The sequence below is a fragment of the Camellia sinensis genome, unplaced genomic scaffold (assembly GCF_055761805.1).
Source record: "Camellia sinensis isolate YWXY unplaced genomic scaffold, ASM5576180v1 Unanchor47, whole genome shotgun sequence".
NCBI classification, from domain to species: domain Eukaryota; kingdom Viridiplantae; phylum Streptophyta; class Magnoliopsida; order Ericales; family Theaceae; genus Camellia; species Camellia sinensis.
The window spans coordinates 54948-127036 of record NW_028129345.1 but is presented as its reverse complement, the minus strand read 5'-3'; the positions used below and the strand labels follow the sequence as shown (position 1 = coordinate 127036).

Here is a 72089-nt window from a genome sequence, read left to right as displayed (position 1 = left end):
CACCTTCGTGCACCAGTGGTTCACGCTCCACTCTAATGGTTCGCCTCATCTTCTATTTTTCTCCGGGGACCAATGTCGTAGATGACATCGTCGGCTCCACTCCGCTCATCGTTGATCTTAGATCTGTGAAGCCCACGATCTCAGGTCCTCGCCATCGTCGAAGTCTTCATCGCCTCCTAGAAAACGGATCAACAACCAACACACCTCTCTACTCCTCCACCATCGCCTGACGCCGTCTTCCGCTTCGTCGCCGTCACTTAGGTCGTCTTCTCAAATTCTGCCAGGAAATCATCACTGATCTCGGATCATCGTCGTTTCTTCATCGACGTCACTATCATCCTTCAATCGCCGTGACTACAGCCGTAGGAAACAGAGATCAAATCGACGGTGAGCTTCGCCTTCTTCAGCAACAACAACGGCGTCATAGAGCTCCAGAACACTGTTAATGACGTCCTTCAATTTACACATACATATAGATTTTCTATTCTCTCTCTTGAGTGTTTGGGCGATTCTTCGTCAGTCATGGAGCTCCATAACACTGTCAAAGAAGCCTCCGACCAACAACAACAACAGCGTCGATGTGATGTCGTTTCTTGTGAACCAGGTCTTATAGACCAGATCTTCCATGATTGGGGCATATTTGCGACCGCTCGTGATTATCGATCTCATATCGAACCTAGTTAGCGGTGCCTAAATGTAGACATTTAGGTGCGTTTGGTTTGTGTCTATAGAGTAATTTTTTAGATAAAAATGGTATAAAAATTTATTTAATTTGTCTTTTTTTTAAATATTCTCTCTAAAATAACTTTGATTTTTTTTGTAGAGTAAGCTTTGAGATAAAAAAATATAAAAATTTGTTTTATTTGTCTTTTTTCAAATATTCTTTCTAAAATAACTTTGATTTTTATTTTTGTAGAGTAGTTTTTGAATTAAAAAATACAAAAACTTGTTTGGTTTGCCTTTTTGTAGTATAGTTTTTGAGATAAAAGTATAAAAACTTGTTTGTTTTACTTTTTTTGCAAACATGTTTCAAAAGTAATCATGAAAATTGGATAACCAAACATATTTCTGAGATTTTTTTGAAAAAAATTGTTTAGTTTAATTACTCTTAAAAAAATGTTTAGAGTATATTTCCAAAAAATTTCTCCCAAAATCAAATCAAACAATGCTTTAATTTATTAATTTATAATTTTGGGTAATTTTTGGGTGTTTATACATATAAATAATATTTTATATATTATATTATATATATTATAAAATAAATCTATATAATAAAGAAACTCAGATTTTTGAATCTGGATGGGACTTTTGTCCCTTTGTCCAAATTTTGGCCATTAGATTGATTTGATCTAAGGGCTAAAAACATCTCACTCTCATCTCTTTCAACACACACTCACTCAACACACACCCTCTCTCTCTCTCACATACTTCTCTCCTCTGTTTTGTTTTCAAATTTTGAACACACTCTCTCTCTCTCTCTCTCCCTCCATTGGAGCCCATTCCCGTGCTTCCCTGTCTTCATCTTCTCTCTTCCTCCCTCCCTCTCTGCCGTCAACAAGGTAGTCGTCACTGCCGAAACCGGACCGAAGTCTGTCCTCGGCCAAGCCAATATGTATGTATTTGTGTGTATATTTTGGATGTGTATATATGTATATGTGTATATAGAAATCAAATCCAAAATGTTTGATGTATATGTGTATATGTGTATATAGAAATCAAATACAAAATCAAACCCATTTCAAACCCATCTGTATGTATATATATGTATATGTGTAATGGGTTTGAAATGTTTGATATGGTTAATTTGAAATGTTTGATGTTGAACATAGTTTTGATTTATGAAATGGGTTTGATTATTTTATGGGTTTGATTTATGAAATGGGTTTGATGATTTTGTATTTGATTTATGTTTGAAATGGGTTTGATTTTGTAGGAATGAGACACGTACTGAACATGGGTTTGAAATGGGTTTGATTTTGTATTTGAAAAATGTGATGCACGTACTGAACAGATGGGTTTGAAATGGGTTTGATTTTGTATTTGATTTTGTAGAAATGGGTTTGAAAAACATGATGCAGATTTTGAAAAACATGGGTTTGAAAAGGATTAGATTTTGTTTGTTTACTGCTCTGCAGATTTTGGCAGAAACCCTGTAATTGAGGGATGGGTTTTAGGGTAGGAATGAGACACTGTTTAGCTCACTGATTGAGCGTTTTATTTATTTTGTAATAGTGATTTTGTTTTTTATTGTTTACGGTTATGCAGATTATGTTTTTTATTTGTGATAGTATGTTAATAGTGATTTTGTTTTTTATTTTGTAATAGCCATTATATTTGTTTTTTATTATGTATTCAACTCTCTTCAGGGAAGTTGAATTAAGGAAATAACACATGGTACTTTGCAAAGGGCGAGGAGTCTGACTCCCATAAATACTAATATAATAACTAACAACTAACTTTTGTCGATAAAAAAAATAATTTAATTATTGGATATAATTTAATTATTGAGAAGCCATGCTTAAGAAAGCCAAATCTTACAAAACCTGTGCCAATTAATTAACAAACTGAAGTGGGTTTCTACTTTCTAGGCAACCAAACAAAGGGCTTTTTTTTTTTTAATAAAAAAAATGGAAAATTGGAAGAAGAAAATAAACATACCTTCCTCTGCCTCTTAGGGCATGTTTTTTGTGTTGAATGGGTTTATTTTTTGTATTAATTTTTTACTTTTTTTCTAAGTTTTTTTTTTTCTTTTCTCCTTGAATGACACTTAGGACATGTTTGATTAGCAGTATTAGTGGGCATGTTTTATTAACATGTTAATCAAATAAGGCCTTAGTTTGAGTTTTATTTATTGCATAAAACACCTGTTTATTAGTTTGTATAGCATTTTGATAACATTCGAATTTTTCAGTTTGTATAGCATTTTGATAACATTCGAATTTTTCAATTTGTATAGCATTTTGATAACATTTGAATTTTATTAGTTTGTAAAATTAATCTATTAGGAGTTAAATTAATCTATTATTAGTTTGAATTTTATTAATTTTATTAGGAGTTAAATTAAATATTTTTTTTTCCTTTTCTCCTTCAAGGACACTTAGGGCATGTTTGATTAATAGTATTGGCTTTTTGAAATTATTTTTAATCAAAATGGTACTATTTTTATGAAATTATTTGTTGGCTTTTTGACTCTATGAAACAAAATTTGCTGTCTAAATATGGAGGATCAATAGATGTATTTCATTCCATTGCATTATTTTCTGTGAGTTGGAGAGGCATTTGAGGGCGACAAGATGAAAAGTTGGAGAGGCATGTGATAGTGCTATTCTTATATACAAGATATATGACCTTTCTTGGTAAAAAGTGTCATTGTCCACATGAAATCACTCTAATATTTTGGACACCAAAAAATGCCATCACACACGAGAAATGTGTTTGGGGCTTCAAGAATATATTTTTTGCATTTGTGTGTAAGTGGCTTCTTATTTTGTCATGGTGGCTGACCACAATCACTCTTCAAAATAGGCAATGGCTTTTTTAATTTTTATTAAACTAATTTGAAATTGATTATTTTATTGTGTACATTTTTGTTTATGCAATCGATATTTGATGGGACTTAAGGCATGGTTTGGTTTACTCATCTAAATTTGTTTATTTCATCTGAGATGGTCCTAGAACAATTTGTGATCAATGTAACTTTTGATATAGTAGTATATATACTATTCAGGGCTATATTTGTTTGGGTATGCTACATAATACATAATTTCTCTTAAAAGTTTTACGAAAAATCATCTAGCCTTTGTTGGTTGATTGATTGATCCTAAACATTTTTGGTTGTGTGATCACAACTTTGAGACACTTTTCATAAAACATTTTTATGGTCGTTAACATTTTTGCAACACATAGATTGTAATATAAGAATTTTATTAGATAGTGCATTCAGGCACGGGCACAAAACACCTATTTATTAGTTTGTATAGCATTTTGATAACATTCGAATTTATTATTTTTTATAGCATTTTGATAACATTTGAATTTGATTTACAAATAATGGGAAAAATGGAAAATTGAGTTTTGATTTTTCTTTGATATTTATATTTCTATCTTTGATACAAGTCTATAATTGCGTTTTATGTATGTATGTATGTATGTATGTATGTGATACAAGTCTATAATTTAATTTTGTTTTTTGTGGCTTTTTAAATAGAGAGAATGAGTTGATTTTATGTGTTAGTTTTTGGCTTTTTAGCTAATTTTCCTATTCGCAAACAAATTTAACCAAAATAGATAGGAGTTAAATTAATCTTTTTTTTTTTTCTTTTCTCCTTGAATGACACTTAGGGCATGTTTGATTAGTAGTAATAGTGGTACTATTTTATTAATCAAAGGTACTACCCGTTTATTAGTTTGTATAGCATTTTGATAACATTCAAATTTAATTTACAAATAACCTCTACGATTTATTAAATGCCATTCATACACAACCAACCAAGCATTAATTAGTAGCTAACAATTGGCCAAATGGAAATTTGAACTTTGATTTTTATATTTCTATCTTTGGATATCTTTTGTTTTAATAATCTTTCAAAATATTAATGAATTGGATATCTTTAATAATCTTCAATAATCTTTTGTTTCAATAATATTGACAACAGGTTTGAAGCATTGAGTCTGAAGCATTGTGGACTTCCTTAAGACCTTTCATATCCAAACAAGGTAAATTAATCTTTTATTTTTATTTTTATATATGATTATGGATGTATGTATATCTATTATTTTTATTTTTATGTATGTATATATGATTCCAAACCCCAAACCCCCTCTTTATGTATGATTCCAGTATGTATATATATATTGAGAAGCCATGTCTAAGGAAGCCATGTCTAACAAAACCTCTGCCAATTACTACTTAACAAATTGAAGTGGGTTTCTGCTTTCTAGAAAACCAAACAGAGGGCGTTTTTTGTTTTTTTTAATAAACAAAATGAAAAATTGGAAGAAGAAAATAAACGTACCTTCCTTTGCCTCTTAGGGCATGTTTTTTTGTGTTGAATGGGTTTATTTTTTGTATTAATTTTTGACTTTTTATCTAATGTTTCAAATTTAACCAATATAGATAGGAGTTAAATTAATCTTTGTTTTTTGTTTTCTTTTTGTTTTCTTTTCTTCTTGAATGACACTTAGGGCATGTTTGATTGGTAGTATTAGTGGTAATATTTTATTAACCTGTTAATCAAACAAGGCCTTAGTTTGAGTTTTATTTATTGCATAAAACACATGTTTATTAGTTTGTATAGAATTTTGATAACATTCGAATTTATTAGTTTGTAACATTCGATAACATTTGAATTTTATTAGTTTGTAAAATTAATCTATTTGGACTTAAATTAATCTATTATTAGTTTGAATTTTATTAATTTTATTAGGAGTTAAATTAATTTTACAGATGTGGTAAGTATGGAAATCTAAACCACATTTCGTAGAGTACAATTTCAACGAAAAGGCCCTTATAGAATTCATGAGTTAATTTTTTAAATTCATACTGTGGTATCGTATTGTTTGATTTCATAAATTCATACTTTGGTTCGAATTTGTGGTATTATATACTGTTCAAGCTTTATTAGTATCCGAAATTTTTGTGTCAAACATTTTTTGGGGATTAATCAATAAATTGGATAGTTTTTGGCCAATAAAGGGTTGTTTTTAGCCAATAATGGCCTCCATATGTGTTTGTGTTTCTAAGGATTTGGAAAATATTCTATCCTATTTGGTAATAAACCTAGGAAATCTTTTATTTTATTTTATTTATCAGCTCAGTAAATCGTACAGTATCACTACATTTTTATTTTTTATTTTTAAAACAGTTTGGTTTGTATACACTGTATTGGTTTCATGTCTTAGATGTGTTCCAGTTCGTACCTTTTCTATAAGATGTGTTCCAGATCTTAGATAGCATCAGTTGGATCTCAAGTCCTAAAATTAATTTGCTTCGTTATAGGAATTCACCCAATTTTGATTTGAGTCTGATTGTGTTTGGAAGTGCCATTAAGACTTATGGTAAATATAACATATCTTTTGGGATTGGCTTTATTTATTGTTTGGGGATTTATAGGGTTTCAATGCCTAAAGCAGTGTATCATAACTTTTCTTAAATTGAGGAAGCACAAAATAAATTAAGGTTATGGAAGAAAAAAAAAATTAAGTAAACCAATTTATTTTTTATCTTTTCCGCTTCTTTTTTGTATTTTCTCACAAAAATGAAACAATCTTGGAAAGTCAATTCTTATATCTTTTAAGATTATTTTCTTATGTACATTGAAATATTTCTTTATTATATCTATCTTTTGTGAAAAAAAAAGTTAGCTTAGATATATCTTGGAGACATTTTAGTGGTTGACCACCTGGTGGATGAATTATTTTTTATGAAATTATTTATTGGCTTTTTGACTTTAGCGGTTCACTTTGTCCACTTTAGGTGCAAAAGTATATATTTTCACCCTTTGCTAATACATATATGTCTACTCATTTGCACTCTTTGCTAAGAAAAATGGTAACATTCATTAATATTTTCTTTTGCTGTTGTTTGGAGTCAAATTGTGTTTCCAACAGACTGATTTATTTTTTATTTATTTAATGTTTAGAGTGAAATTATTATTTTAAAACTATGTAGATGTGCAAAGCTTTTGTTATTTGTTAATTTTAATAAATAGATTCTTGGAAGCAAAGTACTAAGTGATTGATGCGTTTTATTAATAGTTTCCGTTGGAAACACAACTCATTTTGATAAATTGTTTAATTTTAGTAAAATTTGGTGGCAGAAAATGATTGGTAGGTTATTAGTTTCTATGTGATTTTTGATAAATTTTTATCTACGTGATTTTTTATTAATTTCTTGAATGAGCTCAATACAATTCAGTAGAGCTTAAGTCATCGATATGTTCGATTCCTAACAATAATGTAGGAGCCATTGATATGTTAAGTATCTATTGATTGCTTCATTCGGTTTGACTTGGTGAATTAAAATGTGCTATGTATTTAATATTTATTTAGTTAAGTTCACTTTTGTATTACAGGTTTTGACAATACTAAGCTGCATCAACCTCTAAAATTTCCAGCCATTTCTTATATTTATATAGATTTACGGTCTAAATGTGTTGAGATATAGTGGGATTTAATTTTATGATAATGTGTTTCAAATATAATGTGTTCAATATGTTCCGAATAATGGGTCTCAAATATATAATGATAAAGTGTTTCAAATATAATTTTAAGTTCCGAGTTATCCTCTACTGTCTATAACTTGCTGTTGAGTTGATGGAGCTCTCAACTTTGCTAAATAAACTTTCAATAGGCTTTGATAGTCAAATATGCCGATTTTTGACTTTTTTGGGTCCTTTGTTGGTTTTTGAATTTTCTGGGTGTTTTGATTATTGAAAGAAATAGAGGATAATTTCATGGCTTCTGAAATTGTGAGATTGGGGTGGTTGAGTTTGACTTTATTAAATTATAGAGGATAATTTCATAGCTTCTGAAATTGTGAGATTGAGTTTGTCCACTTCAGGTGCAACAATATATATTTGTTGACTTTACTACTACACATGTTTCTACTCATTTGCACCCTTTGCCAAGTTGGGATGATGTGGCATCTTGGACAATTTTAATATTTATTAATTTGTAAGAAAAATAGTAAAATTCATTACTACTTTCTTTTGATGTTGTTTGGATTCAGATTGTGTTACCAATACCTGAAAATATTTGGAGTTCAATTATTATTTTCAAACTGTGGATTTATTGCAAATCTTTTGTTATTTGTTTAATTTCAATAAATACATTCTTGGAAACACAACTCCTTTTGGTGGCGGAAAATGATTGTTGGGTTATTAATTCCTTGAATGAGATATTTTATCATATGAATTAACTGTGGATTTCAAAATGATTGATGATTTTTTATTAGTTTGTCATATAAATTAACTTTATAAATTTTGCAGTTCCATTTTAAATCTCTTTTTGTTCAATTAAATTCAACAAAGCTTAAGTCATCGATAGGTTTGATTCCATTTAAGTATCTATTGATTGCTTCATTTGGTTTCACTTGGTGAATTAAAATAACTTTTGTATTTACATAAGTTATGTATTCCAAAACCTTTACTGGATTAATATGTATTTACTGAAGTCAACTTTTGTATTACAGGTTTTGGCAATATTAAGCTAGAACGACCTCTAACATTATGGATAATGTAAGTTGTCTTTTTTAAAAAAACTGGTACATAGATTTTAAAAAAACTTTTGTATTATAGGTTCTGATTATAAAAAAAAAAAATTCTCATTTTTACAGCTAGATGGAGACTTACAACGAACTGTAATATTCGTTCCCTTTACTCATCGTCTTATAAAATTTCATTTTGTGTACATATCAGCTACTTATTTGTTTTTGTATGTATAGGTTCAGTTTCTTCAACAAAGAAATGTCGGTGTAGTGATTCGTGATGAGCATGATTTCAATGTTGTTCGTATTTCTAATGTCAGCCCAAAAATCACTTTCGTATCATTTTTTTTTTATTTCTTATGTATTGAGAATTTCTTAGACTTTGGTTATTTTTTAAAGGCAATGGAAAAGGAAAATGCAAAGACAGTGTCGAAAGGAAAAGAAAAGGTGTCTTATGCTTCCAAGGGCAAGGGAAAGGAAAATGCATGTCCAGCGGTATAGTTCTTAATGGTTTTTGTAAAGTGTTTTTTTTTTTTTTTTTAAGTTGTTAGTTTTCGTATGTTTGTATTTTAAGCCATAATTGTAGAGTGTTTTTGAAAATGCATGTCCAATTATGTATTTTAAACCATAATTGTATTTTTATCTTTTAAACAGTGCACTTTTTTAAGTGTCTCCTGTATATATGTGTAAATCTACACCACTTTTCAATGTAAGTGGGCGAAAATTTTGAGATAAGAGATAAAGAGAGGAGAGAGAAAATGGGCAAATTTTTTTATTTTTTTTTCCAACTATTTGAATGGGAATACTTTATGAAGTTCGTAAGTTCGCCGAACATTTGTTTGTTTGTATAACAAAACCATACAATTTATTATATAGATTATAAATGACAATTTTGAGTTATGTCATTTTTTTTTTAGTTATGACCAATTTTCTTCTTTAGTAATGACCTTATTTTAGTTATGCCTCGCATGTTGTTTGATTTTGATTTTTTTTATTTTTATATATAGTTACAACTCAAAAAGTATGAAATTATGTTATTTTTTCTTTAGTTATAATGCGCATACGACACACACCATTTATAGTGCTTCCCTTGTGAGAGGTATCATTTTGACAACTTATTTACATCTATAAATATAGAGAAGTGCTAATCAAATTTTTAAAAAATAATAATAATAAATTTATTGGGTAAATTATGCAAATGGTCCCTATACTTTACACGATGTGTCAATTTATTTGTTTTAATTTGCTCGATTTTGCCCCTTAATTTAACAGATTGTGTCATTTTAGTCCAATAAATAACGGTTGTCAAGTTTGGTGGACGGAAAGTCTACACAATATGTCAATTTGGTCCCTGTAGTTTACACAATGTGTCAATTTAGTCCCTGCTATTTTAATTTGCTCAGTTTTGATAGGAACTAAATTAGCACATTGTGTAAACTACAGGAACTAAATTGACACATAGTTTGACTTTTTGTCCACTAAACTTAACAACCATTATGTATTGGACTAAAATGACACAATCTGTTAAATTTAGGGCCACTGATTGCAAGGGCAAGCGAAAGGAAAATGCATGTTTAGCGGTATGGTTGTTATTGATTTTGTAGAGTTTTTTTAGTTTTTATTTTTATATCTTCATATATTGTATTTTATTTAGCCATAATTGTATTTTATTTTTGAAACTATGCACATTTTTTGGTGTCTCCTGTATATTCTAGGAAGAAAGAAATATATAGGGGATACTTTATGAAGGAATATATAGTGAGAAAGGAATATATAGTGTCTCCTGTAAGTGCATGGGCCCTACAAGAAAATGGGGATACTTTATGAAGCTCATCTGCTGATCGAACATTTGTTCATTACTGTTACAAAACCACACAATTTGCTGGTCGAATGTTTATTATTCTCATAAGTTGGTCGAATATTTGTTTATTAGTGTAACAAAACCACAAAATTTATTATTATTATTATTATTATTATTATTATTATTATTATTATTATTAATACTATGGGTAGTCATGGGCAAGAGTATAATACATTTTCTCTAAATTCTTGGTATTTTCTTTAAACAATGGAAAATGGTACTTGATAATATTTGCATTTTAAGCATTCAATGATTTAATATTCATATTTTAGGGACCCAATGGTTATGTTATATCAAGAGCTGTATTAGCTCAACGTGCACGACGAGAACGTGAAAGAAATGAAAATGCATGCTCTGCATATCAATTGAGACACCGCTTGCGACAAGAACGAGAGAGATTAGGAGCATATGTTAATGACTTTCCTTCATTAACACCTAGTCGTCGCAGTCATGCTTGCCTAGAATAGGGTACAAAGACACTTGCGGATACTTCGTTGGCACAAAAACGAACAATGGTTACACATGCATCCACATGTTCGTTCTCTATGGAAAGTACATCTTTAGCTCGGAATTGGTAAAACATGTTTAATTCTTTAAATAATACTCTTACTTTTACATGTGTATAAATTTTAATTTATGCACAACAAATATTTGTAGGCCTAATTCTACAATCACATTTCTTCAAGAGGATCTATGTACAAATGATGAATTAGAAGATATGACTATAAGTACTGCGATTAATACTCAATCGCACATGAATTCATGTTGTCATTCTCTCGGCAAGATGGATGTGTTATGTCCTTACTGTTCAGCCTTACATTGGATGGACGAAAAATTAGCACAATCATCTCGAAAGCGTCCCCTATTTGGAACTTGCTGTTCAAAAGAAAAGACTAGGCTACCTTTGCTTATGACACCCCCTCCACCGCTTCAAGCATTATATCATGGGAATGATGATCAAGCAAGATCGTTTCGACATTATACTCGAGTATACAATGCAGCCAATGCTTTTACAAGTCTTGGTGCTACATTGGATCCAAGAGTACTAAGGGGAAGCGGCCCTAAACCATTTATTATCCATGGGGAATTGCGACATCGAACAGGATCACTTCTACCACAGCCAGGTCAGGATGCAACTTATGCTCAGTTGTATATTTATGATCCTGATTCAGCTTTAGAAGTTCGAAATCGTAGAAATCCTCACTTACAAAGGGATGTTCTCAAAACTATTCAAGATAGTTTGTTGCAAGTTAATGCATTTGTAGACAAATTTCGCCAAGCTCATGCAATTTTGAATCAATTAGCCTTCACTGGACAGAATCTACTTGCTCATCTTCACTACAGTTCAGCAACAGACCGACGACGGTATAACCTACCAACTGCTGATGAGATTGCAATTGTAATACCAGGTGATGGAACCGAGGTTACTGGAATGAGAGATGTTGTTTTACATCTACAGGGAAATAATGAACTGATGCAAATTAATGAATGTCACCCAGCGTATTTGCCATTGCATTATGTTTTATTATTCCCGTATGGTGAGCTCGGATGGGAACCTGAGTTGAAATTGTGGGACGTTAAATATGATCGGCCTTCAACTGATCGACTTACTCAAATGGATTTTTATAGTTATCGTTTGTTTGAGCGACCTACAGAGTATTCAACAATTTTGAGAGGTGGAAAACTATTCCAAGAGTTTTTGGTAGATGCTTGGGCTGCAACTGAGCAAAATCGGTTGACGTACTACAAGCTTAATCAAAAAAAAATTCGGGGTGAACTTTACCAAGATTTAAGCGATATTGATCCAGATGACTTGCGACCTAATCAAATTGGTCAAAGGTTTATTTTGCCATCTTCATTTACTGGTAGTCTTAGACATATGTTTGAAATCTTTCAAGATTCAATGGCTATCACGCAATACAACCAGCACCCAGATATTTTTCTCACCATGATTGCAAATCCCAATTGGCCAGAAATTACTTCAGCATTATTACCACACCAAAAAGCTATTGATCGTCCGGATTTGATTGCCCGTGTTTTTGAGCTAAAAAGAAAGTGTTTGATGAAGGAGATAGAGACAAACAAAGTGTTCGGTAATAAAGTTGCACATGTTTTTACAATTGAATTCCAAAAACGAGGCCTACTACATATGCATGCGCTTCTCTTTCTTAAAGGTCCAGACAAAATTCGAACATGTGCTCAAGTAGACAAATTAGTTTGTGCAGAATTTCTAGATCCAAAAGATGATCCTACACTTTTTGAATTTGTCAAGTGTTGCATGGTACATGGACCATGTGGTGCTCGAAATCCCCAAGCACCATGTATGGAAAATGGTAGATGTACTAAGAAATACCCTCGAGCCTTTGCAGAATCAACAACTATGGACCAAGACGGATATCCAATCTATCGTCGTCATAATAGTGGTCAAGTATACACTGTGAGAGGACAGGAAGTTGATAACAGGGATGTGGTACCATACAATGCATATCTTTTTAAACGGTTTAACTGTTATATAAATGTAGAAGTTTGTGCTGGAGTGAGATGTGTTAAGTATATACATAAGTATATTTACATGGGTTATGATCGCATAACAATGGTTTTGGGATTGATTAATGAGATCCAACAATATCTTGATGCGAGGTATATTGGACCACCAGAAGCTGCTTGGCGAATATTCGGTCATCATTTGCATGTAGAGATGCCAACAGTTGTTCGATAGGCACTTCATCTACCTGGAATGCATCGTGTTCTTTTCAATCCTAATGACTCATTGGAAATGATTCTTTCTAGAGCTGCGCAACAAAAATCGACTCTTACTGGTTTTTTTGATTATTGTGCTTCCAATGAAAATGAATGCCAATTCACTTAGCAAGAATTTCCGCAACATTTTGTTTGGCTCAAGTCAGAACATAGATGGAAACCAAGAGAACATGGATATGCAATTGGTATAATGTACTTTGCTAGCCCTAACTGTGGTGAAAAATTTTATCTGCGTTTGTTGTTAACTGTTGTCAAAGGGCCAAGATCGTTTCAATGTTTACGTACAGTTAACAATGTTTTGCATGAGACATTTAAATCAGCATGTGTTGCCAAAGGACTCTTAGAAGATGATGAAGAATGGATACAGTGCCTGAAAGAGGCTGCAGTTATGAAAACCGGATATCAATTGAGGAGATTGTTTTGTATTATTCTGACCCAATGTTTTCCACTACAACCACATGCGTTATGGAATCAATTTTCAATGCATATCTGTGATGATCTTGCACATAAGCTTCGTACATTGTTTGCCATTTCTAACCCAACTGAGGCTCAAATTGAAGATTATGGTTTGTATCTTTTGAATCAAATGCTTCAAGAATCAGGAAAGAGTTTAATTGACTTCCCGCCTATGCCACAACCTACAGCAAATTGGAGCGCAATAGTTGGTAACCGATTGATATTCGAACATCAACAACTACATAATGAGGCACAACAGACAAATGTGCAAATTACTATTGATCGCCTCAATAATGGACAATGAACTGCTTATAACGCAATCATTTCTTCAGTCTTTGAAAGTAAAGGGACTATTTTCTTTTTGAATGATGGTGCTGGAACGGGGAAAACATTTTTGTACAATACGATTGCATTAAAATGTCGCAGCCTTGGCCATATTGTTGTTGCCGTGGCTTCATCTGGAATTGCATCATTGCTATTAGTAGGAGGTCGCACTGCACATTCAACATTTTCCATTCCATTGGATGTCTTGAAAAATTCAATTTGTGGGTTTAGCAAGCAATCATTACAGGCTGAATTGTTTAGAGAAACAAAACTCATAATTTAGGATGAAGTTCCTATGCAACACAGACATTGTGTTGAGGCGGTTGATCGCATACTTCGAGATATTTGTGATTGTGAAAAGCCATTTGGAGGTATCACTGTTGTTCTTGGTGGAGACTTTCGACAAATCTTACAAGTTATAACCAAAGGAGTTCGTGAGCAAATTGTGAATGCATCATTGAGACACTCAATTTTGTGAAAGGATCTACATGTTTTATCTTTAGATTTAACTATGCGCTTGAATCATGCAAACCTTGGAAATGCTATTTTTGCAAAATTCTTGACGGAGGTAATACTCATTCAAACTTTGATTATACCATTTGATGATACTTTGATTACACCATTTTTTTAAATTTATTTTATTTTATTTATTAGGTTGGAACCAATCCGCAAGAAATCATTAAAATTCCATCAACAATACACAAATGCCAGGATCTAAAGGAATTACTCTCAGCAGTTTATCCACAATTGGATGTGGCAGATACATCAACCCCATCATTCTTAACAGAACGTACAATTCTTTCTGCACGAAATGATGATGTCAGTGCTATCAATATTGCTGCGTTGAATATTTTTCCAGGGAATACATATACGTATCTTGCTGCAGAAAAGATGGCTGAAGATGATGAAATTGATCCTTCCATTACAAACAGATATCCTAATGAGTTTTTAAATTCATTGGATCCTCCTGGGCTACCAGCTTTTAAGGTAGAGTTGAAAGTAGGTTGTCCTATAATGTTATTAAGAAACATTGCACCGAAAGATGGACTATGTAATGGCACAAGATTGATGGTATCAAGGTGCGACACTCGCATAATTGAAGCTCGAATCTTAACTGGAGAGAAGTTTGGCAATTTGGCATTTATACCATGGATATCATTGACTCCGTCTTCTGCAGAAATGCCTTTCCGAATGACAAGACGTCAATTTCCAGTTCGATTGGCATACGCTTTGACCATTAACAAATCTCAAGGACAATCTGTGAAATTTGTTGGGGTTGATTTGCGTACACCTGTTTTTAGTCATGGGCAACTATACGTGGCATTATCCAGATGCACATCTTTCGATCGTATAAGTATCCTCCTCCCTAATGATGAGCCAGATTCCACTACAAATATTGTTTACCCTGAAGTTTTGTTATGAAGACCTTTCAAAAATTGATGAGACGTTCGTAAGAATTGTTGGAAAGAACAAATTTGAAGACATTATCAAACACATATTTTTGTAAAGTATATACATTTTGTAAAGCAGACGATAGCTATGACCCACTTTTTGTAAAGCTTTCCACCGATGCGGACTTTGTTGCATTTCAAATATTTTTGTGAAGCCTTTTATTCCCCTATATTTTTGCATTTCCAGTATAGCTGAGTTTGATTTAAGAGTGCTAACTTGATCTTTTACAATTGAGTTATTACTTTGGACATGTAAGTTGATTTATTACTTTGGACATGTAAGTTGTCACTACTTTGGACATGTCAGTTGTCACTACTTTGTATATACTTTTTTTTCCCCCTTTTTGTATAAAATTATGTTATCTTTTATTTTCATAGGATGATAGAGATTTGCACCAAACTGTTATATGGGCTCTCTTTACTCATCTTCTTTTTTCATTGAGAAAATTACAAATCAATGAGTTTTTAAATATTTTGTGAAGTTATCACCTATTTATAATTTTTCTTATTTAATTTACTCTTCTTACTATACATTTTCTTACTAGCAATACTTGATGGCTATTAGATGACTTTAAAATCTTTTTAATTTGACTATTTTGTAAAGCAACAATTTGTATTCTATAGTTGATGTAATTGATGATTTTCACATTAATTTGACAAACTAGATGAGTTGCAGGAATTATTTTTTTTACCATTTATTGTTGGAATGCTATGGCATAGAGTTGATTTCTTCTTCATGATATGATGCATTTAGTTTTTCAATGCTTTCCCTATCTTGATTGGAAAATTATTTCAAAATATTTGATTTCCGTATCTTAATTTGTAAACAATTTCTAAAGACTACTATTTGCGAGGTTATGGTATTTATGTTCTGTGTATTATATTATTTCAATTAGATATTTGTGGTTCGGGGTACTATGACACTCACCAATGTATTAGGTGTTAGCCACAAACTAATGATAGGAGTGCTGACTTGAACTTTTATCAGGTGCTACAGACTCTACAAATTTTAATATGTAGAGTACAAATTACAACTGCATTTTAATCTCAATATTATTTACACCGTACCTTTAAGCACGGGCATACACTAGTAAATAAATAAGAAGAAGAGAGAGTATGCCTCCCACGCCCATATATAATAAAATATTATATTATTATATGTATTATATTATTTATAATTTAAATAAAAAAATTAAAAAAATGTATCTAGTGTTAACAGCCATAGGCTGGCCGATACCCTCCATTGCTATATATATATATATATATATATTATTAGAATATTATATTATTTATATTATTATGTTTTTGATTTTTTTGTAGGTGAGACCATCTCCAACCATTCATCAAATTCATCATCAAATTTAAATTTGGTGAAAAAGATATGCTTTTTGTGCTCTAACGGTTACACTAAAACGGTATCAAATTGAGAAAATATCAAATGTTTCACTAAACTCAGAATGGCTGGCCCCTTTCAGCAATTTACTATGTATAGACGTTGAGTTCAACCTATCGGACAACCAACTGGATGTCCCCCTGAATGACCGCTTTAAGGCAAAAATTTGTGAAAATTTACATTAATAAGCCGACCACCTCAATATTTTTTTCACTCTATTTCTATTTTCCCTGAATCCATTTCCATTTTGTTCTCTTTCTCAATTCTCATCTCTGATCCACTCTATACCTCAAAGTCTAATTCCATAAGGCCTGGTTTGGCATATTGCAAATAATTTAAAAAGTCAAAAAATTACTAAAAAAGTTACCACTATTCACTAAAAAAAAATAATAATAATTTTATACAAAAATTATTGCAACACATTTTGCCGCCCATAGACTTTTGAAATGAACTTCATGGAAAAATTGCACAGGATTGGTTCACAAAAAAACAAGGTCCTGTTCGGCTCGTGAGGGCCCATCGTGGGTTCCGTTTTGATAATCTGAATCGTTTAATGTGTAGAACTCGTCGAGTATTATATGTCTATAAAAAATCACATTGATCGGATATCGCTAACTACATGATCAAATCAGTTTTGTATAAAAAAATAGATGGTGTTATAGTTAACGGTTGAAAAAAAAACTAATCCGATCAGATAGCTATCGATATCCGATCAACGTGATTTTTTATAGGCATATAGTACTCGACGAATTCTATACATTGAACGATTTAGATTATCAAAACGGGACCCATGATGGCCACCACGGGGCAAACAGCACCGTCCAATACAATGCCCAAAAAGTAGGCAACTATTTCTTATGTCAATCTTCTCTGCCAGACAGGTCGGTCGTACTGCTACTTTCCCAAACTTCTCCTACACACTTTCTTATACAATTTTTAATACATATTTTTTCGTAAAAAGTCAAAAAGTTAACCCAAACATCCATTTTTTCCTCAAATTTTTAGTCCAAAAAAACAAAAAATGCACCTATTCAGGACATCCCAAACAACCCCTAAGTATACGTTGAGCACCCAAGAGCTCAGTCTCAAATAGAAAATGAAGTCCATATTTTCATCTATGCATTTTTATGTTCTTCTTGTTGTTTTCAGTTCTGACTGGAATTAGTTTGATGGTGATATGTTGATTTGGAATTTAACAACAATCTTTATACATCCCACATTTTACAAATCTCTCTCTAACTACCAAACCACTCAATCTTTTTCAATTGCTCAGTCTTTCAATTTCATGTTCTTGTTAACTGCAAATGTATATATACGTATTCTTAACTAATAGTTGTTCAATCTTTTTCAATTCCTCAATCTTCCAATCTTCTTGGCTAACAATTAAATTATGTAAAGATATATAATTTGTATATATATGTATTCTGGAGAATTCTCACTGTCGATATTCTGAAGAATTCTTGTTTGAATTGAGGAAACATAAATGAAGGCAAAAAAAAAAAAAACAAAAAAAAAATAATAATAATTTTGCTCTTGTCGGTCGACCCTCAGGACATCCTGTGGTTTGATGACAGTTTCGTTGGAGTATTTGATATCAAATAGAGGAATTGATCATATTTTTGCTCAGATTTGATGAAATGTTTGGTGAACCGTTGGAGATACTCTGATCGCGTGGAATTTTCTTATAAAAGGCATTTAAAAAGAATGAAGAAAAAATTGGTAGGGGGAGCTGAGGCGAGAGCAGAGGGCTTCGGCCCAAGGAATGAAAAGAAAAAGAGAGTAAAATAAAAAGAAATGGAAAGTGTGAGTGTTTAGTTTGTAAATATTAGTGTGTGAAACTATTTTTCTGTCTTAAGATAGAGATGAAACACTGACCAAATAATTGGTGTAAATTGTATTTAGTATTTTTAGTTTTAATTTGATTTTGATACAGTTGTATAACTTTTAGATATTTTTGTGCAATAAAGGGGTTATTCAAATCATGTTATAGAATGGTTTTCACTTCTGTATATTAAAATTGCTAGATAAGTCATACCTAGTAAGACGGTCTGTGCATCAACTATAGTTTAGTTTTTGTTTAGTGGTGACGGTCTATTCTACATAAAGTTATTTCGTGATCTTCTGATTTTGATATACAAATCCTCTTGACGATGTATTTTTAATCAACTTACATCACAATATCCAAATCATTGATTTTCCAAGGACTGAATACAATTACTCCTAATTATGAGGTTGGTGGTGGATTCGAAATCCTAAGATATTTATTTCGTTTTGTTTAATTAATTAGTTTAATTTTCACTCTAAACAAATCTAAATTTCTAAATTAAATTATTCATCATTAGTCCTTGTAGATCGACGCCTAATTTTAACGGCTATTCTATGGAGTAGTTGTTTTTACTTGATTTTAAATTAAATATTTTGATGTGCAAATGACCATATCACCTGGTATTTGTGGCCACAATATGCATAAAATTTACAGATCTTCAAGCCATTATTTCTCAATATGCAATAAAAAGGTTAAATAATTAGGCATTTTTGTAACGCTTTATATTGAAATATGTATTACATATCAAAATGCATATATTGAATAATGTGGCTACATTAAAATTTATAATTTTAAAATAATTATTCTTTTTTTGTTGTTGATGATAAATGTTGGTGTTGATAATGAAACAATAATAGCGTCAAGTTTACAGATATGTAATCTCTTTATCTCTTTCTCTTTCTTTCTAGCTATCTATTTGTGTACGAAAACTTGAATAGATAAAGATAAAAAATTGAACAGATAAGTTTAAAAAATTTGTATTGAATTTGCTCAATTTTGAACAGATAAATTTCAACAGATAGGGAACATTAAGACAAGTTTTAAACAAATAGAGAGAGAAATTCACAGATTTTAAACAAATAGATAAAGAAGCCTACAAATTTTGAACAAATAGAGAAAAAAATTGAACAGATAGGTAAAAAAATTGAACAGATATGGAAAAAATGTGAACAAATAGGAAAAAATTTTAAACAGATAAGAGAAAAATTGAACAGATAGTCAGTGAAAGTCAACAGATAAATTAAAGGATAAAATTGGAAACAAAATATCATTCAAAACAAATAAAAATACACCAAACTATTTTCAAAAAGAGTGGATTTGTTACTAACAAAAAAATATCCACTAAACATAATATGTTATACTTTCCTTAATTTGGACTTTTGAACAATTTTCTCTAAGAAATATTTTTTATTTTGTGACCTGGCCTCGCGCTAAGTGACTAGGGTATTTTACAAATTTACTCCTATGATTAATTGATTGATTTTTTCAAATGTATTTTGAAACAAACACAAAAATAAACCAGAGGAAAAGTCAAGGTCATTTTTAAAATTGACAGCAAATTTTTGTAATCATCAATAATTTTAAGAAAAATAATCAACTTATTTGGTTTGAATTTTTTAAATTTACTTTTTTAAAAATTGAAATTTTTTATTTTTTATTTTTTTTTTGTTTTTACTAATTTTTTTAATATTTTAAGTAATTTTTTTAATTTTTATATACATCTAACATAAATATGCTTAAAAAATATAATATTTGTATTTTTTTGATAAAAAATTCGCTAAATACCAAAAATATAAAAAATATTTAAAAATTTAATATATTTTTCGGACTCTTGTGTATTTATTAATTTTTTAAAATATGTTTTTTAGATACATATAAATAAGATACACTTAAAAAATAAAAAACTACTTAATATTTTAAAAATATTCATTAAAATTAAAAAATATAAAAAATAAAAAATTAAATTTTTAGAAAATTAAATTCAAAAAATCAAAACTAAACGCAATGATATAGATCCAAAAAAATTTTGGTACTAAATTTGTTAGGTCAATATATCAATTTCTAGATTTTTATTATAGAAGAAGTTATTGATTAGTCTTAGGGCACTCTTCAAAAATATTATGATTGATGAAGGAAATAAGACTCACAATTTTGTAGTTGTTTGAGATGCGTACTTTAAAAAAGTAGAGAAAAAAAAGATGTATGTTTGGAATAATTTTTTTAACTTTTTATGAAAAAATGTGTAATAAAATATTATAGTAAAATCAAAATGATAATTTTACTCTTTTGACTTTTTGACTTTAACTTTTTGGATAGTTAAATTCAAAGAATAAAATAATAATTTTACTCTAGTAACTTATTCCACAAATTACTGTAGAATAGTATAGATTTTATAAATTTTTTAGTAACTTTTTAATTTTTTGAGCTTATTAGCATAATCTTAGGTGATTAGAGAGTATAAAAAATATAAAAATTTGTGATTGGTGTCAAGCACCGTCATGTGGTGTCCGAGGAGCAGCAAACTTTGGCCTCGTTTGGGAACAGGTTAATTTAATAACTTTTTGATTATTTGATTAAAAAAATAAGTAAAAAAAACTTATATGTTTGGGATAACTTTTTGCCTAATTACAAAAATATGTACAAAAAATAGAGAGAAAAGAAAATCTGTAATGAATTATTGACATTTAAGGTAAAAAAATATTTTTTTAACTTTTTAACTAAAAAAATAAATCCCCAAACGGGGCCAAAATTTTCAAACGGAGACTTGTCCTTTATATCTATCCGGTTCCTTCCCCTCCCGTACCTCTCTGCGATCGAAATCTGGACTGGGCCCCTCTCTCTTGAAGTTGGAGTTGGAGTTGTGAGAGACATGGCGGAGAAAATGAAAGGCATGAGATTGGAGCAAAGGCACGGGAAGGCGAGGGTGAGAGTCGGCAGGGTTTGGAAGACAGAAGATGGCCGGCATTCATTTGCCGAGTGGTCCGTTAGCATCACTCTCCTCTCCGATTGCCTTCCTGCCTATATCCATGGCGACAACTCCTCCATCGTCGCCACCGATACCATGAAGAACACCGTAATCTCTCTCTCTGTAGCTATTTGTTGAGACTTGATTGTGTTGACTTATTTTGTTAAGATCTGTTTGGTTGGTGAGAAAATTGTGTCATGATTTATATTTGTCATACTTGGATTTATTTTTAAAAACTACGTTTTACTGATCTTAATTAATACTACTTATAGCAAGGATACGAGTGTGAGATTTTTATTTATATATATATTTTTAAAAGTAATTTAATTGTGCTCGTAGTCATCGAATGCCGTAATTTCTCTCTCTCTCTCTCTCTCATATCCGATTCTAATATATTTGTTTGATTGGAAAAGGTTGATAATTATATTGAATTATTCTGTTAAGATCTGTTTGGTTAATGAGAAAATTGTATACAAGTAAAAAGAAAATAGTGATTTATATTTTTGAACTTGTAAAAACTCCATTTTACTGATCTTAATACAACAAGATAGCGTGGTTGTTGCTGTAGTGATATGCAGCTATAGAACCGCGCTAGTAATTTTTTTTTTTGGTACTTTCCCTCAAAATTACAACTTTACCTTTAGTTGTCAAAACAATCATTTTAAACCCAATACACCAAATTTTTTTTCATATTTTAATATGCTAAACGCAGTTTTAAGTAATTATTAGGGTATAAAAGATCTAAAGACTGCTCTATCTTTGGTTGAAAACTTTGCAACACTAAAGAGAAAAGTTCATAAACTTTACCACTATACAGATACTACTCTCTCTCTTTTTTTTTTTTGGCACTTTTCCTCAAAATTACAACTTTACCTATAATGGTCAAAACAATCATTTTAACCCCAATACACCAAAAAACAATTCATATTTTAATATGCTAAAAGAATTTTAAGTAATTAGGGTATAAAATCTAATCAAAATACATCAAATTAGTAAAACTACGAAGCAAAAAAATCTTCAAAATTTCAAAACACGTCCTAATCATACAATCTTTTAACTAGAGAAATGCTAGAGATCTACACCTTTTAAACTTACAAATGTGACAATAGAGTGGGGCCCAATATATTTGACAGCACAGGTAACAAATTAAATGTTGGCACTTACCAACAAATTATATTTGTGGGAGCTTTTTGGAGTTTCCAACAATTTTTCCTTTAAATATCATCCAAAATCTCAAGCCAAATATTCAAAAGAGCTCAAAATCATGAAAAAATTAATAGCAAGCAAGCAAGCAAGCAAATCATGCAGATAATTATGGATCCATCAAATATGTACTTAAACATAGGGTAAATAATAAACAAAACTCTACCATACTCCTGTATACAAAGAGAGTAGAAGAATCTGTACCAATGAGAAGATAAACCAAGGAAATGGATACAGGAGAGGGAGAGAGAAGCTCCAAGTAACACCGAACAAGATATTCAACAATGGCTTCCAAAGTCTCATGAAAACATTCAAGCTCTCTAAAATCACTCTAATAATTTTCCTAAATCTTTCAAACACACTATCAAAGCCTTGGATCTATGAAGAAAGATCAACATTACGCTTCAAGGCTCCAACAATGGAGGTTTTGTGAATAAAATTAAGAGAGGGAAGAAAGGAGAAATGGCTATTTTTTGGGCTGGAAAGAGTGTGTTTTTGTCATCTAAAATGGAGGACAAAATACTTATAACTAGTATTGATCAATTAGACTTAAGTATGGAATGATCCAAGGGTCCAAAATTGTTAAGACAAGATCATAACAATCTAAACCGTCCATCCAAATCATCTTTTGTGTAATCATCATTAGCATATTCATTAGAGCAAATAATTCCTCTTTGATGGCAAGGTCCAAAAGATTAGGGATTTGTAAGAAAGGTTTAGAGGCTGTAGCTTGCAAATAAGGAGAGCATCACATGTGATGAGAGAGAGTGTAAGAGTGCTGAATTTTCGCTTAGATGTGGTAGGTGGACTTTTGATTATTGCTTTGTGGCCCCAAATTTCAAATCTTCAAAATATCTCAAGCCCTTTTATGCAATTAAAAAACTTTGTGGCCCTAAAGTGCAATTAATTATCATTAATCCTGATTAACAATAAAATATTAAAATTTAATAATATTAATACAGTTTGGTCAAATACTAGGCCTGAAGAGTCTCTTTCTAATCTCAAGCCCAAATGAAAAACCGTTTGTGCTTATCGTTTTAATAATCGACGAAGTTCAATTAATTAACAAGGGAATTAATAAGAGTTTAGGGCATCGATTATAATTTAAAATTATTTTTAGTCTTTATATCACGTGGCCCGCACAATCCAAATATCAATCTATGTGAAATTGTCTCCGTCTCAAGTTCTGATTCGTTTCAAGTTATGAAGCATGGACACTTCAAAATAGCTGGCGTAGCGGTATTAGATACAGGGACATGCCAGGGACATGAGGACATGTATGGGACACGTCAAATGGTGTGTTTCTTTAATTTTATCGTTTTTGTGCAGGGGACATGGTAGGGTCATGTTAGGGACATGCCAGGGACAAGGCAGGGACACAACAGGGATTTATTTATTTATTTATTTTGGGTAGGGGACACGCATGTTCAAATATGAATGATCTATTAATTTGTTTAAATGTAGTGGTTTATATATATATATATATAATTAATGTTAGTTTTTATTAATTTTGATTGTTTGGTAACATAATATTAATTTACATAGCAAATATATATAAAAAAAAAATTGCCTTGTCCCCACCGCCATGTCTCCATTTTTTTGAATAGGTTCCAAGCAATAAGAAATAATTAATTCTCAATTAATTATTACAAAAATTATATTTTCTTATTAAAAAAAAAAATATTCAGAGTCTCTACAGAGATGGTCCTGCCATCTCTATACACGAAAAGTTGCCACTATGATATGATCACAATAAATGGAAGTCATATGATCACATGCAGATGCAATAGTAAGGAAGAGTGATATGATCACCATAAATAGAGATGTGAGGAGGAGGTGGAGGAGAGGATCTAAACTGACATGAGATGTAGTAGTAAAAAATGATATGAATTTTTATTGCATCTAACTAAGCATCTAGTCTTTGATAGAGTGGAATGGTGAAAAAGTTTTCATGTAACTGACCCCACATTAGTTTTGTTTGGTCTGGTTTGTTATATACGGTACCTGTTCGTAGTGTTCTTAGAAGATAATTTCTTTTGATGCCTGGAAATGTAATCCACTAGCATTTTAGCTGTCTTAAATGACTTATTACTGTGCTACTATACATAGCATATGGTAGTGCAAGAAACCAAAACAAATATTTGGTTATTAACGTGTGCTCTTTGTTTGGATATGTAGGTTTTAGAACTACAATTAGAGTTAACATTAGTACACTTGTAATACCTAAGAAATGGAACAACAGTGAGTGGCTGCAAAAATGTTTGTAGCAGCTTCCTGAGATATAGGGGGAAATGCTTAAGGGTGAAAACAAAGTAGTAAGCAGCAACTTTCTTTGCACTCAGTAATTGTGAAACATCTTTCAGATTTAAATTTAGGTTGGCAATAATACAATTTGGGCTACTAGCCTACTATGCTAGATATCCCAAAGCAATGTTATTATTATTTCACATCTTGTCATCTATGGTATCTCTTTCATCTGTCATTTCCTTGCTTTTCTCCATTTCATATATAATGCATTTTCTGGATTGTAATGCAGGTATATGTTAAAGCAAAGGAATGTTCAGAACAGATTTCAATGGAGGACTTTGCAATTGGACTTGGCAAGCACTTTACATCCTTCTATGAGCAGGTATATACTATCATAAACTAGTTTCACTATAGTTGTTTCACTATAGTCGTTGAATTACATGACTTTTCTCAAATAAAATTTGAAGTTGATAGTTCGTTTTGTGCATTGGTGTCTCCAACATGTGTTAAGGTTAAGGAAGCCAAAATGGTTTGTGGTTCCCTGCCTCTAGTCAGCTAAAGAGGTTGATGTGATCATAATGGCCGTTTCAATTTAAATGGTCTTTTTGAAGTTGTTGATCCAGCTCAGTGTTATTTTTTCAAAATATTTTTTTCTCCTAGCATAAAGTTTTTTTAATAGAATTTTATTTGCATAAAATCTCATGCCAAAATTTTCTTTTATTTTAACAGAAATTGTTTTCATGATGACTAACTGACTTCATAATGTTTTGGTGCCAAATTGTTTCTGTAATTCTAATTTTTCAGAACTTTATTTCCCCTAGGAGCAAGTGTTGTGGATACGAGGTAGTACGCCTTTAAATCCACAGACCTATTCTAACCCTTTTCCACCTATTAGGCATAGTACCTCTCTTCTATCTTTTAAAACCTCAAACTTGCTTCCAGGTGATGTTCTGATATGTTCGAGTGCTGTCACGTGTCACAGGTGGTGTATGACCCTCATATCTCTTCGGCTAGGGTTAAACTGACAGTTTATCTTGATTACAGTTTATTAAAATTCTCGTTATCATAAGTTGAACCCTGTTGACATCTTGTTTCTCTTATCAATTTTTGTGCAATGAACCAAGCTAAGCTTTACACTAGGGTGTTTAATATTTTTACGCCAGCTATTCTGCCTCTGTCCAATCCATGTTAGAGCTGTAACTATGTTGAGCTAATGTTTCCCAAGCTTGGTTTGGTCAGCGTTTGGGCTTGAAATTTTTTCTGGTACAATAAGGACTTTTTTTGTGGGTTTTTTTTGTTTGGGGGGGGGGGGGGGGGGGTTCTGAGACAATGAACGTTGTAAAGAGCTAGAATTGCCTGCTAGACTAGCTAGTTCGATGTTTTTGCTAGATGCTCTGTTGATTTTTCAATTGTGATAGTGTTGATGTGAAGCTTGATTTGGGCTTTTGTTGAAGCCTTGACATTTAGGTTTGTCAAAATTCCAGCAAAGTCTATAGAAGTTTAAGATATGATTGGTAAATTGTGAGTCAGTTATATGAATTTAACATTCACAATAGTGTTTGTGTAGATTCTTTAATTATTGAAACACATAACAATGCTCGAATGTGATTCTGAATCCTGTGCAGTACTGCTCACATCATGGTCTGTAAAAATTTATGTATTATTAATTGTTGTATTGATACATATTCTGTCTATTACAAATGTAAAAATTTATGTATTATTAATTGTTGTATTGATACATATTCTGTCTATTACAAATGGTTCCTTATATAGATGTAGGTGTAGTGGATGGTGTGTAGTGGATGGTGATAGTGGTGTAGTGGGTTAGGTTTAGTGGAGTAGGTGAAGTGGTAGTGGTGTAGTGGGTTAGGTTTAGTGGAGTAGGTGAGGTGGTAGTGGTGGTAGGTGATGGTAAATTCTAACAGCCCCCCGCAAACTCAAGGAGGATAGAAACTAACCAACTTGAGTTTGAAGAGAGGAACAAAATAAGAAAATACAGAAAAAAAGGATAGGAGACACTGTATGGTGGTGTCATAACGTTGTAGAGGACACTGTATGGTGGTGTCATAACGTTGTAGAGGACACTGTATGGGGGTGTCATAACGTGGTAGAGGACACTGGATGGTGGTGTCAGACCGATGTAGAAGACAGTTTATGGGGTCATGTCGGACCGTTGTAGAAGACAGTTTACGGAGTCTTGCTGGACCCTTGTAGAAACTAACCGGAATCAATGTCGGGACAGTTTACAGAGTCTTGTCGGACCCTTGTAGAAACTAACCGGAATCTATGTCGGGACAGTTTACAGAGTCTTGTCGGACCCATAAAGGAGCTAACCGGAATCAATGTCGGGACAGTTTACAGAGTCTTGTCGGACCCTTAAAAAGTCGCACTCTCAAAAGGTGTGCCCAATTTTTCAAAAAGGCGTGCCATCAAAAGGCGTGCCCAATCCATAAAAAGGCGTGCCATCAAAAGGCGCGCCCACTTCATCAAAAGACGTGCCGGACATAATGGCGAGGCACGTGAGTGTCTTGGTTGGCGTGCCCGTTTGTCGTCTGGCGTCAAGTGGCGCGCGATACGCGTGGCTGCCTTGGCTATTTAACCAAGACGAAGGCTGAGGCTGAGGCATACCATTCTGAAACCTCTGAAACCAACCCTTCTCTGAAAAACTCTGCCTCTTCGGAGAGAGAAACTGTGGAACACTTTGTAGCCCAGAAAAATGGCTTCGTCTTCCCGCGGGCTGCTCACCCTCTTTCCCGACCTCAACGAGTCAACGAGAGAGAGAACTGGTGCGGTGGCACTGGAACCTCAACCAAGCGCCCCGGAGTTTGCTCCGTTGAACTTTCCGATGCGGTCTGTGGAGCAAAGAATGGCAGTGCAGTCGGATGTGGAAGCCAATCAGTATACATTGAAGTCATGTGTGGAAACCATGACTGCGGTGACAAACTTGTCGAACCGGCTGCAGAGTAGGGCAAATGAGGTGCAGCATTTAAACGCCCAACTGGCTCTGCTCCAACGCATGTATAAGGATGCGCGAGCAGAGATAAGTGTGCTGAAGGCGGAAAATAAGGAGCTGAAGCGGAAGGCCACCGTGATGTTCCGATTTGGAGGGCCGCCATATGCTGCAGTGGAGGAGCAGGCAGGAGGCAACTTGCTGGGTGGCCGAGGAAGCACGGAGGCAGCACCGTCAAGGACCGCCCAGGACGGAGGCAAGAAGAAAAGACCGGCGGAATAGGCGAAGAAGTGAGGTCGGTTGGTGGCCGGCTGCAGAAAAGAAAACAAAGCTGTTGTGGTTGTGATGTTTTGTGTATTTTTTTTTTTTTTTTTTTTTTTTTTTTTTTTTGTGTAAAATGTGGATCGAGGTTGATCCCGATATGAATAAAATGAGTGTATTGTGCTTTGTTGTTTTATGGTATTTTATTTTATTTATTTATTTATTTATTTATTTAATTTTTTTTGTTTGGGGAAGTGAAAACCGTGTGAATGGTTCACATGGGGCTGTCTCCCTTGTGTGATAAAATAATAAAAAGAAAGGTGGGTGTGTGACATATAGGCCTCTGTGGGAGTTCTGTGGAAGAATTATTTTATTGGAGAAGGGAAGGAATTAAAAATTAAAAGAAATAGATAAAAGAAAATCACGTGGGTGCAAGTGTGAAAGCTGGTTTGGTGAGGAAAGGAAAAGGAAGTGGAGTGTCAGATCCACTCACACTTGTTTTTGTGTTTTTTGCTTTTAAACAAACATGGCTCTCATAGAGAGAGAGAGAAATCGGTCAAGTGAGATTTGAGATTCACCAACTTGATCAAAGAATGTGAAGAGCGCATTGCAGGGGAAAATGGTGAGGTACCCAGTCAATCGCTGGATCAAACTTCAACTAGTGCTACAGCCGGTGAAGCCGGGTGTCGGCGGAGATGTGATTGTGTCGGAGGCGTCGCTGGCGGCCTCCGCCTCTGTTGGTGGTTCTTTTGGCGGTGGCCGTGGAGTTCCGGCGACGGCATTGTTGGTTGTTCAGACCGAGAGAGAGAGAGAGAGAAAAGAGAGAGAGAGCAGCCTGTGGGTTGGAAATAATGGAGGTAGCATGCTTTCCTTGTCATGGAACATTTTTGCAGAGAGGTGCCTGTTGAGGAAATCCAACTCAAGAACAAAGTTGCCATTGCGAGGTCCTTCAACAAGTTCTTCTTTGAAATGAAGATACTCCGGGACGCTCAACTCCTCAACAACAAGGGCATTAATATTCACTCGGATGTATTCCCAGACACCGGGCCTCAACCGAATAGCAAGAGCAACCCATGGAGGCAAAACTATTGCTTCCTGGGCAGATTTCAGAACCTCTCCGAAGGGTCCATCATGCAGTTTTTGTTGGGCATTGAGAAATTCAAGGAGTGGGTGAGGCTGAAGGTGATGATTGAAACTGGCAAGGTTGATCTGAACAGGGCTTGTGCCTTCACTGTGATGGAAGTCATGCAGAAAGAGTTGGAAGATGAGAGGTCCGGCGGGCGGCCAAGGCGAGGCTGCCGCCCGCCGGTGAAGCGAAAATACCAGGTTCTTAACCTTGCTCTGATACCATGTAAAAATTTATGTATTATTAATTGTTGTATTGATACATATTCTGTCTATTACAAATGGTTCCTTATATAGATGTAGGTGTAGTGGATGGTGTGTAGTGGATGGTGATAGTGGTGTAGTGGGTTAGGTTTAGTGGAGTAGGTGAAGTGGTAGTGGTGTAGTGGGTTAGGTTTAGTGGAGTAGGTGAGGTGGTAGTGGTGGTAGGTGATGGTAAATTCTAACATGGTCTTTGGTTTTTCCAAGTCATTATCCTCGCACTGAAGGATATAGAGCATCTTGGAGTGAGGGAGGTTTGAACTAGTAGTGACACTGTAATAGTGCTCACTATCATACAATTTACTGGAATTCCTCAGGGGTGCTAGTGTGCGTAAAAAGCCAAGGCTGTGTTTCTCTGGATGATTTAAAATTGATAAAAATGCCTAAGTTTTTCCATGATTTGAAGTATAGTTATAATTCTTGCAATCAGGAACTTAACAAAATTAGATTCGAATCTATGAAGGGTTCAGGGATGTTAGCTAGTATCTAGGCTACAATCTCAAGGTTGGCATTCTTCATCTTTCGTGGTTTTAGGATGGTAGTTTTGCTTTTGGTTCTATTGGCTTGCAAGTCAAAAGTAGTATTGCTTATTTTTATGACGTCTTAGATGTTTTCGTAACTAGGAATTACATTTATTTTAGATGTTCATATCAACGACCTTTTTGGTAGGCTAGGAGTTTAAGGATGGAGAAGTCCAAATTTCTGGATAAAAGTTGAAGCTCAGATAGTTGTCTTTTCAACTCTTCCAGTAACATTCGTGGTCTCAAATGTTGTCCTTGTTTATTATGTCTTAAATACCTGGACAACCACTGTGTCTGCGGTAGATTCTTTGAGAATCCTTTATTTATTTTATTTTATTAAAACAAAAAAAAAAGCAGTCATGGACGGTGAAAAACATGTTGATGCCAAAAATGGTGCAAAACTGTCAGAAAACGAGATAGTTAAATTGATTCAGTAATCACATGTTCAGTCTACTTTATAAACACGAGGGTTCCTAAGATATTGATAGTATCTGTAATTTATTTTCACAGTATTTTATCATTTGAGGATATGTTTTATCTTCATTCCTTTTCTGTAGGTTACTGCCGCCATCATCAAGATAGTGGAAAAGCCATGGGAGCGCATGTATATAGATGGTCAATCACACGAGCATGGTTAGTGTTTTCATCATTCAAAGGCACAAGTAGAGAATAATTCTTGATATGAGATCTTTATGAGTCCCTTGTTAATCATTGATATCTATGCAGATTATCTCTCGCTCGTCCTGAAAAGGCTACATGCTTGATTTGTAGTAATCTAGAATTTTCCTGTCTTTTAGTGATAATCCAAAATTGTAGTTTTTTGAAATTTGGGCATTTTTACAAAACTTATCCATGCTTTCTGTTTTTCTCTTATGTTTAAGGTTTTAAACTTGGATCTGAGAAGCACACGACAGAAGTTACAGTTAAGAAATCTGGTGCTCTGCTGGTGACTTCTGGCATTGAAGGATTGGCAGTGCTGAAGACTACCAAGGTAAGCTAATTTAGAATTCTTATTATTATTCATTATGTATGTAACTTGATCAGACTGAATATCTTCATTATTTTGGTTTTTGGCTTGACTGGGAAAACCCCATGGTAATTATTGAAAGCCTTTGTATATGTTACTTAATCTGCATCATTCAAGGGTAACTATTATCTGCATTCACAATTATAAATTGTTGGTTGATGTTCTCAATGGCAAGTGGGTACCTTCTTGGAGTGTGGTTACTCATTTTAGTTCCCTATTTGTTTCTTGGTGTCTTAGCATAGGATTTTGGTACTAGAATTATGCTTTAAAGGGCAATACCAAGCTAGGAAGGATAGTGGGTGGTCTAGGACGAGATTGTGGAACCTAAACGGGGATAAACTACAAATATTTAAGAATAGAATGGATAACAAAGGTACTTGGGACTTGGAAGATGATGCTAACACTATGTGGAACTCGATGGCCAATTGTATGATGAGAATCTCAAGGGAAGTTTTTTGAAGAGTCGAAAGGAAAGTACCCAATTCTAGGGAAACTTGGTGGTGGAGGGAAGATGTTCAAGTAGTAGCTAAGGTGAAAAAGGAGTGCTTGAAAAGTGATAGAATGATAGAATTAAGAAAAACTTTAAGAGCTATAGATTGGCTAATAAGGAGGTTAAGAAAGTAGTGAGAGGTTAAGTTGAAAGCTTATGATGACCTATACACTAAACTAGATAGTAAGGAGGGAGAAAAGAGGGTATACAAACTTGCTAAGATAAGGGAGAGGAAGACGAGATTTTAATCAAGTTAAGTGCATCAAAAGTGAGGATTCTAAGGTATTAGTGAAGGATGAAGAGATTAAGGAGAGGTGGAAAAACTATTTTGAGCAATTGTTAAATGAGGAACATGGAGGTACGTTAATAGGGGAGGAAATAGCCAGTAATAAGAAAAACCAAGACTATAGGTTCTATCGCAGGATTAGGAATTTTGAAGTAAAATTTGCACTTAAGAAGATGAAATCGAATAACGTTTTAGGACCTGATGATATTCTTATTGAAGTTTGGAAGTGTTTGGGTAAGAAGGGGGTTACTTGGTTGACTAGGTTGTTTAGTAAGATTTTGTTGACTAGGAACATGTCAGATGAGTGGAGGAAGAGTATTTTAGTGCCAATCTATAAGAATAAAGGAGATGTCTAGAATTGTAACAACTATAGATGAATTAAGTTAATGTGTCATATAATGAAAGTGTGAGAGAGGGTGATATAACGTCGATTGCGAGATATAACAGAGGTGTTAGAGAATTAATTGGAATTTATACCTGGTAGGTCAACAATGGAAGGTATATATCTTTTGAGGAAAGTAATAGAAAAGTATAGAGAAAAGAAAAGAGACATTCATATGGTGTTTATCGATCTTGAGAAAATATATGATAGAGTGCCTCGGGATATAATCTGGTGGGTGTTAGAGAAGAAAGGGATGACAAAATGTTATATTGATGTGATTAGGGACATGAATGAAAGGGTAAAGGGGTTCATTTGGTTAGGTGGGAGACTGTTTCTCTTTCAAGGGCAAAAGGTGGCTTGGCTATAGGAAACATCGTTGCTAGGAATATTGCTTTCTTGGGCAAGTGGTTGTGGAGATTTCCTCTTGAAAGTGAATCGTTATGGTGTTCAGTTATTAAAAGCAAGTATGGAGTTCAATCCAATGGTAGGGATTCTAATGTGGTTAATAGAGGCAATTGTCGTTCATCGTGGAAATCCATTTCTCGTTTGTATCTTCTTGTGTCTAATTTTTTTTCATTTAGAGTGGGGAATGGGGAGAATGTTCGGTTTTAGGAGGATGTTTGGTTAGGGGATATTTCGTTTGCTAGATCTTTTCCCGTTCTTTACAGGTTGGCTCGTTCTCCAAATGTGTCAATAGCGTCTTTGGCTTGCTCTTCTATGGCACCTATCTCTTAGAATTTTGATCTCATTAGAAACTTGAATGATAGAGAGGCGGGAGAGTTGGTATCTTTGTTGGTAGTGCTTGAGGGGGTTTCTCTTTCTTCGTCTTGTGATAGTAGGGTGTGGAATCTTGTTTCTTCAGGGGTCTTTTCATGTAAACGTTTTTTTGATAAGATTATTGATAATCCCTCGATTCCCTTGTTCCCTTTTCATAAGAAAATTTGGAAAGTGGGTGTCCCTCATAAAGTGAAGTTTTTCATGTGGTCTTTGGCTCAAAAGGGTGTTACAACTAATGATGTTTTCTAGAGGAGAAAGCCTAATCACTCTCTATGCCCTCAATGGTGTGTGATGTGCAAGAGAAATTTGGAGGTAGCGGGTCACCTTTTTCTTCATTGCTCGGTGGCTTCTGTATTATTGCAGCGTCTTTTCAGTTTATGTGATGTGCAGTGGGTTGCTCCACGGGAGTGTATGCATATGCTTATTATTAGGTTTGTCGGGTTTGGGAGTACCAAGAAAGCCAAAACAATGTGGATAAATATTGTTTTTTACTATTTTCTGGGTTATATGGTTAGAGAGAAATGCTCGAATCTTTGAAGGCAAGGAAGTAAGTGTAGAGGCTTTGTGGGATAGGACGGAATATTTGGCCTCATTTTGGGCATTTGTATCTCCTCCTTTTAAAGGAGTTACTTTGTTTTTGATCTCTACGGATTGGGCTGCTGTTTGCCATCCTTAGGGTTATGAGTTTTGCGATTTTGTTTTGCTTTTTCTTACTCTTCTTTTTCTTTGTTTGTATGAGGACTTCTTGTCCTTGTTCTCTTTTTTGTTGTAATAAAAAAATTTTGTTGCTCAAAAAAAAAAAAAAAAAGAGAAAAAAATGAATTTTCAATTACTGTAGGGTTACACCAAGGATTTACCTTTAAGTCCTTATTTTTTTGCTTTAGTTATGGATGAGTTGACGAGAAATATTCAGAATGATGTGTCATGGTGTATGCTTTTTGTAGGTGATATTGTGTTAGTGGATGAGACTAAAAGAGTTAACACGAAGTTGGAGATTTGGAGAGAAGCACTTTGAATTTAAAGGATTTCGGATAAGCAGAATTAAAACAGAATACATGGAGTGTAAATTTAGTAATAGTAACAATGAAAGAAGAGAAGAAGTGAAGATTGAGAATCAAGAATTACCTAAGAGTGAATATTTCGTTATTTAGGGTCAATTATCACAACGGCAGGAGAGATTGATGCTGATGTGGTCCATAGAATTAAGGTGGAGTGGCTTAAGTGGCGAAATGCGTCTGGAGTATTGTGCGATAAACGAGTACCCACTAGACTAAAAGAAAAGTTTTATAGAACGACTATTAGACTAACGATGTTGTATAAGACGGAGTGTTGAGTAACCAAGAAATAACATATACATAAGATAAGTGTTGGTGAAATGAGGATGCTAAGGTGGATGTGTGGCAAGACTAGAAAATATAGAATTATGAATGAGTATATTTGAGAATGGGTAGGAGTAGCACCGATAGAAGATAAGTTGTGAGAGAATAGATTGAGATGGTTTGGTCATATTCAACGGAGACGAACAGAGGCAGTAGTAAAGAGATGCGATGCAGTGGCGGTAGGTGGAAGTGTTAGGGGATAGATTAGATCTAGATTGACGTTGGCTAGCGTAGTAAAGAGAGATATGAATATACTTAATTTGACTAACGAAATGGCCTTTGATAGTGCCGCGTGAAGAAGAAGGATTCATGTAGCCAATTCCATTTGATGGGACTTAAGGCTTTATTTGGTTTGGTATTTGTTTTGGTGGAAAACATTTTCTGAAAAATATTTGTTGTATTTTTTAACGTTTGGTACAACTTTATTGTAGTCAACGGAAAACAATCTTATTTGGACAAAAAATGTTTCACTTTAGAATGGTAGAAAATGTTTTTCAGACTAAAGTCTTATTGCCTCCACTATCATAATCACCACTACCGTTGCCACCACCACCCTGCCATGCCACCACTGCTGCACGACCACCACCCACCACCACCACCACCACCACCACCACCACCTTACCACCACCTTACCACTTCCTACCACCACCACTAATACAACTTACCAAACATAGGAAAACATGTTATACATAACATTTTATGGAAGATATGTTAGTTGCTGAATTCAGAGTTTATTTTTTGTGTTACAGTCAGGTTTTGAAGGATTCGTGAGGGACAAATACACAATTTTACCCGAAACACGGAAGAGGATGCTAGCAACAGAGGTGACTGCATCATGGAGGTATTTAAATCCTGAGGCTCTGCGGCACACCCTATTTGGTTTTCTTCTTATTATTTTAGGTTTTGTATTTGTATTTTGAGGAATTCAAAAGCATGTTTTGTGATAAGTACTGTGATGCAGGTACTCTTTTGAATCTCTCTCTAGCATTCCTGCAAAGCCACTCTACTTTAATGACAGATACCTGAATGTGAAAAAAGTTTTGGTTGATACTTTCTTTGGTCCTCCAAAGGAGGGAGTATACAGCCCATCTGTTCAAAGCACTCTTTATCAAATGGCAGAGGCTGTTCTTGCAAGGTCTCTCCCTCCCTCCCTCTCTCTCTCTGTCTCTCTCTCAAAATGACAACATGGCTAGATGCATTCACTTGTTATGGTTCTGTACGTGGCCTTTGATGGTGAATGGAGATTGATTCTTGATTGTCATGTTTTCAGGTTTCCTGATATATCATCAATCCAATTAAAAATGCCGAATATCCATTTCCTGCCGATTAATCTATCAACCAAAGATAATCTTATTGTGAAGGTAGGATTTCCTTCCACATTTTCTGTTGATTTCACGGAAAACTTTTTGAGTCGTTTGAAATCCTGGGGATTAACTTGAGAGACTACCATTAAAACAAGCAAACAAATATTTTGACTTATTCAATTCTTATGTTATGCTGCCCTTGGTTGAGGCTGTTAAGAGCATATAGCTCATATGTGCATCTTTCTTTTGATTACATAGCCAGTAATAAGGGGTGAGAATGCTGTGGTGTGGTTCTTACTTGGGAAGATCAGATTCATTAATCAAAGGGGTCTATGGGTGCAATGCAGTTAACTAAGCGAATGTTTATATGATTTTGTGATGTTTGATGCCATTTTTTTTAATATGATTTTGCAGTTTGAAGATGATGTTTATTTACCAACAGATGAACCACATGGATCAATTGAAGCGAGCTTGAGCCGCATCTTGTCCAAGATGTAAAGCTGCTGCTAAGTAGTGTTTTCAGTTGTCTCTTTTTCTGCTATGTCCTCAAAAGGGTTCCATTAGTATACTTGGTGGAATCTAGTGTATCTTAGCCAAACCCTTCGCATGATGGCTTGACATGTGGTTGTATGGTCTGGAGATGCTTACTTGTCTTGCAATGTGTATGTAAATTATGTTGTTTAAATAATCAGCTTCTTGCTGACGATTGTGTATTTTAGAGTCATCTCAGTCTTTCATGACGGTTGGTGTTTTCTTTCTGGCGAATCTGTGTCTTTCTTTTCCTCCTAAAATTATAAGTTTGGGGAGAAGCTTTTAGATAATAAAAGTAAATAGGCAAATTTAGGTGGACAGTTCCTCAGCATGATGCATGAAGTCCACAACGAGTTTTTAACGGTTATTTTTGGCATTGCCAAAAGAGACCTTATTAGCTTTCACAGTTTATTATGTTTGGACTATGAAGTCCATCTGATTAGCCAAGCAAAAGTTTATAAGCGATTTTGGCCCTCTTTATTTTTAACTTGTGAAACCAAATGATCGTAGGGCACAGTCGTAGAAATCCAAATCAAATGATTGGCTACGAGGCTATGAGGCCTCCTCAACTGTCCCGATTTCTCACTCTGGCAAGAGTTTCATGGTGAAGACTAAAGACAGCTTGTCTTCATTATTGAACAATGTCGGTGTGGTGCCTAGGGCTTCGGTTGATATGTGATGTCAAGTTGACATTGTACCATCAAATTCATGTTTATAGAATAGAGAGAATGGCCTAAAAACGAAAATGTTTGAAGTTTTTAACAATATCAATTGGATGTTATATGATGTTAGGAAATTGACAATTTTTAATCAGGATCGATGAGATATAAAATAGCAAATAAGAAATATAAAATGAATTGAATTAATCAAATACAAAAAAAAAATACTAAGATTTACGTTATTTATTCCACAATAAGATGATATTATATTCACTGTAGTTTCACTACTATATAAATATAATTTATAGAAATTAGGATAACGTCAGAGATGGAGTTATAGAGGGCCTCCCAAGTTTTGGAAAATTACATTTGCACCTCTATGTTTTATGATATTTGTAAAATATATAATAAGAATGTTCATTTTTTGAAAATAATTTTTCTAAATCTTTATTTTATTAATTTTTCACAATATATGATAAGATGTTCTTTAACTATTCGGCATGTTAAATAGCATCAATATAATCTAATCACTTTATTTATGAAAAATGCTACAACTATGAAAATTTACCTTGAAAGTTATTTTAAAAATGAAGTGAATGGTATAGAATTAAGTTGGTGGGATGTGAGTTATATTACGATTTTAGTGCATAGATGTACTACTTTTCTTGAGTACTTTTTGGATAATTTTTTTTTTCTGTATATGTATCATTGTTGTTATTTATAAAATATGTGTATGCCACATTATTATTATTATTTTTAAATCAAAAAGGTATGTATACTGTTTATTTACTTTAATTTTATCAACCAACAAAATGATTTCATTATTGGTTCAAAACTTGAGAAATTATTATTTTTTCTTTTCATAAATTACTTTGTTCATTCATATGTAAAATATTAGCTTGTTATAGTAATGTACCGATACAAAAAAAAAAACTTGGCCCCCTTAAGTATAATTTCTAGTTCCGCCCCTGGACAATGTAGATGCATACAGAAATTACCAAAATATTCATAAATTTGGTTTTGATTGATTTTCCAAAATTTAAGTTTTTTATTTTCCGTATTTTTAATGATTTTTTTGATATTTAAGCAATTTTTTTTTTCTTCCTTTTTTGATGCACCTAACGCAGATGTATATAAAGGTGGTGTTTGTTTGAAATGATTCAAGCATGAGATATGACTAATAGTCCATCCGAACTAATAATCTGTTGTTTGATTCAAAATTTTTACACCAGACTAATAGTCCATCCGGACTATGAATCCCAAATTTATGAATTGTTCTATCCTATGGGGGGTGGGACACAATTCATAGGATAACTCATCCCTTGTGATCAGATAGTGAAATTACATTTTTGACCGTCTACTATTTAATATCTTTTTAAAAATAAAATTTATTTATTAAATTATTCATACTTTATTAAATTATTTATACTTAATACATTTATTTATTAAATTATTTAATAAATTATACTTAATAAATTATTTATACTTAATAAATTTTATTTATTAAATTATTTATACTTTATTAAATTATTTATTTTAATAATCATATGGTATTAATTATACTTAGTAAAGTAAAATAAAATTTAACTTAAAAATCTCAACTACAAATTAAAATAAATTTATGTAATTTTTCTTAATATTCTATTTATTTAATTTTTTAAAAGTTCTAGTAAAAAAAATTAAATAAAATTTATAATTCAGATTTAATATTCCTATTATTTAGTAAATAATTCAAAAGGGCAAAATAGTCTTTTGAACATTTATCTTTCTCCATAATATCCCAAACAAACATAGGATTCAATAGAATAGTCCAATTTAGACATCTAATTTCATGACTACACAAACATAGGATACAAGTTCAGTCCAATCAAATAGTCCGAGGACAATGTATTCCAGGACTAACAGTCCGGTGGATTACAATCCCTCCTTATCTAGTCTGTTTAAACAAACATGCCAAAAAGTAAAATATTTATGAAAAAATATTTTAAAAAATCAATAAATATACAAATATACACAAATAGATTAAATTTTATTATTTTTAGTATTAAAAAAATTCACAAATATTATACTTATTTTAAGTATATTTACATTAGGGATATTTAAAATATTAAAAAATTGTTTAAAATATTAAAAAAATTCAGTAAAAAAAAACAAAAAAATTCAATTTTCTAAAAAATGGAATAAACAAACAAGGTGAATTGCATTTCCTTTGTAAAATTTTGGAAAAATTACGAGAATCTTCTTTGTTTGAAATTAGAGATGTGTCTAGAAAAAGAAAAAGGACTTGAAGCCTTGACGACAACAACACTGCGCGCAGGACCAAGCAACGCAAGCAAGGATCAGCGCTTTCTTCAATCGTCAACCATCACCCAAATCCTCAAACCAGTCTCAACTTCTTCATCAAACCCAGAATCGTAGCTCCACTGCCCAACAGCGTCTTTGTTTGTATGTCCCTTGCGGTTTTGTGTTTTTGTGTTTTCATTCTAGTTAGTGATTGTACTTTCAAACCCACATTCTAGTTTTTGATTTGAGAGTGATCATCAATTGAGGCGTCAAATGTGTTTGTATAATTGTCTCAGTGAAAACTGAATAGCAAACAGTATTGTACAATCCTCCATCTGTTTAAAATACAGAAATTAAAGTTAGGTTCGAGCCTTCCCCTCAATTTGTGCGTGTGAGTGTGCATTTGTTGGGCGATGGTAATCATTTGGTCTTATTCTTGAGGGCTATGCTACATAGACTTGCGCTATGTTTTATATATTTAAATCTTAAACTATGTAGTACGAATATTTCAAAATAGGTGTTGTAGAAGTATCGGATACGACAAATAAGTATTTGATTAATTTTTTTTTTTTTTATAAATTTCGAATATGGAAGGTATACGCAAAGGATACGTGAGGGACGCAGTAGGATACAGGAGGGATACGCTAAATAAGTATCCAATTTATTTTTTTTAATATTTTTATATAACAATTAAGTATCTAATTTTTTCCTTATATTTATATTTATATTTATATTTTCTCAATGGTCAATGTTGTCTCCCTCTTTCTCCCTCTTTTTCTATATCTCTTCATATTCTATGGACCTTGTATTTTCATTATTTATTCCCTTGTGATAGACGTATTTCTACTTTGTTAGCTTTGCTATAAGGGCTGCTCACTCATGTATTAAAAAAATCACACTGTTTCTGTTGGCTGTATAATTTGTATAAACCAATTACAATTCAACACGTGGCATGAAAAGGGCAATTTAGGAAGGTAATATAAATTGCCAACCCTAGTCAGACACGTGTCAACCCATACTGGTAATAATGGGTCTACATAACACTGGAATGATCGAGGAATATAAGGTGATGTGGCCTAACGGTTACTCACAAGGTTCAAATTCAAAATCAAGAGGGAAGCCTAACTGCAAACGTGGCGTAGTGGGGTTGATTGTGAGAGAGCATGATCAACGATCATGGAGGGACATTTCGACGGTTAGGAGCCCACTTCGACGATTATCATTGAAAAGTATAAATAGCAGAGAAGGCCCCAGAAAGGAGGATCCAGACTCAGATAAAAAAATCAGTTTTATTTACTTTATTTTCCTTTCCAGTTGTTACAGTTCTTTACATTTCTCTACTTCAAATTCCCATATTGCACTTCATTCATAGGAGTAGTTTCAAATAGCTTGCGACTGCAAACCTCTATGAGGCTGGGTCAGATCATTGTAAGTTTTTCATTTTACTTAATGAAATTCTGCAATTATTCTTCACTTAATTGTTATTTACTAAATTCTTCTAAACAAGCTACTAGTAAAAATCCTCTTCCTTGAGGCTGAAAGAACTAAAACACAATTGTCTGATAATTGATTGGCAATTAATCTTCTGAAAAGACTGATTGATCCTTGCTGGCACGCTTAAAATTACAATACTAACTTTCGAAAGCTAAAAAATCAACAGTTTCTATTTTAAAATTTTTGTCTATTGTTGTTTTATTTTATTTTTTAATTTTGGAAATTATGACTTAGTGCTGTTGTTATCATTACCTGTCATGCCCCATTTTTTTTTATCAATGGATACCATTACCAAATCCTACATTATAACACAATTTCAGAGATCATGTGCAGAAATTTAATACAATAACGAGTACTATTATTAAAGGTTCTCTCATTCGAATATGAAGTGAATGCAACATGAGATAAAAACAAATAAATTGCTTGTAGGTTTACATCTTTTAAATTAAAAAAAAAGGGTTTAACCCTTTTACATCAATAGCATTTCGCCTATAAATAAAAGGCCCCGTGGTCAACACATAAAGAAAATCCTCGATCTTGAAACCCTTCTCGATGTTCACCTGAAAAAGGATTAGAAACGTGAGATGAACATAAAGTCCAGTAGGGATTTCAATATGATCCTAAACAATAACAACATACAGATAGCTATGATCATGAATGCTTTAAATCATATCGTATACATAATATGACGGCTTATACAAAAATATACTCATATAGGAACTTTTCTCAAAATCATTCATTTCGTTCAACAACATAAGCAATTTACTTTTATTTCTTCTTATTACATTTTTTCCAAAATTCATATGACAATAACAAATTTCTAAAAAATCAATTTCACAAGCCCTTTATGTTTTCTCCCACCTTCCAAGCTTACACCTGATTTGCCTTTTCGAAACATGTTCACAAGTATCCGATGTCTTCACATTATTCACAATCTCAATACAGTACTTACGTTTGTTTCCAACACATTCATGTCTGTACACATATACCTCTAGTACAAAAAGAAAACAAGTAACTATCAACTATCTACTCAACGAATAAGGCAACTCAGCCTTCAAAAATCATAACCATCATAACCCATAGCATAGACAGATACACTGAGACAATAATGATAAATAAGTTCTACTCTACCCGTCTTAAGCACGATAAGCCAATGATACACCTTTCCATAACAAAGTGCCAAGCTAAGGATACACCTTTCCATAACGAAATGCCAATTAACCAGACACCGACTGGAAGGTAATGGTACCTCTGCTAAGTTCTCCAGGCGCTAGCTGGAAAGTACTGGTACCTCTCATTCTAAGCGCGACCAATTCTCTAGGCGCTAGCTGAAAGATAATGGTACCTCTCATTCGAAGCGCAAGCACATTTCCGACCATCTCAACATACCAGAATGCATAATAACACAAGTGTAATACATACATGATATTATTCAACACAACAATGCCATCCTTCACCGATGACCAATGACAAAACCTCTAAGTAAAGGTATTAAATACTCCCAAGACAACAATCCAATTCTCGCAAGACTTTCAGTCCCATAAAAGTGATAATATGTAAAGGTTCCAAAATCCAACCTCAAGTTCATTATCAATTTACAAAGGGTGATGATTTCATTTTCTTTCAAAAAGACCACTTTTCTTTATTTTCCAATCCACACAACTCCAACTATTTTCCAAAAATTCATTCTCATCATTTTACAAAACTGAAACCAAATCCGTTCTCTTTATTCTACAAAAACCAATTCCATTGGTATCAAAACCATAACTCAATTCAACTTCACATGATTAATTGAAAACAATACTAATACCGTGATTACTTCTCTTTTTATTTTCTTTTGATATAAACCCAATTATGCAACCCATATTAGAAAAATACAAAGATTATTCAACTTCCTCCCTTTTAAATCCATTAAATCAATAATATTAAATTAGGGCTTTCCTCATTCTCTTCACAAACATAATAAATCATTTCCCAAATAACCCAAACAATAAACAACTTAACAACTCCAATCACAAATATCAAACCTTAGATCCCCTTTCATGGCTTTCAAGAAAATCCATAATGAATATGGTTTTTATACAATAAAATCTACCACATATCTATCTATAGATGAAGTATTGGAAAGGTGTAAAGAAATCCCTACCTCTTGAAGCGAAGAGAAAACAATCCAAAAATCACTGATGATGAAATCACGAACTACTTGGATCAATAGAAAGCCCTTGACACGATCTACAACCTTTCCCAAAGGACCAAGGTGAAAATATGGCTCTAGGTGAGTAGATCTGAAGATCAAAGTGCGAAAAGTCAAGTTTTAGAGAGAGACGAGAAAAATCACGGGTTGAAAGGAAAAGAGAAGGAAAGTAATGGGAGGAAAGTGTTTTGGAACCTATTTATAGTGGTTAGGCACTAATAGAACAATAGCTCCAAAGTCAAATGAAAAGAACAAGTCAAAAATCCCAAAAAGTAGGGCCCAAACTAACCCAAAAAATTGAATTTTATACGCAGGTGTCGACCTTTCAGAAAAAGGTGTCGACCCTTCAGGTAGAAAAGCAAAGTGTGCAACAGGCAAGGTGTCGACCCTTCCTAGACTGGTGTCGACATGAAATTTTAGCAAGCAAATCCAAGACAAAGGTCGACCTTTCCCAGACTGGTGTCGACCCTTGAGGCCAACAACAAACGGCAGGTGTCGAGCCCAGAACAAGATTTTTAAGTTCCCAGACAACTTTTCAACGTAAACAAGCATGAACGAACAATCCCAACAAGTTTAAATCGATTTATACTCCTTCAAAACCAAGATACAACAACACCAAAGATTCCCAAAGTAAAATAGAGGATTCGAATACACTTCCCAAAAGTCCTAAAAGGGTACAAGTGCTATATTACTTAATTTTGTTAGCTTATTGTTGTTATTTAAATTTCCTTGAATATTTGATCGAATCCTTTGTTATTGTTTGTTGTTAGTTCTTTGTCAGTATGCTTCGTTATTAGTTGATTGCTCTTTTATGAATATAAATATCTCTTTTTGATATTAAGAAATTTAGTACTAAATATTTTATGAATGTGCTCTTGCATTATGTTTTATATTATATATACTACATTACTAAAAATTATAAAAAAAATTATTTTACAAATGTATCCTCAGTAGATGACTCTGAGTCTGCCTCGAACTAGATGCACTAGATGTGCCACCTGACTGAGGGCAAAATCTTTTCAAATGCCTAGTCTGCCCACACTGAAAATAGGTAGGTAGTTGCTCTCTCCTTTGATTCTAACTTTGAGAACGAGTCGAAGACGGTGCTGGTTATTGCCCCTCCTCTCTGCGAGCAAGCTGGAGACTTGTGGCCCAACCGACCACACTTGAAATACATGAATCCATTTTGATTACCTCTCCTCGACCTAGAACTTAGTATGAGGAAAGATGGATGTAGACTGTTGAACCTAGGACTGTTGCGGGATAGAACCCCTCTACCTTTTGTTGTCCCTCACATTTTAAGATTTGCCGTATTGTTGTATCCAAATCGTATCGTACCAGTATCTTGTATCCATATCTATGCTTCCTAGATCTTAGGATCTTGGATGTGTCCAAAATTGGAAATGAGTACCGGAACGCGTCACACACACACACACACATACACACTCACACACACACACACACACACACACACACACACACATATATATATATATATATATATATTGCATATTGTATAATATTCTTAGTTGAGATGTTGTAAAATATGTAGAAATATACTAGAAATTGAAAAGGATTCAAGAAAGACATGAAATTTCTACCTCTACTTCATGTGAGAGGCTATTGCTTTACTAGCAAATGTGGGTTTTTTTCTTCTTCATATATTGTAACAAATTAAAGAATCTGAGTGTCTAAATCGGGTAAGGGTGTTAGACACATATCTCACACCCTTACCCTTATCATATCCGGTGGACAACGGGTATTTTAAGGGAAATATAAGAGTCCATGTAACACAACTTGAGGTGAAGATTGTGCTTCAGGAAAACATTAACCTGGATCAATTGCTATAACAAATTAAGGTATTAGAGACAAAAATTTATGAAAGAAATCACTATTTGGGGACTAAATATCATAGTTGCCAAAAGTGTTATTTTTGTATTTTTAGCAACAAAAATAGTCATTAATTACTATTCTTTTGTGATCATAATTTGTCTCACAAGTAAATCTTTTGGCATAAAATTGTTTGTCCCTAAAAGCGCATTTATTAGTAATATTTTTCAAAATTTTGTCTATCTTTTTACTTTTCAAAATGATCTTTTCTTGATGACTCACACGATGATTAGTATTGGTCTCATAATGTTTTTTGCAACAAAAAATTTACTTTTGAGAGCAAAAAAGTTTGGTTTTGAAACGCTAACATGTATTAATTGTATGACCTCTTAGTGTGATGCTAATGTTGGGAATTGAAACCATGACTATGATTATTCTCCTAGACAATACATGGTCCAATTTTCCTTTTGGAATCTTTTTGTTCTAAAAGCCCCTTGAATTCAAAATTCAAACGATATTATTCCCACCCTCTCTTCTTTGCAAGTGATAAAATGCACCCTAAACAACTATATACTCGGGCTTTACTTTCTTGTGAACATTCATATTAAAGTCAAATTGGTCATTGCATGATAAGTCCCTGTTCGGATTTGAAATAAGGGATTTGTTATTCTTCTTTTCGAGAAGAGATTACCATGTCCATTCTGTATTAGACTTTGTTGGTTTCTTATGCTGTAACAACAGAGCTGCTATTCAACATATTGAAGAAGCACTGAAGGAGTGCAATTCAATGAGTTCTCCGAACCCCACCTCAATCTCAGCCAAAAACCAAAACAAGAAGAGAAGTTACGCTTAACTTTATTTGGATTTGGGACAATTTGATTTTTTTCTGCGTACTTGTTATATATGTGGGTTCAAGTAACCAACCTTTACAGATAAGTACAACTTTCTCGGTCGTTTCCCATACTAACTCTGGACTCAACATTGGTGCATCACTTACCTTGGCCCAACACACTGGAGATCTACAAGGTCGGCTATACAAGGCCTCAAACGGTGCCATGCTAATACTCAATTGGAAGCTATTGTTATAGGCAAACTCTACTATGGGCAAGTGCTTCTCCTACGAACCCTTAAAGTCAATGACACAACCCCGAAGCATATCCTCTAAAATCTAAATGGTGCGCTTTGACTGCTCGTCAGTTTGAGGATGATACGTGGTAAAAGTCAACCTTGTGCCCAAGGCACTCTGTAGGCTCTGTCACAACCGAGCCGTGAAATGCGAATATCTATCCGAAACAATCGTAACAGGGATCTCGTGGAACCTCACTATGTCCCTAATGTAAAGGTCGGCAAGATGGTCTATCAAGTCATTCACACGCATAGGAATAAAGTGCGTTGACTTTGTTAATCAGTCAATTACCACCCAAATTGCATTGCTACAATGTTGAGTCCTCAGAAGACCCACAACAAAATCCATCGCGACATGCTCACACTTCCACTTGGCTATAGGCAAGGGTTGCAACAAACCCGCTGGCCTTTGATGCTCGGCCTTCACTTGTTGACAAGTAAGACACCTCGATACAAACACAGCTACATCCTTCTTCATACCCCTTCACCAAAATTGGCTACTAAGGTTGTGATACATCTTTGTGCCTCCCGGATGCACCGCAAGGCGAGAATGGTGAAACTCTCGAAGTACCTCCTCTCGGCAAGACTCCGGCACGAAAAAACGGTCATGGTATCTAATATTCGCATTGGGATACACATTCAAGCTTTTCTCTACGTTCCCACTAGAGATCTTTTTCCGGAGGGATTCCACTTCAAGGTCACTCCTCTGCGCTTCTATCACTTAGTTCACAAGTGTTGGTTGTGCAACTACTGAAAACAAGGCTGCAAACTCAACGAACTCGCTAAGATACAAGTCGAACCCAACATCTCTCATTCCCGGATGGCGATATAAGCCACACTGCCAATAGACTTCCTACTTAAGGCATCGGCCACAACATTGGCCTTCCCCAGATGGTAATATAATTGAAAATCATAATCTTCTATAAACTTCATCCACCTTCTCTCCCTCAAATTCAAGTCTTTCTGTGTAAACAGATAATTCAAACTCTTATGATCAGAAAACACTTCAAACTTCTCGCTATACAGATAATGCCTCCAGATCTTTAAGGCAAAGATCATCGCCGCTAATTCTAGGTCATGAGTAGGGTAGTTCCTCTCATGTGTTTTCAACTTCCGCGAGCCATAGGCCATTACCTTCCCCTCTTGCATTAAAACATAACCCAAATCTTTCTGTGAGGCATCACAATATACCGAATAGCCCACACCCCTCTCCGGAATAATCAATACTGGAGCAGTGGTAAGTCTAACCTTAAGCTCTTGAAAAGACTTTTCACAAGTCTCATTCCATACAAACTTAACTCCATTCGTTGTCAGTCTAGTTAATGGTAAAGCTAATCTAGAGAAATCCTTCACAAATCGACGGTAATACCCGGCCAACCCCAAAAAACTATGGATCTCAAAAGCGTTCTTAGGTTGTTCCTAATCTTGCACTGCCTTTATCTTGGATGAGTCTACAGTCACTCCTTTCCCGGATACCATATGGCCTAAGAACTTAACTTCTTTCAACCGTAATTCACACTTCTCAAACTTAGTATACAATTTGTGGGCTCTAAGTAACTTAAATACTACCCGCAAGTGTTCCTCGTGCTTTTCCTTAGAGGTTGAGTAAATCAAGATGTCGTCCACAAAGATGACCACAAAACGATCTAAGAACTCATGGAAGATCTGGTTTATCAAATTAATAAACACAGCTGGAGCATTGGTTAGCCCAAAAGGAATCATTAGAAACTCGTAATGGCCATACTGCGTACGGAATGCCGTCTTTGGGATATCCTCCTCCTTTACTCTCAACTGGTGATAACCCAATCTCAGGTCTATCTTAGAGAAACAACAAGACCCCTTTAACTAATCAAACAGATTATTTATACGAGACATTGGGTACTTGTTCTTAACAGTTATCCGGTTCAACTTCTGGTAATCTACACAAAGTCGCAATGCACCATCTTTCTTTTTGGAAAAGAGAGCTGGTGCTCCCCACGGCAAAGTACTAGGATGGCTGAAACCCTTATCTAGTAGCTCTTGGAGTTGAATCTTCAACTCACTCAACTCGACAGGTGCAAACTTATATGGAGCCATGGAAATCGGTGCCATACTAGGCACTAAATCAATAGAGAACTCGATCTCTCGATGAGGTGGTAAACTAGTAAGATCGTCGGGGAAAACGTCCGGATATTCACAAACCACCCTTGGCAACTCAATCCAAATTTCATCACACTCACTACTTAAGAAGTTGGCAAGAAGGCAACTAAACTCACTTCGCCTACGCGGATTATACATTAGTGATAAGACTCTATTAACCTGGTCCCCCAAGAAATATAAACAATCATCGTTCAAGGTACATACAGTAACCCTGTGACTGTAGCAATCTATGACAGTCCGATATGAAGACAACCAATTCATACCCAGAATAACATCAAAGCTAGACATGTCAATCAACACAAATGAAAAAGGAAGTCAGCGACTGGCAACCTCTATGTCACAACCCTGACACCTCTACTTCAAAACCATCTCACTGCAAATAGGTGACTCTACATAATTAAGAAATGCTAACCGAACCAACTCTAACCCCAAAACCGATGCAATTACAGATGAGATAAATGAATGAGATGCATCCATATCAATTAACACATTAGCAACTGAATTACAAAACAAGAAGGTACCTCTTACTATTGAAGGCGGTGGTACAAGATCTGGTGCGGTAACAACATACACACGCCCTGTAGGCCTCTGATTTACTTGGTCACCCCTCGGAGCATAGGAATGATACAGTGATTGAGCTAAAAAGGCTCCTTGATTGGCCCTCGAGGCCTGTGCTGACTGTGCTAGCTGGTGGTTTTATGCCTGCCTAGCACCAGACGTACCAAGTGTGCCGTCCAACTGAGGGCAAAACCTCTTCATATGCCTCGCCAGCCCACACTGATAACAAGTGAACGGTTGGCCTTTTCCCTGACTTTGGTTCCAAGAATGAGTCGAAGACGATGCAGACCGTTGCCCTCCTCCTCTTTGCAAGTAAGCTAGAAACTTGTGACCTAACTGGCCACACTTGTAACAAGTGAAATCTCCCTGACCACCTCTCCCAGAACCCCGAACTTGGTACTGGAAAGGTAGACCTAGACTGTACTTCCTGGGACTGCTGGGGGTTAGACCTCCTCTACCTCTTACTGTCTCCCTGAACATCCTGACTCCTTCTTGAGCCCCTCATAATCTCCTCCTCCATGTGTATTATGGTTTCCAGATGAGTTGTCGCCTCCACAAGGTGTCCATAATCTCTAATCATTGACCCGACCACTTTAAACATGAGCCCGATCCTCAAATTCTTCTCAAACTCCAAACAACGATGCTCTTCTGTCACCACTAACTCTAGTGTAAACCTAGAGAGGCTAGTGAAGACTGCCTCAAACTCGGCCATTGGTGTGTTCAACTGTTTGAGCTGAGAAAACTGATCCCTCAACTTCTCTTTAACTGTGGAGGGCAGAAACTTGTCCTGGAAGGCGTTGACAAAGGCCTCCCAAGTCACCCCAATGCACCCACGCGCATTGTTAGTCCCAAGGTTATTCAAATTTAAATTCTTATTGATTGTGATTATTGACAAATATTTTGAAATCATTTTGTTATTCAAAGTTTTCAAAATAATAGTATACAAATTGTGCTTCAATGGTTCTAGAAGTTATATGATTCTAGAGTGTTGTTTTTCAATAATTTTTGGCCCTTCAAAACATAAGATTAGCACTTGGTTGCAAAAATTTATCCATGCTTAAAATAGGCCTAAGGGTCGACACCAGAATGAAGATCACAATGCCTAAGTGTTTCAGCTGCAAAGGTTGACACCAAATCAGCAAGGGCCTAAATTTTAGAATGCAATCTAGTTGCAAGGGTCGACACTAAATTTTAATGTGCAATCAAGCAATAAGGGTCGACACCAAGAACAGCAAGGGTCGACACTAAATTTCAGTGTGCAATCCAGCAGGAAGGGTTGACACTAAAACTGTAAAACTGAGCAAACAAAAATTTAGACTTCCAGCAAACATAAGGTTCGACACCCAGTTAAGAGAGGGTCGACACCAGGTACACCTGGAAAGTAACTCAGAGAAGAAAAGGGAACAAAGGGTCGACACCCAATCTGCAGGGGTCGACATTCGTAAATCTGGGTTTAAAAAATCCCACCTACCAAATCAGATCTAGATTAACACAGATCATTTCTCAGCCATTTTTTCAGATTTATGTGTAGAATATGTCATCTTTTCTAACCCCTGAGTAGATCTTCTGGCACCATATCTTCTCCAAGAAGTTGACTTATGAGGTTGAGCATTAGATAAAAACTTGTGCATTTGATGAACTTTCTCTTCCCAAGACATACCTACAGTCTGCCTTTTCCATGCTCTGATCAAACACAGTTGGAAGATATCCTACTGATTTGCTCCAACGGCTAGAAGATTCAAATCCTTTTTCTTCAACAGCTAGAAGCCATTAATGCTATAAATATGAAGCTCTCATTTTTCGATGAATACACTTCAACACAAAAATACCAGGGCATTCAAGAGCATTTAATATACTTCCACTTTCATATCTGAGTGAGTCTTAAATTACTTGTGAGCTTACACTTTCATATCCATCTTTTGAGAGAGAAAAATTTGTAAAAAGAGGATTGTTATACTTCTTATTCTTATTCCTATTTTCTGAGTGAAACATTTGTAAAGTGAGGCATTTTAGTTGAGAGGTTCTCAACAGATTGAAGTAATTTCTTTGTAAAAATTCACGACCTAGGTGAAGCTGGGTGGTGCATTGATTCATAGTGAAGAAATTCTCAAAGAAGGTTCCTTAAGGAGTGGACGTAGGCTAGTGAGCCGAACCACTACAAATCTTTATGTTTGAGCTCCTCTTTCCCTCTCCTCTATTTCCTATGTATTAAATAACTGCTGCATTTACTCACTCAGTTATTTAAAATCTATTTTCTGTTCAAAATTTTTAATTACCGAATTCACCCTCCTCTTGGGTTGCTTTCCTGTGTAACACGTATACTTGTATCTCCCTTCAGCTGAAAGGATGCTAGGGTCACTCTCAGCCGGTCGTCTTCGATGCCCAGTATCTCAAACGTCTTTATTATCTGTTCTAGCCACTCCTCTGTCTTCAATGGCTCCTTAGGATCACCCAAAAATTCATCCGGGTTAGAACGAAAAGACTCTCGCTTCAGAAAAGATAGCCTCATTTCAGCAACATAGGCTTGGACTTGATTCTCAGTTCTAAGAATGTCCATGGATTCCTGCAAGGCTCCATCCATTTCACGGACCAAGGCATCCATGGCCTATTGACCAACTAGTTCGGCCACATTGACTTGACCAAGCCCTTCTTCCTGTGCCGGAATCTTATCCGGTAAAGACATCTCTTGCCTCCTAGGCTTACCACGCCTACCACCACCACGTTTACGTCATGAGATCCTAATGAAGGTAACAAAAGAGATTAGCACATTTACAAATGTGCCAAACCTAACTCACTTGCGTCCTAATACGATGGACAACAATAATTCACTCCACATAAGCACGTAGTTGTATAAACACATACTAATTTCATTCCTGGAAAATGACCGTCCTGCGGCGTTGCCAGAGTTGCAATTAGAAACGGCAATGATCAAGCGTCTTTCTAATAGGACTCCTAGAAACCTGTGGACTTGATCAACATCCTAGAAATTAAATCCCATACCCATATAATCACATAACATGTTATCACATAACATTACAAACATACAAACATCTCTATCAAGCGAGATAAACCCATTGTGGTACTAACCACTTCCCACGTACCCAAAGTATTCAAACCCGGTACGCTCTAATACCAAGTTGTAACGCTCCCAAATTAATCACACTATTCAACTCCAATCAACTAGTACAAAGTGATATAAGTGAACTAAGAAACTTTCATTAATTAGAGTTAATATTCAAAAGGTGACACATGCAGTGTACATTCATAAATAGTTCATTTTGAATCTATAGTATGTGTTATAAGCAGTACTAAGGAATGAAAGCTAAATAGGTAATCATATGCTCTAAGGGCTTATATCTTTCCAAGACCATGCTTGGTTACAACAAAACAAGTGAGAAGCTCAATACAATTAAAACCCTTGGCTTGTACAAAATCAAATACAAAATAAACAAACTTGAACCTTTAGCTCCACAGTCCTCCCAAGCTAAGTCCTTGGCGGAGGCATATTACCAGTACTTGAAAATGGTTTTTCGCAAGTAGGGTGAGCCAAAGTCTAATAGATACAATCTAACACAATATATGAATCTTAACAAAGATATAAATATGATGTGTATATACAATACTTGTAACAAAATCATTTATAACTCTTTTGCAAACCATGCCATGTCAAGTTTTATATCACAATTCATGCTATCTTAATCCCTCTTTTTTCATCTCAATTCATGAGTTATTTCCATTTATTACAAACAACCAGACTGAGGATACAACTCAAAAGTTTTCAAATCAATATGGTCATCACACAAACACTTTCATTTGCCATTTTACGGAAATTTTGTCCGCGGGAATCGGTACCCATGTATACACAATGTTTTCGAGACTTTCACCATGGACACATAGGCCAACTTAATTCAATGGAGTCCATTCCCTTTCTTCTCCCAAACATAGAGTACATCTCCTTTCTCCTCCCAAACATCATATATATACAATTTATTAAAACACAGTCATATTCAATGACAACCAATAAGAGGTTAGTTTCAATTCATCTAATCCTCATGCAATTTTTACAACAATCATGGATATCCTCCACCGATAGCCCAAAACAGATATTTCTAAATATATATACAATCTCTAAAACAGATAAATTATCTAAATTTTCATAAGTGAGAAGTAATACATATTCAACTCCACTATTTATATAAACATTTGTCTAATTTCAAATTTCCATTACCAATTTCATGTATTTATACAAATAACTATTTAAGCCGCTTTAGGGCAAAATCCCATTTTCTTCCAAAATACATTCCGGGTATTAAAATCAACAACTTATCACAAAACAACCTCATATCCATTTCCCCCAACCATTTTTAATACATCAATTTGAAAACCTCTCTTTTGATTTTAAACCAAAACCCTAGGTTTGTTCAAAATCATTTCAAGTTCCAATATTCTTTACACATCAATAAATAACTAAGTTAAAACTCATAAGAGAGTGTAGAAATCCCTACCTTAAGCTTAGAAGACCAAGGAAGAAGTGGAGAAACTTCGAAGACGCTGAAACCAAGATCTAATCGGATCAAAATGAATCTTTTGAGATGTTCTACCCTTTTCCCAAAGGCACCAGGGTAGGGAAATCAACGGATCTAGATGAAAAAGTAGAGAGAAGGTAGGTTTCAGAGAGAGATGGTTTCAACTTTAGGGTTTAGAGTAAAAAGATGTAAAAAAGTGATATAAAAAGATGTTGTTGCAAACTGATATACGCACAATTCACTCGAGCGTCATGCTTGAGAGTCAGACACAATAAGTTGTTCTGCTCGAGCGCAAGAAGTGACACTCGAGCACCAAGACACAATGAAAAAAGATAACACCGCAAGAAGTGACGCTCGAGCACAGAATACACACTCCTAGTAGTTTTGTAGAGAATAGACAATCACTCGAGCGCAAGAATGGCCGCTCAAGCGCACGATCGCTCGAGCGTAGGAAACACCGCTCGAGTGTAGAATACATCCTCCCAGTAGTTTTGTAGGCCTGCAAAAGTACTAAGAGTTCACAAAGTTCGTTCGAGCGTAAGAAGTGTCGCTCTAGCGGAAGAGTAAAATTCTAGGCAGTAAGAGTTTGAAAACCAAGCTACTAACTTGTTTCAAACGTAACTAAAACATCCCAAAAGCCAAACTCAACAAGGGGAAAAGAATAAGACAAGAATAACATTTTACATGTAGATTTATAATTAGTTTTCTTGTTAATAATTATTACAATGTTATGGAATATAAATAATATCATATCACATATTTCGATGATATAAAAGTATATATATATTAAAAAAAAACGTGATATACAATAGTCCTTTAAAATTAAAATATTATATCAATCTTTATTTTATTTTGTTTTGTTTTGTTTTGTTTTTTTAAAAAAAAATCAATCTTTGAATATTTGAAATTGATATATTCATTTTCTTATTTTAGTGAATTGCTTTCTATATTTAATATAGAAAAACAATAAATTAGTTTGAAAAGCATTAGAGTATTTTCCTTTAAAAAACCTTAAATCATGGACTGATTAAAGTTTTATTTTTATATGATTAAATGAAACATAACCAATGAATTTTTTTTTCAGTTGTTTAACATTAAGAAATGTAAAAAATTAATATAAGATTTTGAAACTCTCATAAGACTCTTCATTAGAAACTCTGGTTGTGTTTGGTTTAACTTTCTAAAACTAATTCCATTCTTGCATTCTGATGCTATGTTTGATTTAAGTTTTCAAATTATGATTCCAAATCAATTTCAAAACACATTTTGAAAATATGTTTGGTAAATCAAACAGTTTTTGAATTTTTGGTCTACTTGGTTGTGCACCTGGACATCCTCTCAGATATCCGGTCAGTCGTCTGGCAGGTTGACCGGAACAATATTTTTTTTTGTAATTGCCAATCGCCATATGTTATTTGGGGGGAAAAATTATATTTATTTTTGATATTTTTTAAATATAAAAATTATTTTTTTAGACTAAAATGACAAATTATTGTTTGAATTGAATTTTAAAAAGAGTTTGGTTATGAGTTTTGAATAGAACTTTCAATAGCGTTTTGAGTTTGGTTATGAGTTATAAGTTTTGAAAACTGTTTTCAAAACTCATAACTAAACAATTTTTCTCATTTCATATTTCACATTAAAAATTCAAAATTCAATTCAAAACTCTTTTTAAAACTCATAACCACACAAACTTTATTTTTTCAAATCATAATTCTAAAACTTACAAACTCAAAATACAAACTCCATTATCAAATCATAATTTTAAAATTTTACCAAACGCTACCTCTATTTTCCTTAATATATATACATATATATATATATATATATATATATATAGATTTGTGCTGACACGAAAACAATTGAAAAATGAGCTTTTCATTGATAAATCCTATTTAGAAGTGTTCTAACCCAAGAAGTTCATGAATTTTTTTTAACCCACTTCGTCCCATGTATTTATAGTTTTATTCCATAAAGTCCATTTTCTTGATTTATACTATTTTTTTAGCATATAGCATTATTCTTTTCTTAGACTCTTATACTTTTATATTTAATATTGATATTTAATGTTGGGGGAGGAGAGAGAAGGGAAAGGATCAAGGCATAGGAAATTTCATACACAAATTAAATAACATTGATGTTATTATTTTATAATGTGAATATATTTTTAACTGATAACACATTAAAAATAATGTGAATATTATCTCTCATCTGATGTGAACCTGAACATCACATTTATCACAATGTTATCTGATGTGAATATTCACATTCACGTCATCACGCACAGTCATATTTATATTCAAATGAAAGTTCAGGCTTGTGATTGTATAATTTGATGCAATGCTGATGTGAACATCAACATCATCTCTATCACACGTCATCTGATGTGAACATTCACATTCACGTCATCACATACAGTCAATATTTAGATGCATGAGAACTACTAAAAAAATGAAAATTAATAAAGAATCATGTTTAATTTTTTGTGTGTAAATATATATCAACATTAAATAGTGGTGTGTAGTTAATACATTTTTTTGGGGGTGAAGATATGGGAAATAGGAATGGTCATGGGAACTACCAAAACATAATAACAATCAACATTAAATATCAACATTAATGGGGGCAGAAGAGATTGAGGGTGTTTTGGTATTCTTAACTTAAATAAGACCCAATGGAATAATAAAAAAAAATATGAATTAGATGAAATAAAACTCTTAGAAAGAGAACTTATCAAAAAAGCTCCCTTGAGAAAAATACGAAAACATTTAGTTAACAAACAAAAATGATGTACAAAAGAATAAATATTTAATTAACAAAAAGAAAATTCTGATTAACAAAAAAATTACGAAATTGACTGAATAAGCTTGTTTGGTTTGGATTTTTAGTATTCACTTTTCAAAAAATTAATATTTTTTTTTCGTGTTTTTTTTTTACTGAATTTTTTTAATATTTTGAACAATTCCTTTAATTTTTAGATATACCTAATATAAATATACTTAAAAAGTATAATACTATTAAAAAATCTTTAAAAAATGCACTAAATACAAAAAATAGAAAAAAAATATTCAATGTGTTTGGTTAGAGTTTTTTGGATTACGTTTTTTGAAAACTGAATTTTTTGCTTTTCGTGTTTTTTTGATTTTAGTAAATATTTTTAAATTTTTAAATTTTTAAATTTTTAAACTTTTAAACATTATATTTTTTATTTTTTTAGATGCATCTTACTTAGATGTATCTAAAAAATAAAAAATTTGTGAAAAATATTTTTAAAAATTAATAAATGCATAAAAATATAAATAATGTACTGAATTCTCGTATTTTTTTAATATTTTTGTTATTTAGTGAATTTTTAAAAGATTTTTCACAAAATTTTTACTTTTTAGGAATATTTATGTTATGTATGTCTAAAAATTAAAAAAAAATGCTTAAATATTTTTAAAAATTCGGTAAAAATAAAAAAAAAACGTTAAATACGAAAGTAGAATTTTCTGAAAAATGCTTTTGAAAAACTCTAACTAAGCAAAGTGAATCAGAATTCAATATATTTTTTTTATTCTTGTGTATTTTTTTAAATTTTTTTTATAAGTATTTAACTTTTTAGATACATCTAAATAAGGTGCATCAAAAAAAGGTAAAAAAAAATTACTTAACATTCTAAAAATATTCATTATAAATAATAATAATAGAAATAAAATTAATTTTTAAAAAATTAAACAAATACACTGAATGGTTTTTTTTAAACAAAGTCTTGAAATAAACAGATGGGGAAATTACCTATAGGTCCCATGTGGAACATGTGGGCACTATTTAATCCCATAACTTTTTGAGTACACCCAAAAGTCCTCTCCCCTCTCTCTCTGCTTTTTGCTTTCCTCTTTACGCCTCCTCCTCTAACCCTAAGCGATGAAGAACAAGAACAAGAAGACGATGAAGAACAAGAACAAGAACAAGAAGACGCTCATCCTCAGATCTGTGCTTAGATTGAACAGATTTGTGTATATATCTTTGTCAATTTCTCTCTCTTTCTCTCTCTATTTACAGATTTTTTTTTGGGATAGTTGTTGATCTATGGTTGTTGTTGTTGATGATGAAATAGATCTATAATATCATTGAAACAGATCTGTAATGACTCAGATTTGTACAGATATCACACAGATTTGTAATGAGAAAATTTTCGAATTCTGAACAAGTAATTTTCGAGTTTTAGTTACAGGCGGTGAAAACTGTAAAATTTTGCAGTTTCAAATTTTTTTTTTGGTGCTGGAATGAATCATGGTTTAAAACTGTAAAATTTTGCAGTTTTATAACATTTTTTAGAATTTTACAGTTCCATAACATGTTTTAAACATTCCGACGAGTCTCCGGCGACCGTTTGACGGAAGTCCGACGGTAGTAAAATGTGAACAGTGTCTGTAAATTAAAAAAAAAAAAAGAAGATTTTTTGGTAACAATTAAAAATGTATTGGACTAATTGGTGCAAGTATTTTGTTTTGGGATTAGCTGGGTTTTGAACTTAGTACATGAGACTTATCAGTAAGTTCCCCTAAACAAATAAATAGTCATATGGGCCCGTTTACAGTCTTAACCACACAGATTCGCGAGGTCCACGCGCAACAATACGACGGACTGTTGAAGGCTTCCAGCTGCCAGCCCGCAGCTGTTGAGCAGCAGAAGTTTTGAAATAAAAAAATAAAAAAAAATTATTTAAGAGCACTGAGGCCTGATTTGGCATTTTAAAAAAAAATTTAAAAAGTCAAAAAATTATTACTATTTATAAATTAAAAATATAAAAAAATTAATTTACATAATATTTTAATGCAAACTAACCAGTTAACCTGACTGGTATTGAACTGATAGAAGTGCACTTATTTGGCTGTAAAAGGAGAAAAAAGAAAATTAAATATATATAATCATTAAATTAGAGGGTAATGTTGGGCCAATGGGGGCCATCACGAGTCTCGTTTTGATAATCTGAACCGTTCAATGTGTATAACTCGTTGAGTAGGTCTCGTTTGGCAAGTTAACATTTTAGCCAAAAAGTCAAAAAGTTATTAAAAAAGTCAAAAAACCTATAACAGATACCAAAAAGTCAAAGATTTTATTTTCTCTCTACTTTTTATACATCTTTTCGTAAAAAGTCAAAAAGTCACTCCAAACATACTAATTTTTTTTACCTCATATTTTAGTCAAAAAGTCAAAAAGTTACTAAAATAATCTATTCCCAAACGAGACATATGCTTGTAAAAAATCACGTTGATCGGATATCGCTAATTATATGATCAAATCAGTTTCGTATAAAAAATAAATAGTATTATAGTTAACGGTTGACAAAAAAACTAACACGATCAGATAGCTATCGATATCCGATCACCTTAATTTTTTAGAAACATATAGTACTGGACGAGTTCTACACATTGAACGGTTTCGATTAGCAAAACGGGACCTGTGGTGGGCCTCCAAGGGCGGAACAACATCGTTCAATTTAGGTCCAAAAAGGAGACAATCATTTCCTATGTCCTAATCCACCCATTGCGCTGCCAGACTGTACGGACTATATCACTAACTTCTCCTATATACTTATTTATATAATTTTTTAATATACATTTTTTCGTAAAAAGTCAAAAAGTTAACTTAAACATTCATATTTTTTTCTCAACTTTTTAGTCTAAAAAGACAAAAAATATACTTATTTAAGACACCTTAAACAATCCTTAAAAATAGAGTTCTAATGAGAGTTCTGCTTATGTAATAGTGGGTACTACTCATAAATAATTTGATGTATATATTTTATTTTTTATTTTTACTTCATAATACATCATTAATATCATTGTTCAAACTCTAACTTTAGAGTTATGAATCATTGTGTAGCGCAAAAAAAAAAAAAAAACAAAAAACAACAAAAACAACAAAAACAATCTTTCAGTGAAGAAGCATGTGAGCTCTGCCGAATGAAGTGACATGACAATACGGACAAAAATGTAAATTGACATCTATTTATAATTTTATATTATTTTTTATTATTAAGAGAAAAAAAAAAAAAATCTCAAACATATAGGCCTTGTTTGGTTTGACTTTGGAAAAAAAATTTTGGAAAAAAATTGTTTTTGAAAATTTTGTTTGGTTTGTAATTTTTATCAAAAAAATTTCAAAATCACTTTCTCTCTCCTATACATCAATCAATCATTTTTTCTCTCACATACATTTACTCAATTACAATAAAACATCAAATCATCCCAAACTCCTATATTCCAAAACTATTTTCAAAATATACAACCAAACACATTATAAAAATTTCTAAACTCTCTTTCCAAAATATTTTTTGAAAACTTATCTCCCAAAACCAAACCAAAATTGAAAGGTAAATCACAAATCACAAATAAATTTTGATATTTGTTTAAAATTTGAACTATTATTTTTATTTAATAAAATTGACTAAAAAAATAAATTTATTAACTACTCTCATATAAAATAATAAGATTTTGTTTGGAATTTTTGGTTTTGGTTAAAACAATCAATAAAAATAAAAATAATAAAAATAATTAATAAGACAAAATATTATATCCTACATATCAATCAATAATTTTTTTCTCACAATTATCTATTCAATTACCAAAAAAAAAAAAATCATCACAAACATATAAAACAGTCAAAAAAATCAAAAAATTGCGGAATTAATAAATACCTCATTGTAAGAATTTTTTATTTAACAAAATTAACTAAAAAAAATAAAATTTATAACTACCTTTCTATATAATAAGAAAATTATTTAAATTATTAATTCAAATATGTTTATGACATTATTAAAAATTATTAATTAATTTGATAATTTATTAATAAAAATTATTATTTATTATGAAATTAAAATTTTCAAAAAATGAAATGTGGCATAATTTTGAAAGTTTCAAATATTTATAATTTATATAATAGGTGAGGTCAATAATAATATCATAACATATATTAATATGCTAGTTAGTACCTTAATTAATATATGTAGTATTATCGTTTTAAAACTATATATAACAATTTATATTTTAAACAAGAAAAATGTTTTGCAGCTCTAATTCTTGAACTCTAAAGCTAGCTCTAATGACTTGGCTATAGACCCCACCCACTGTGATATGATGTTTTGATCCTGATTTGTTTGTTTATTTATTTATTTTTTCCTCCTTGCCATGTCATTCGTGAGACTGACAGAGAGATTTATCTTCATTTGAATTTTTTCAATTTCAAAAGTCCTAATATATGTATATATATATATACATACATAGAATATACAGAGAAAAGTGAGACTGAGAGAGAGAGAGAGAGAGAGAGAGAGAGAGAGATCTTCATTTGAAAGGGTTTGCCCAGTGAGACCATGGCTCCTCAGTCATCAGGTAATATTTCTACATACTTTCTTTCATGGAGTTCTTTTTCGTCTAGTCTCATGTCCACTATTTGATTACTAAAGTTCTTATATTCTCACATTTAGGTCATTTAATTGTATTAGCTTTTCTTATTGAACAAATGACATTGGAAGCGCTCATGTGCTAAACAAACAACTCTAAGACAATGTTTGCTTAGAAAATTTGATGAGCCAAATAAAAAGAAAAGGAAAACAGAAAGAAGAGGATGAGAATTGATAGGATTTTAAGTTATATCTAGGTTTCGTTTGTTTGAAAATAAACGGATAATAGAAAATAAAAATGATAGAAGGTGAATTGACAAAAAAGAAAAAGAAATGAATAGATGAAAAATTTTGTACAAAAATATGGGGAAAAAAATATAATCACTACATAAGAGAGTTGTCAGAGAGAAACATGAGTAAAAAGGAAACAAAAAAAATTTGTGAGAAAAAATAAATTTTCTTATATGTTTTGTAAGAAATTATTAGCCTAACTAATAAACTAATTTGAGTTGTATAAGAAATTTTGGTTTTTATTATTTTATATGACTCTATCTAAACAAACACAATATATTTTTTTTTTCTTTTTCTTTCACTTTTCTATAATTGCATTCACTTTCTTTTTTTCATGTGTTTTCTATTATAATCCAACAAAATGTGAAATTACATTTCTTCTTAAATCTTCTAACCAAATGCAACTTAAATGTTTCTATATTTCTTTCATTTGTAATAAAATAGGTTTACACACTGCAAGTTTAATGGCATGGGTGGAGTCGGAAAAAAAATTCTTAGGTATGTATTTTACTTATTCAATTAAATGCTATTTTTTTGTAAGCTATGAAACTCTGTTTAGTGTTGTATATTTAGTTTAAAAGTTGTATTGCATATTTAGTTTATTTCAACATAGACATCGGTTCAATTAATATAGTTTTGATTATAGAAATAAATTTGAATAGTTTTGGAAATAGTAATAAATTGGAATAGATTTAAAATAATTTTGAAAATAGAGATAAATTTAGAATAATTTTGGGAATAGATTTAAACAAATGAGTTGTCAATTTTGGACTTCACAAATTATTTTGAAAGCCCAAACAGGGTGTAGCTGGTTTTTATTTTTATTTTTATTTTTATTTTTTTACAATTTCACAAATTCAATCTTTGAATATTGCATGTGGTTTCTTCATTTCTGAGTTTTATGTGGTCCTAGCATGTGGTTTAATTTTCATATTGCATGTTCATAGGTTGTTCTGCTATGCATTACTATTTTATGAAAATATAATTGATCAAGCCTTCCCATCGATAGCTAAATACGAAATTCATGAATAACGATGACGATTTCACATGTTTAGTGACATTAATTGTGCTTTTTTTGTTATGTGACTCAAATAGTATGTCGGGGTACACTTCGTCTCTGTATTGATTACCGAGAACTGAACAAGGTGACCATTAAGAATAAGTACCCATTGCCGAGGATCGATGATTTGCTTGATCAACTACAAGGAGCACGAGTCTTTTCTAAAATTGATCTCAAGTCGGGCTACCATTAGCTGAAGGTTAAAGCCGAGGATGTTGAGAAGATTGCTTTTCGGACAAGATATGGCCACTACGAATTTTTTGTAATGCCTTTTGGAGTGGCTAATGCTCCTACAGCATTCATGGATTTAATGAACAGAGTCTTTAAGCCATACCTAGATGAGTTCGTGGTTGTTTTCATCGATGATATATTGATCTATTCCAAGGGTAGTGATGAGTATGAGAGACATCTGAGACTTGCGTTACAAATTCTGAGAGATAGAAAATTATATGCCAAGCTTAGCAAGTGTGAGTTTTGGCTTTCCAGCATTTCATTTTTGGGGCATGTGATTAATGAAGAAGGTATCTCTGTTGATCCAAGTAAGATTGAAGCCATTGTGAATTGGCCGATGCCGGCTAACGTGTCCGAGGTTCGTAGTTTTTTGGGCTTGGCAGGTTATTATAGAAAGTTTGTGAAGGGTTTCTCAAGGATTGTAGTACCATTGACACAATTGACTCAGAAGGGAGTGACATGAATGGACCGAGGATAGAGAATCAGCCTTCCGCGAGCTCAAGACGAGGTTAGTTACAGCACCAGTTCTTGTACTACCATCAAGTAATGAGGAATTTCAGATTTATAGTGATGCTTCACATAAGGGTTTGGGTTGTGTATTCATGCAAGGGAGTAAAGTCATACAACATGCATCTCGTCAATTGAAACCTCATGAAAAGAATTATCCTACCCATGATTTAGAACTAGCAGCCGTAGTGTTTGCCTTGAAAATTTGGTGCCATTACTTGTATGAAGCTTCTTGCTAAGTTTTCACCGACCACAAGAGTCTGAAGTACTTGTTCACTCAGAAAGAATTGAATATGAGGCAGAGAAGATGACTTGAGTTATTGAAGGACTACGATATGCAGATTCAGTACCATCCGGGTAAAGCAAACTCAGTGGCCGACGCGTTGAGCAGGAAGTAAGTTGGGAATTTGGCATGTTTAGCAATGATTTCAGTGAAGCCGATGATTATTGGGGAAGTGAAGACTAGACAGAGGGAAGACGAATTCTTCAAGAAGGTGATTGATGAGTTTGTCACCAAGCCGAGGTCGGGGTACACCATTGAGAACCAGACACTGAAGTTTAAAGGAAGATTGTGCGTGGCTGACGTCCTAGAGTTGAAGAGGAAGATTTTGCAGGAACCCCATGGTTTCAGATTTTCCGTTCATCCAGGAAATACCAAGATGTACTAGGCTGTGAAGCAAACTTTTTGGTGGCCAAATATGAAAAGAGAAATAGCCGAGTTCGTATCCCAGTGCCTATATTGTCAACAAGTGAAAGCAGAGCATCAGAGGCCAGCAAGACTTCTTCAACCTTTGTTAATTCCCGAGTGGAAATGGGAATACATCTCCATGGATTTTGTTGTTGGTTTGCCAAGAACGCAAAATGGTATGGATTTGATTTGGGTTATTGTTGATAGATTAACTAAGTCAGCACACTTCTTACCTGTGAAGACTACGTTTAATGCCGATCGACTTGCTTTGTTGTATATGAATGAGATTGTTAGACTTCATGGAGTGCCGATGTCCATTGTGTCAGATCGAGATCCGAAGTTTGTCTCTAGATTTTGGCAGAGTCTACAAGGAGCTTTGGGACCCGAGTTGAGGTTTAGTACCGCCTTTCATCCCCAAACTGATGGACAAACAGAAAGAATGATTCAGACACTTGAAGATATGCTCAGATTATGTGTATTGGACCTCAAAGGAAGTTGGGAAATGCATTTTCCATTGGTAGAATTTGCTTACAACAACAGTTATCAAGCTAGCATTGGCATGGCGTTGTATGAAGCTCTGTATGGAAGGAAGTGTAGATCGCCGATATGTTGGACCGAAGTAGGAGACAAAGCTTTAATCGGTCCCGAACTGATTCAAGTGACAACTGAGAAGATTAAACTTATGCGACAAAGAATTAGGACTGCCTAGAGTCGACAGAAGAGTTACGCCGACCAAAGAAGAAGAGAGTTAGAATTTGAAGTTGGGGATCATGTATTCTTGAAGATTTCGCCGATGAAAGGAGTTTCAAGATTTGGAAAGAAAGGTAAGTTAGCACCTCGTTACATCGGGCCGTTTGAAATTCTTGAAAGAGTTAACCCAGTTGCTTACAGACTTGCTTTGCTGCCAGAATTAAGTCAAGTCCACAATGTGTTTCACATTTCGATGTTGATGAAGTATATTCGGGATCCATTGCATGTGATTGATCATTTCGAGATTGTGATTAATGAAGATTTGGGTTATGAGGAGAAGCCGATACGAATTCTTGATAGGCAAGTGAAACAGTTGAGGAACAAGTCGATACTGATGGTGAAGGTTGAATGGAAAGAGCATTATGGCAAGGATGCTACATGGGAAATGGAAGAAGAAATGAAAATCCGTTATTCGGAGTTGTTTTCGGGGAAAGGTAAATTAAGTTTGGGGACCAAACTTCTTTAAGGGGGGTAGGATGTAACAACCCTCACCTTGTCTTAGTCATGCTTGCATGCATTTTCATGATCCTTGTTTTGAATAAGCTTGCCTATTTCCAGACTTTGATTTGTTTTATCTAAGTGTTGTTTGCATGCTTTGTTCCTTGCTTGCATGTGTTAGGCCGAGGTCATCTTAAGCCTAGGTCGCACCTTTGAACCTCTTACATCTAGGACCATCTTAGAACCACTTTGGTTGACCTCCACCTTCACCCTGCCATATTGGCCGAGATGTCATCACCTAGGCCGAGGTGTGCATCACCTAGGCCGAGGTGTGTATCATCTAGGCCGAGATGTTATCATATAGGCATCCTAGATCCTTAATCCTTGCACCTAGTGATCTTGTTCCTGGACTGGTATGACCTAGACCGAGGTGTAGCACATCTAGGCCGATGTGTGGCACAGCTGGGCCAAGTGTTATCCTTCCTAGCCGAGATCATTGAGACCTTACTTGCCGAAGCCTTTGTCCTAACCCGAGATCATTACCTGCCGGAGTGCCCATGCTACCTTACTTGTTGTATACACTTTGTCATGCACTTGTCTTGTCAGTCAGCCACCTTTTTGAGGTGAACCAATCGGTTGTTGCCACGTGTCCCAGCAGAGGGTTAAGTCTGCTGGCAGTAGAGAAACCTACATCATTTTTTTATATCTTGTTCTAAGAAGAGAGAGAAGCTCTAGGAAGAGAGGAAGAAGAGTTCTTAGAGTGAGAATAGATTTCCAAGCTTGATCTTCATACCTTGAACCGATAGATCCGTACTTTAAGGTTAGAATCTTGATGTGCTCTTGTTATTCTTTATGTTCATCTAACTACATTGCATGATCTAGCATGATTCATGAGCCATGCATTGATTTGAAGTTTGTTTTAGAAAGAGAAAATGATGTTCTTGTGTTCTTGAAATAAAACTATGTTTTGATCCGAAAGTTTGTATCAAGATCCATGTTTTCGTGTTTGTTTTCATGAAATCTCCGAGTATGGGTACCCAGGTCCATGTTTTCGAACTCATCTCATGAAATCTCAGATTTTGTAATAACAAGTTAAGACTTTAGCATTTCATGTTCTTTATGTTCCTCGAAGGGAAACCCAGATTTTCCCGACTTCATTTCCCTGGATGTGGTCATCAGGACCACACCTCGGCCAAGACCTGGTTGGTGCCCAGCATGTTTTTCCGAGATGAAAAACAGTGCTTGATTCCCAGCACATGATTGCTTTGTTTTGACTTTGTTTTGGAAGGAAATGCCGAGAACATTCACACTCATGAAAAGCTTATTTTAAGAATGCATTTCATACCCATCCTTGAGCATCTCTTCTTACCTTCTTGAAATGCATTCAATGGGATTTATTATGTGTTTGTAGGCCTTGGATCCTTGCTTGTAATCCCCACACCCGAAGAGCTATGTGAGTGGTATTTTTAATAAAGCTATGTTATAAAGTTTTGATAAAGCTTTGCTTTGCTTTGGAAAAGTATTTGATCAAGCATAAATGACTGTCTCTAGTTTCGTATCAAGTATTACATTTGTTTTGATGACATTCTTGGAAAGTCCTTAGTGTGAGGGGACTATAATGCAACTAGTACCCTTGTTTTGAAAGTCCTTAGTGCTAGGAGACTATAATGCAACTAGTACCCTTATTTGAGATATCTCCCTTGTCTTGCCACCGACGGTTTACTGCGTGGGTTTGTCCGGAATGTTATCCCTTGTATTATATTGATGCTAGTAAGCATCCCTTGAAGTTTTGAAAGATTTGATAGATGAACTTGGTTCATCACTTGATTTTGTACAAGTTATGATATTTATTGTTTTGATAAAGATCTCAGATATCATTCATTTTAAACCTTTATTTCTAATATCATTCACTGAGTATCCAAGCTCACCCTCTCCATATATATATGTAGGTGACAAGCAAGAAGGCGGTGACGCCTAGATGATTATTTGCAAGTTGTTTGGATTCGTATTTTGTACCATCTTGAAGATTATGCTTCTTGGCTTGGTCATTGTAGTTCGTTTTGTTTATGTCGGCTTGAGAAGCCTTTTGATCAAGATGTAATATGTATTTATTTTATTTGTACTCAAGTTGTAAAATCACGTTATGTATGACATTTCATTTGATCTATGCATAGCTCTTGTGGACTATTTAGATTTAAATTTATTGTTTCCGCACATGTGAGCCCTATATGTATACTCTGATTGTGTGTGACTTTGTAAGGTGGCCTTTGGTAATCTCGGATTACTGGCCATCATAGCACCATTCTACTAGGGGCAGAATGGGGTCGCGACACATCAGATATGCCAAAAATGGACTGCATTGCTAGATTTCAGAGTTGTCACCTAATATTTTTGAAAAAATTAGGAAACTTGTGACTTGTGCCAAAGGCCACTTGTCCATTGTAACCAAAGTGTCTCGATTAGGGGACTTAGGTATGAGAGGGGAAGGTTATAAATTGAGCACCCCACTCGGCCTCTACTAAGTCCTGATGTGAATTTAATGGATATAATATGCTCATGTTATGATTATTAATATACTAACATTACTATGTGAAGTAAACAAGTATAGACTACGTTACTTACTTTGGAATGCTTTGATTTCATACTTTCTTGAAAAGAGTTTTTGAATATGTGCAATTCAACGAAAAAATGAGCTCATATGTACATTAATCGAAGTTATTCCAATTTAAGCGAAATAGTCTCCATCCACAGGTATTCATAGAGATATTTTAAGTAAGCACGTATCCTTATGGTAGTATGCTCGACATGGTAACACAAACACACATATGATATGCTAAAGGCAAAAATGCTCACCTAGTACTCAATTGAAGCAAGCCAAAGAAAAAAAGATAGTTAGAAAAAATACATGATCCTAATATGCAAAATAACTAATACAACATACACAAATGTAATTACTAGATTTGGCTATTAACATGACATGTGAATCAATTCAAAGCATGAGGCAGTGCACATAATTAAGTAGGAAATGATAAAGTCATCCAGTATGATGAGCCGAACCTTAATGTATGCAAAAATGGATACAAAGCATAGAAATGATATGAAACAAAAAAACACGATGTTTTGTACAACCATGGTAAGCATGTAAATAAAAAGGAGAAAAAAAATGGAGGTTGAAAGACATACATAAAGTGTTACAAATTTGTCCTCTTCACAAGAGGGTCCAAATGTCCTAATTAACTAATTATTACAAACATAAATGAATGAACTAATTAACTAATTACTAACTAATTATTACAAAATACGAATCTCAAAGAAACTAATCTGAAGGACTTGAATGAGTGGCAAGGAATCCCGTGCGCACAAGCGAGAACATCCTCCGGAAACCTCTATGCTTGCTGCTAGAAATTGCCCTATTTGTAGTCAGAAACAGTTCTGTTTTGGCCTCAAGATCTGCTCTGTTTTGCTGGAAAAATCACAACTGCTGTACAAAATAATTGGCTGGTCGGCCTTATTAGATGGTCGGTCGTACAGAAGAATGGTCAGCTGGCTATTATTTCTGGAGAAAAACCTGCTGCAACAGAACTGGAACCGAGCAAAACAGAGGGTTTTCAAAAGGTGTTCATCCTTCATGTTCCCTCCTGTCATGAAGTTTTTAAGAAGAGAGTAGGTTTGCTTCACAAATCATCAAACATCCCAAGAGTATTTAGATGATGCTTCATGAAGCAACGTGAGAGAATATTGAATGGATACAAAACTAAAGCTAATTAAGAAGAAGTATTCAAAGAGATGGTCGAAACCTACTATATCTTATGAAAAATAAGAGTAAGTGAGTATTCATATTTGGAGAGAAGAGGATAACCATGTTTGAAAGAGAAGCTTATTAACAAAAGATTACATCATTGAGGAAAACAATTAGAGACTTTTCTTCCTACTCATGAAACAGGGGTTAAAATCCATTTCCATGCTTCAAAAGGAACTAGAAGAGAGTTTCTAATACCTCTGATGCAAGAGCTCTCATATGGCTTCCAAGCAAAATCAAAATAAGACTAAGGCCTTGTTTGGCAAGTGGTAATTTTAGCCAAAAAGTCACTAAAAAAATCAAAAAGCCTACAATTTTTCCCTACAAACCTATACACAGTGCCTTCATGTGTAGTGTGCCAGATTCAGTGTGAAAAGACATTTTTGCCCCTTATTGACGTGTCTTTGTTTCGTGTTTACCCCTCATTTATGTCAACAAAAATGCTTTAGAACTCTAATATAAGAGCTCTAATAGCTCTAATGGGAAAGTGGGACCCACCCTGATGTGATGTTTGTGCCTTGTTTTGTTTTGTTTTTTTTTTTTTTTTGCTTTGACATATCACTAGAGCTCAAATTAGAGCTCTAGATTTAGAGCTCTCTAGTATTTCCCTTATGTCAAACATTGATAGACTGCTATCACAGCCATTAGAGAGGGTGTACTATGTAGAGCTAAAGAACTCCATCAAATACGCAAGATGAATAAAGAGAGACTCATTCCTTCAAGACCATAACAACGAGAAAGCTCTATTTTGAAGAGAAGGAGGAAGCAAGTGACGAAGAGAGTTGGCAAAGGCCAACGGAAAACCAGTCCCTCCTCCGACGAACGCCCCAACCACAGGTATGCTATTCTTTCGTCCAATCTACCCACAGTTTTTTCGATCCATGATTTGTAGGTGGTTGTTTGTTTTCTTTACAACAATTTGGAAAATAATGGCAAGCTGAGCTCATTTCCTCACTGTTGGCAAGGCTTCAAAGATGGTGAATCCACTACCTCTGTTTTGGCCAGATGCTTCAGTTTGGGAAATTTTCTGATCTTCTTTGTGTTTTAGGGATTTTTTGCTTCAGTCTAGTGTTTTGTCGCACTGTAGCTTCTTCGATGGCTTGGAAACAGATTTTGTGTGATATGGACATAAATGTATGAGTAAATATTTATGTGATTTTTTGGGTAATTTGTGAGGTTTTTTATTTTTATTTTTTTTAAGCTACTGTCATATAGTCCTAAGAGTATCTCCAATTCTATTTTTTTCATTTTTGAAATATTTTGAGCCTACTGTTCTTCTGTCAAGATTTCGAAAGATTTTTAAAATACTATTCATTTTATAGTGTTTGATTTTTTTGGTGATCACCTCTAAAATACTATTCATTTTATCACCTCTAAGATTTTTTTTGTGTTTGATTTTTTTCATTCTATCAATATTTTTGAAAAATAGAGGATCACCTCTAAAATACTATTCATTTTATAATTTTTATTATATTACAAATAACTTTTAATATGTATAATTTTTATAAAATTGGCATCATTAAAAAGGGTGAAATTATATGTTACAAAAAATTCAAAATTAAATATTTGTTAATGAAAAAAATTATTTACTTTTTACTGGAAATATTTTTTAGAGAAATCTTTAGAGAAGAAAATGATGATTTATGGTTGGAGTTTGAGTAAATAATAAGATACTCTATATTCACTTTTTGAATAAAAATAAGTATTTTCATCCTCTAATGAAGAGTGTTGGGTTGGAGATACTCTAAGACAGTTGCAAATTTGTAGGGTGCACCTTGTTGGCTAATTTTTTTGGTTTTAGGGAGTTCCTACCCTATTTCAGAGTTGGAAACAGATGTATCAAACTCATAATATTTTAAAGAGTAATTTGCATATGTATCAGACTCCAGTTGGTTTTAATCCAATGGTAAAAAAATTTGTTTCTTAGGTTCAGAACGTTTCGTAAGGAGTACCAAGGGAACACAATATAAATAATCTATCTGACTGGAATAATCACCCACCATGGAAAAAAGATTAAAAAAATAAAATGAGAAAGACATACAGTATTTGTCTATTGCACAGTGGTATTCGTAGTAATTTCATCAAGGCTCATATTCTTTGATGGCATTAATACAGTGAAATATAGACAATAATGTGAACCATAACTTGGTGTTTATCATGTTGATACCATAACTTGGTGTCTATCATGTTATTGTATTATTTTGATTTTCTGTGTTTGATGCCCAAACAAAAAATCTACTGTATAAAAACTCTTTCAACAAAAATCAGTATGAAATTACAAAATTTATTGAGATGAAAAATGACGTGCAATGACAAACTTGTTAACACAAGAAACTTATCCCATAACATAAGTGTTGCACCCGTTCACCTGTTATTGTTGTGCTTCTCATGTCACGAAATAAGTCATCAAAGACTATATGGCCTCGTTTATGTCGATTGCCATATCAACATAACCAGGCTCTATGTGTGCTTGTGGGTACGGGCACTGTGTGGTCAAGATTTATTGTTCTGCAAAAAACCTAGGTCGTGCATACTACCAATGCCCTCGTGGAGTGATGAGTACAAGCACCTTCACTTTTTTGGGATAATTCCCTTGTAAAACCGTTACTAATACTTTTTTTAACCTCAACCATATATCAATTGGATTGGGTGGTGTGATGAATATGGGCGACGAACGCCTCTTGAGAATGGCAGAGACAATGTTGGTCATTTTGAAGCTCGTTTGATTGACATTGAATAGACTCAACGTGTACTTAAAGTTGTAACATGTTTTTTGTCCACCATTGTCGTTATTTTGTTGTTTTGTATGTAATATATGTATCTGTGCTGAGATGGTTACCATACTATTCTCTCCATAATGTTTTGTGGCCCAAAAAACACTTTTATGTCATCATCACAAACATGTATTACTTATCATATGTGTTCCCTGTGTATGTGTTCCCTGTGTTCATGTTCTTCGCAAAGTTGCCCAGTAAAATTATATATAGATAAAGGTGTGCAAGGCAATATCATTGCAAAACTTAACATTTGTAGAACTTGCAAGCATGAAGAACTTGGGTTTATTTTGTGATGTTAACAATGTGATACGTAATATATAAACATAATAATATATGGTTGACATCTTTGATATAACTAATGACTTGAAATTTATGAAAATAATAATGTAATTATTATTTTTTGTTTTGACTTATGCATTTGTTGAAGCTTAAAAGAAATTATATTGTTTTTTTGCTTTCACATGCATTGAAATTTGGAAGCATATTGTAATATTTTTATGGTTAGTTATTTTGGTATATGCATATGATATGCTTGGACCGTTAGTACTTGGTTTGAATGCAATCCGTAGCTATATGCTTTTGTTTAGATAATTTGAATATAAAGACAAATTACAAGATGTTCATATATCTCATTTGTTGGAGATATTAGTTTAAATTTTTTAATCAATGACTTAACCATTGGTCAAAGTTTATAATACTTTAAAAACACAAGTAAAGGACAACATTTCACTACTTAATGAAATACTTAATTTTAACGTATACCAAATGCAGGGCACAATTGGAAGATGTTTTACTAATTGAAAGTTGTGCTTCAACACAATAAAATTAAAAGTTCATTTCTATCTAACCATTGGGTTATTCAACAATTTTGTTCATAATTTTTGTAATGCTTGTATTGTTTGTATACATATTTGTACTTCATCCCGTTGCACATGTACATTATAGTCGCATGGCATTAAATCGATTCAGTTCTTATACCCTTTCCATCAAAGGAAAAAGGCCACAACCTTATCACAAAGGTGTTTGGGATTGGGAGAATACACTTATCTTCTTGGAACTTATTCTTAAGGAAATAGGCGCAGGTAACAGGTCGCATATGGAAATCACTCAGAATGGGTACCGGTCTTTGTGGAAGACTTTTGAGGCAGAAATTGGATGGCTACATGAGATCAAACAACTAAAAAACAAGTACAATATACTGAAGATGGAGTGGCGTGCATGGTCGAAGCTGATGGATTGCCGAGAAGGCCTCTTTGGAATTGGGTTCGACCAAGTAACTGGGTTGTTCAATGCGTCACCCTAATGGTGGGCTAGAATGGAGAAGGTAACGATCTGAACTTATGTTTACGTATTTTTTTTCAAATT

At 33.7% G+C, this 72089-nt stretch overlaps 3 protein-coding genes across 3 annotated transcripts; all 3 read left to right on the top strand.

Annotated features, from left to right (window-relative positions):
• The first annotated feature begins 10851 nt into the window (after window positions 1-10851).
• LOC145817596 (uncharacterized) lies at window positions 10852-12786 on the top strand. Its single transcript, XM_082912743.1, has one exon. The coding sequence runs from the start codon at window positions 10852-10854 to the stop codon at window positions 12784-12786; it is 1935 nt and encodes a 644-aa protein (XP_082768869.1).
• A 130-nt stretch (window positions 12787-12916) lies between these two features.
• On the top strand, window positions 12917-15029 carry LOC145817595 (uncharacterized). The gene is made up of 4 exons (XM_082912742.1): window positions 12917-13012; window positions 13891-13978; window positions 14111-14175; window positions 14262-15029. The coding sequence occupies exons 1-4, from the start codon at window positions 12917-12919 to the stop codon at window positions 15027-15029; spliced, it is 1017 nt and encodes a 338-aa protein (XP_082768868.1).
• A 5968-nt stretch (window positions 15030-20997) lies between these two features.
• LOC114302288 (uricase-2-like) lies at window positions 20998-36196 on the top strand. The gene is made up of 8 exons (XM_082912749.1): window positions 20998-21349; window positions 24981-25073; window positions 30367-30442; window positions 30691-30800; window positions 34900-34991; window positions 35112-35285; window positions 35421-35511; window positions 35869-36196. Exons 1-8 carry the CDS (start codon window positions 21146-21148, stop codon window positions 35950-35952), a joined length of 924 nt encoding a protein of 307 aa, XP_082768875.1. The 5' UTR covers window positions 20998-21145; the 3' UTR covers window positions 35953-36196.
• Window positions 36197-72089: the final 35893 nt, after the last annotated feature.

What these genes read in the sequence shown, in the direction of transcription:
- LOC145817596 (XM_082912743.1), top strand. Translation starts at nt 10,852, where the DNA reads ATGGATGTGTTATGTCCTTACTGTTCAGCCTTACATTGGATGGACGAA.
- LOC145817595 (XM_082912742.1), top strand. Translation starts at nt 12,917, where the DNA reads ATGAATGCCAATTCACTTAGCAAGAATTTCCGCAACATTTTGTTTGGC. An exon ending in AGAACATGGATATGCAATTG is followed by an intron (nt 13,013 to 13,890) that starts GTATAATGTACT and finishes CTCATAATTTAG; the next exon opens with GATGAAGTTCCTATGCAACA. An exon ending in TTGTGAAAAGCCATTTGGAG is followed by an intron (nt 13,979 to 14,110) that starts GTATCACTGTTG and finishes TTTTATCTTTAG; the next exon opens with ATTTAACTATGCGCTTGAAT.
- LOC114302288 (XM_082912749.1), top strand. Translation starts at nt 21,146, where the DNA reads ATGGCGGAGAAAATGAAAGGCATGAGATTGGAGCAAAGGCACGGGAAG. An exon ending in TGGTCAATCACACGAGCATG is followed by an intron (nt 30,443 to 30,690) that starts GTTAGTGTTTTC and finishes CTTATGTTTAAG; the next exon opens with GTTTTAAACTTGGATCTGAG. An exon ending in AAGATAATCTTATTGTGAAG is followed by an intron (nt 35,512 to 35,868) that starts GTAGGATTTCCT and finishes ATGATTTTGCAG; the next exon opens with TTTGAAGATGATGTTTATTT.